Source organism: Pyrus communis, chromosome 3 (assembly GCF_041283825.1).
Source record: "Pyrus communis isolate YQ-2024b chromosome 3, ASM4128382v1, whole genome shotgun sequence".
NCBI classification, from domain to species: domain Eukaryota; kingdom Viridiplantae; phylum Streptophyta; class Magnoliopsida; order Rosales; family Rosaceae; genus Pyrus; species Pyrus communis.
In genome coordinates this window covers 25289458-25359509 of record NC_142567.1, presented here as the reverse complement: position 1 = coordinate 25359509, position 70052 = coordinate 25289458, and the positions used below count along the sequence as shown (strand labels likewise).

At 37.5% G+C, this 70052-nt stretch overlaps 9 protein-coding genes, 1 long non-coding RNA gene and 1 other non-coding gene across 12 annotated transcripts; 6 read left to right on the top strand and 5 right to left on the bottom strand.

Annotated features, from left to right (window-relative positions):
• Window positions 1–3623: 3623 nt before the first annotated feature.
• LOC137716158 (UDP-glucose iridoid glucosyltransferase) lies at window positions 3624–5273 on the bottom strand. Its single transcript, XM_068455565.2, has 2 exons — window positions 4695–5273; window positions 3624–4567 (listed from the first exon to the last, which is right to left on the bottom strand). The coding sequence occupies exons 1-2, from the start codon at window positions 5173–5175 to the stop codon at window positions 3693–3695; spliced, it is 1356 nt and encodes a 451-aa protein (XP_068311666.2). The 5' UTR covers window positions 5176–5273; the 3' UTR covers window positions 3624–3692.
• Window positions 5274–15847: 10574 nt separating this feature from the next.
• Window positions 15848–16861, top strand: LOC148698206 (uncharacterized). The gene is made up of 2 exons (XR_015960355.1): window positions 15848–16214; window positions 16297–16861. It is a non-coding gene; the product is annotated as an uncharacterized LOC148698206 (long non-coding RNA).
• Window positions 16862–23781: 6920 nt separating this feature from the next.
• On the bottom strand, window positions 23782–25538 carry LOC137714748 (UDP-glucose iridoid glucosyltransferase-like). The gene is made up of 2 exons (XM_068453887.2): window positions 24894–25538; window positions 23782–24768 (listed from the first exon to the last, which is right to left on the bottom strand). The coding sequence occupies exons 1-2, from the start codon at window positions 25366–25368 to the stop codon at window positions 23894–23896; spliced, it is 1350 nt and encodes a 449-aa protein (XP_068309988.1). The 5' UTR covers window positions 25369–25538; the 3' UTR covers window positions 23782–23893.
• A 10217-nt stretch (window positions 25539–35755) lies between these two features.
• Window positions 35756–36750, top strand: LOC137714939 (copper transporter 6). The gene has a single exon (XM_068454101.2). The coding sequence runs from the start codon at window positions 35893–35895 to the stop codon at window positions 36364–36366; it is 474 nt and encodes a 157-aa protein (XP_068310202.2). The 5' UTR covers window positions 35756–35892; the 3' UTR covers window positions 36367–36750.
• A 5656-nt stretch (window positions 36751–42406) lies between these two features.
• Window positions 42407–46017, bottom strand: LOC137714940 (uncharacterized). Its single transcript, XM_068454102.2, has 5 exons — window positions 45576–46017; window positions 45165–45461; window positions 44540–44891; window positions 43228–43338; window positions 42407–42961 (listed from the first exon to the last, which is right to left on the bottom strand). The coding sequence occupies exons 1-5, from the start codon at window positions 45858–45860 to the stop codon at window positions 42849–42851; spliced, it is 1158 nt and encodes a 385-aa protein (XP_068310203.2). The 5' UTR covers window positions 45861–46017; the 3' UTR covers window positions 42407–42848.
• A 3618-nt stretch (window positions 46018–49635) lies between these two features.
• LOC137714941 (universal stress protein PHOS32) lies at window positions 49636–51287 on the top strand. The gene is made up of 4 exons (XM_068454104.2): window positions 49636–49942; window positions 50067–50176; window positions 50469–50587; window positions 51014–51287. Exons 1-4 carry the CDS (start codon window positions 49765–49767, stop codon window positions 51093–51095), a joined length of 489 nt encoding a protein of 162 aa, XP_068310205.2. The 5' UTR covers window positions 49636–49764; the 3' UTR covers window positions 51096–51287.
• A 929-nt stretch (window positions 51288–52216) lies between these two features.
• Window positions 52217–52288, top strand: TRNAD-GUC (transfer RNA aspartic acid (anticodon GUC)). Its single transcript has one exon. It is a non-coding gene; the product is annotated as a tRNA-Asp (tRNA).
• Window positions 52289–52456: 168 nt separating this feature from the next.
• Window positions 52457–53187, top strand: LOC137714942 (uncharacterized). The gene has a single exon (XM_068454105.2). It carries the CDS (start codon window positions 52583–52585, stop codon window positions 53144–53146), a length of 564 nt encoding a protein of 187 aa, XP_068310206.2. The 5' UTR covers window positions 52457–52582; the 3' UTR covers window positions 53147–53187.
• Window positions 53188–53864: 677 nt separating this feature from the next.
• Window positions 53865–56068, top strand: LOC137714252 (UDP-Glycosyltransferase superfamily protein). The gene is made up of 2 exons (XM_088691469.1): window positions 53865–54948; window positions 55288–56068. The coding sequence occupies exons 1-2, from the start codon at window positions 53921–53923 to the stop codon at window positions 55718–55720; spliced, it is 1461 nt and encodes a 486-aa protein (XP_088547595.1). The 5' UTR covers window positions 53865–53920; the 3' UTR covers window positions 55721–56068.
• A 56-nt stretch (window positions 56069–56124) lies between these two features.
• LOC137714943 (uncharacterized) lies at window positions 56125–59677 on the bottom strand. Its single transcript, XM_068454106.2, has 6 exons — window positions 58605–59677; window positions 57578–57668; window positions 57049–57215; window positions 56854–56929; window positions 56698–56759; window positions 56125–56458 (listed from the first exon to the last, which is right to left on the bottom strand). The coding sequence occupies exons 1-5, from the start codon at window positions 58737–58739 to the stop codon at window positions 56743–56745; spliced, it is 486 nt and encodes a 161-aa protein (XP_068310207.2). The 5' UTR covers window positions 58740–59677; the 3' UTR covers window positions 56125–56458; window positions 56698–56742.
• A 1959-nt stretch (window positions 59678–61636) lies between these two features.
• LOC137714945 (protein THYLAKOID ASSEMBLY 8-like, chloroplastic) lies at window positions 61637–66085 on the bottom strand. Of its 2 annotated transcripts, none has more exons than XM_068454109.2 (3): window positions 63484–66085; window positions 62227–62620; window positions 61637–61811 (listed from the first exon to the last, which is right to left on the bottom strand). In XM_068454109.2, exons 1-2 carry the CDS (start codon window positions 63859–63861, stop codon window positions 62228–62230), a joined length of 771 nt encoding a protein of 256 aa, XP_068310210.2. In that variant the 5' UTR covers window positions 63862–66085; the 3' UTR covers window positions 61637–61811; window position 62227. The 2 variants fall into 2 exon arrangements, with proteins under 2 accessions (XP_068310210.2, XP_068310211.2); XM_068454110.2 differs by lacking the exon at window positions 61637–61811 and adding an exon at window positions 61850–62111.
• Between the last annotated feature and the right edge of the window lie 3967 nt (window positions 66086–70052).

Below are 70052 nucleotides of genomic sequence, written 5' to 3'. Positions count from 1 at the left end.
GCATGGTGAGTCGATATATGCATAATCCTGGTAAAGAGCATTGGAATGCAGCTAAGTGGATATTGAGGTATCTCCATGGTACTCGAGATGTTGGTTTATGCTTTGAGAGGGATGACTCTGGTATTGGTCATTTTGCTGTTGGTTATGTTGATTCAGATTATGCAGGTGATCTGGATGGAAGGAAGTCTACTACAGGCTATGTGTTTACTATGGCTAAAGGGCCAGTTTGTTGGAGGTCCATTTTGCAGTCGTCTGTTGCCTTGTCTACTACAGAGGCTGAATATATGCCAGTTGCTGAAGCTATAAAGGAGGCCATTTGGATACATGGGCTGATTAGAGATTTGGGGGTTGATCAAAAGCAGGTGGAGGTGCATTGTGATAGTCAGAGTGCCATTTATTTGGCTAAGTATCAGGTTCATCATGCGAGGACCAAACACATAGATGTGCGTTATCACTTTGTTCGTGAAGTTGTTGGTGAAGGAGAAATCATTCTCCAGAAGATTCCAACTAAAGACAACCCCGCTGATATGTTGACTAAGGTTGTTGGTGTAGCCAAGTTTGTTCATTGCTTGAACTTGGCTCACATTTTGCCTATATAAAGAAGGCGTTGAGCAGTAGGAGTTTTGGAGCATTTGGCTCGGCATGAGTTGTTCTCTTGCTAGTGATTGGGAGTGATGTTGTGTGTTAATTGTGTTGTTTGGCTTATCATGGCGTTTTTCGGAACTTGGCCAAGGTGGAGATTGTTGAATAAGTGGCCAAGTGGCCATACTTTAGATTAAACAAAAGAAGGTGGGAAACACCTTCCTTGTTTTAAGGAGAAAAAAAAGGGAAAGTCTTTGTCTTTGTGGAAAAAGTTTGAACCAACACCCGTGGGTGTTGGCTAAAGGAAAAAGAAATATTGTTTTTAAGAATGAGTGCTCATGATTCGGTTTAGAAAAGGAGAGAGAGAAAGAAGGAGCTCATTTTGTTTCGGTTGTTAAGAAGCAGAGAGAAGGAAGAGCAAAAAAGAGCTTTCTTTTGCAGAGAGCTAAGGAGAGTTGCAGAGAGCTAAAGGAGCTGCAAAGAGAGAAGAGAAGCTGCTGCTTCAATTGGTTAGTAATCATCCACCAAAGTAGTTGTTGTTGTAATAGCTTTGAGCTATATGTATAGAGAAGAAATTATTCATTATATTTCTTCCTCTATTTGTTTCTTTGGTGTGTGAGAGCTATTGGGTGTATTGAGTTTTTGGGTTGTGAGATTGACAACACTTTGTAAACTCCCATTTGGTTGATAGTGGATTATTGGGTGAGCTCCTACTGCTCCGAGGACGTACTCCAGTTACACTGACTGTGGAGGAACCTCGTTAAAATCTTGGTGTCTTTTATATTTTGTTCTTGCATTTTATTTGATATATTTCCTGTGGGTTAGCTTGAGTTGGTTCCAAAAGATTTTGGTGCTATCCTAGCACAACAAATTGCAGATAATATCTTTGCTCTAAGATAATTTTATTGTCATTGTTATATTGTTAGACAAGGGAAAAACAAGCAGCTATGTCTTCATCTCTTAGGGATCATGATAAGTTGATTGTCCTTGTTGAGTTAGTATTCCTCCAATACCTAAAGTTTAATACCTTTAACTTAATTAATTGTTGAGCAGTTGTTTTAGCCTTAATTTTTTTTTCAGGAAAAATGTGGTTTTTGAAATGAAGAAATGTTGTCTCCTTACAGTGACTCCTGGAAATTTTCATTATTTTGTATTTACCATCTTAACAAAAACAAATGCTGAACACCACCAAAAATTAAAATATTATAACACTAAGCCACTTACATATACATTTAATTTTTATCCATAAATTAATATCGTAAAGGGAAGTGATTTCTAAGCTCAATCTTATCCATCGGTAAGTTGAATCACATATTTTGCATGAGCTTGTTTTTCGAGCTCAATTTTATAAATGGAAGTGATTTTCACATTCTTTTTTGTCAAAGAGTAATACTAGGGAGATTAAATTTGGAGACTATATTTGTAAATTAAATTATGTGTCACCAATAAAAATGAGCACGTTTATCAATGCTTAAGTAATAATCAATCATCAACTTCCATGTCTTTTAGTTTTCAAAATTTAATCTTCTTAATATTACTCTTTTTCAAAATTAGAAATCAATCTCCTTTCATAAATTCAAGCCCCAAAGAATGGTACACACCTTCCTTCCCTAAAATTCCACACATTTCCTGCCAATCCTTTTGTTCAAGATGATTGACCAATCAGATTTTTAGTAATAAAGATCATATAAATCAGTTGATAATTAAAAAATTTGACAAGTGATCGTTTTTATTTTTCACTTTCATTGTGAATTGGCAACAGTGACCTAAAAAAATCTGAGTTTTGCACGAATCATAATCAAACATAATAAAATTGTGAATAAATTTAATACAATAACAAGAGTCCTGCTCTTCTAAGGTTTGATTTTGAGGACTTGTGAGGACCAAATGCATATTAGCTACAAATTGTATTAGTTTAGATCCAAAAGTTTAATTTTTTTGACAAGTTAATAAAGCAAAACAAGAAGATGAGTTTAAGTTGGTTTTGATTATTAAGTTGTCAAATATTTTAGGTCTTTGGATCTAAATAATCTTGTGACTAACATGCATTGAGTCGTCAGATCCTCATTTTGAGAACCCTACAAGAGCAGGACTGTAAGAACAATTCATGCTCCAAATGGTCAATCATCTTGGTCAAATGGAATTCGTGCAAAATCACCTTGAGCTGAAGAAATTGCATGTAGGGCATCACTGAAAGATTGGGTTTCTTTCTGTCGGTATCGATATTCAACGTCTCCACCATAACTGTACGCAAAATGTAGGTGTTTATAAGTTAATGTTCTTGTGAAATTGGTAATAGTATATATGAGAATGAAGCCCAAAGGGAATGGTTGGGGTGGCAGCTTTCAAGTGCTGCAATACCAGCCAGTGCAGCCACCCAACTCCTTTAATGAAGGTTTTTGGTTATAATAAGAACATTGGAAGTGCATGTTAGCGTCGAGAAGTAATGTAATTGAATGGCTGGCCACTTTCTCGAATCTAGCTAGTGGATGACCATAGGCTGCATTTTGCAGTTAGTATTTGGCAATGATATATCGGTTTGTATCGGAAAATTATAGGGTGTTACAGTTAATTAGATCCTTTTTCAACTTGTAACTTCTCATTATTGTCCATTTCTGGAATTCAAACTTGTATAGCTTCAAATTCTGGAATTCAAACTTAGTTAGTTTCAAATGTAAGGGGGTACTTTCGTTAGACAAGCGACGACATTGTTCAAGAATCAATTAGAAATGTTGTGGTTATAGGTCACTTCTGGTTTCCCTTAAGCACTAGTCTAATTGCTTCGATAACATTCCGAAGGAGGAGGTTGGACTTTATTCTATCGGAGTTCCACTTCCGGGCAAACTTCGTTTTGTGTCGGAGTATGAAAAGTTTGTGTATTTGTGTGATTAATGTATGACTTAGGTGCGTGTCTGTGATTAAATTTAGTTCTTTTGTATGATTACAATATGTTCTTAATTTTAGATCAAGCCCACCTCATTTTCAAATCCCGGTCCATCCCGGGCTGTGTTCGTTTATTTTATTCAAGGGTGAGGACGGACTACAAAGAAATTCTTTCTTGCATCCATCTGCAGGAAACTTTATTCAAGGTTGTGGTAAAAAATACATAATTAAAGTGACATGATAAGTTCTACAAGCTTATTCAAGAACTTGTAGGAAGAACCACCTTTCCTCAAAGAAGCTTCTATTTTCTCCTTCAAATCCTTGGCCCTAACCCTCATCACCTCCCCATCAGCATCTACCATCAGTTTCCGGACAGCTCTCTCAATCTCTCCTCTCTCTACCTCATTGTCTAAATGTATCCCTACTTTCCATACTAGGCTAACATACCTTGAATGCACCTTCTGATCGCCAAAAGACGGCAGGCATATCATTGGAATCCCTTCGGACAAACTCTCTAGCGTTGAGTTCCAACCGCAGTGGCTCCAAAACCCTCTGATTGCACGATGGGACAAAACTTCCCTCTGGGATGCCCATTTTACAATGCGACCGCGTTCTCCAATCGCTTCTATGAAACCTTGAGGCAATAGCTCAATCCAATCTGAACCACTTACTGAGCCAGGTCTGATCACCCATAAGAAAGGCTGCTTGCTGTTAGCCAATCCCCAAGCCATTTCGGCGAGCTCTTTCTCACTGATGGATGCTACACTTCCCAAGCTTACATAAATAACCGTGTTGTTAGATTGCTTGTCGAGCCACCCAATGCAGCTGGTGTCCTCTTCTAGTAAGCTACTAGAAGCTGCTGCTTCAATCTTGTGAAGAGGACCTATGGAGAAGATTGGAACTGGGCATTGTTGATGGATCTGTGCCAGTGATGATTGCTCCAGCCAATCAGTGGTGTTCCAAACGATTGCTGATGCTGTCCTAACATCGTGTGCATTAACGACTAGTTCCGAGTACTTTTCTAATGAGTCAAAGTTGTTGGTGGGCAGATCCTTCAACCTGAGGTGATCAAAATCGGGCACCGGACTGTCTGACTGAAAGTCTGCAATCCAACAGTTTTGTGTTCTTAGTTATATGGAAGAAAAAGGAACATCTGGGAATTAGAATAGCTTTGCAGAATGATAGACGTAGATTCTGTACTCTGATTAGGGAATATATATGGCACATACCTGGGAATGGGATGTGACCTTTTGAATGAAGATGTAGGAGAGCAGTACGAGCTAGAAAATTGGTAACGCTTGTAGTTCGTAACATGATGTTTGGGATGTTTAGTTCCTTTGCTACAGCTTCAGTGAAGTACATAAAGTCATCATAGATAACGCAGGTGATTTTGTTCTCGGGTTCCTGTTCCATAACTTGAGTTAAGCGTTGTCGGAAACTCACTTTGCAGTTGGCATTTATAGCCAGCAGAATGGCTATTGCATTCCCAGATGAGATCTCTTCAGCTGTCAAGCCATCTTGTATTTGAAAGAAGGTGAAATCCGGGTGGTTTGAAGGGTTGGGGGAGTTGAACTGGGTGTGAATAACAGTGATGGAAAAGCCCTTTGAGTGAAGGAAGGAACCCAGCTGAAGCATTGGATTTATGTGGCCTTGGTATGGACATGGGAATAAGACCAACCTGGTACTCTGTGTTTTCTTTTCCATCTCCATTCTTCCCTCTTTCTCTTCTCTCTTAGAGAGACGTGCACACACGCGAAAAGGTTAGAGTGATTGGATTTCTAAATCTTTGATTGCTTCATTGAAACCCTTACAGCTTTTATCGAGGAGAGTTATTAAAAACATCCTTTTTTTTTTACCTTCTGCATAAGTCCCTAAATTCTAGCTCTTGGATTATTCTTTGATTTATTCATTACAATGACTGAATGTAAAATATATATGTATCTCCGATTTGCCATCCTAGTATCACAAATTAATAATATGATGCCACAAATTTTAACTTCATCACATTACATTATATTATTAGCACAGAATATCATGATGATGTATATGAGCATATATAGGTGATTATTTATTATTATTATTATCTTTTTTTTACAAATTAGAATGATTCAAAATTGTTACTTTACTTTAGGAGAAGGGGGGGGGGGGTGTTTCATGGGATGCAGTAGTTGGAAATTTAACACTATCCACTAAGATATCAAATCACATGCAAATGCTTAGGTAAGCAAGTTTCTCGCTAACAATATAAGAGTTCTTCACCATGCACATGTCATCATATTCTTCATATCACATTTGTACTACCTTTTTAATAAAGGTAGGGTCATCAACATATGTAAAATCCTATCTCTGTAAAAAAGATGATAAGAATATGGTATGAAAACGTGGTAAAAGTATAATTTGGTTAGTAAAATTGTATTTTCCATAGAACTTTCCTTTTGGAGGATTCATAGCATTTGGTTGGTGGAATTATTGAGATTAGGTTGATGTTACTTGTCCTTGTTGAATTAGTATTCCTTCTGTTACATTGTTAGGCAAGGAGTATCCAAGAAGCTGTCTTCATCGCTTAGAGATTAGGATAAGTTACTTGTCCTTGTTGAATTAGTATTTCCTTCAATACCTAAAGTTTTTTTGCTTCTTTTTTTTAGAAAAGGTACGGTATTCATTAACGATATGACTACGTACAATCAATGAGGATATAGTGCACACAGTGGGCTTCGATAAAATTTTTGCTAGGAATTTCAACCCAGTCAAAGGGAAAAAAAAAGTGTCCCACACCAAACAAATTAAGAATTACTATCCTCAAATTAAGAGAAGATCCACAATTACATTAAGAAGTTCTTCCAACCAAAGAATATGATTATCATAACTTAGACTCATTTGTGCTAATCTGTGCACCACTTTATTCGCCTCCTTTTTGCTAAAAACAATTTTCCATTGGGGCAAGGCCTTAATTAATTGTTGAACAGTTGTTCTAACGATAAGGACAAAATAAAAGATAAAGTGAATAATATCAGGATTGACTTTTTCGTGTAAAATTGTGATTTTTTGTTAAAGTGAACAGTACCAAAAATTTTTCGTTAAAGTTTCTCAATTTTTATTTCAGGAAATATGTGGTTGTTGAAATGGAGAAATGTTGCCTCCTTACACAATGACATTTGTATTTACCATCTTAACTAAAAAATTCTAAACACCACCAACAATTAAAATATTATTACAATAAACCACCTACATATACATCCATTTTTTTCCATAAATCAATATCATAAAGGGAAGTGATTTCTAAGCTCAATCTTATCCATTAATTCGTTGGATCAACTTTGCATGAGCCTACTTTTCGAACTCAATTTTGTAAGGGAAAATGATTTCCACTTTTTTTTTTTTCCCCAAAAGGAAAGCGTAGAAATCAATCTTCTTTCATAAATTCAAGCCCCAAAGAATAGTACACACCTTCCTTCCCCAAAATTCCAGAGAGAATATGTCACATCCCGGCCCGGGGCGCACCACTTCCCGGGCCCGCTCCACCATCGTAGCACGATATTGTCCGCTTTGGGCCCCGACCACGCCCTCACGGTTTTGTTTCTGGGAACTCACACGAGAACTTCCCGATGGGTCACCCATCCTGGGAATGCTCTCGCGCACTACTCGCTTAACTTCGGAGTTCCCATGGAACCCGAAGCCAGTGAGCTCCCAAAAGGCCTCGTGCTAGGTAGGGATGAGAATATACGTATAAGGATCACTCCCCTGGGCGATGTGGGATGTCACAATCCACCCCCTTAGGGGCCTGACGTCCTCGTCGGCACACACGCGACCAGGGTTAGGCTCTGATACCAAATTGTCACATCCCGGCCCGGGGCGCACCACTTCCCGGGCCCGCTCCACCACCGTAGCACGATATTGTCCGCTTTGGGCCCTGACCACGCCCTCACGGTTTTGTTTCTGGGAACTTATACTAGAACTTCCCGATGGGTCACCCATCCTGGGAATGCTCTCGCGCACTACTCGCTTAACTTCGGAGTTCCCATGGAACCCGAAGCCAGTGAGCTCCCAAAAGGCCTCGTGCTAGGTAGGGATGGGAATATACATATAAAGATCACTCCCCTGGGCGATGTGGGATGTCACAATTGTCACATCCCGGCCCGGGGCGGATCACTTCCCGGGCCCGCTCCACCACTGTAGCACGATATTGTCTGCTTTGGGCTTACCATTCCCTCACGGTTTTGTTTTTGGGAACTCACGAGCAACTTCCCAGTGGGTCACCCATCATGGGATTGCTCAAGCCTCCTTCTCGCTTAACTTCGGAGTTCCTACGGAACCCGAAGCCAGTGAGCTCCCAAAAGGCCTCGTGCTAGGTAGGGATGGGAATATACATTTAAGGATCACTCCCCTGGGCGATGTGAGATGTTACAATCCACCCCCCTTAGGGGCCCGACGTCCTCGTCGGCACACACGTTACCAGTGTTAGGCTCTGATACCAATTGTCACATCCCGGCCCGGGGCGGATCACTTCCCGGGCCCGCTCCACCACCGTAGCACGATATTGTCCGCTTTGGGCTTACCATTCCCTCACGGTTTTGTTTTTGGGAACTCACGAGCAACTTCCCAGTGGGTCACCCATCATGGGATTGCTCAAGCCTCCTTCTCGCTTAACTTCGGAGTTCCTACGGAACCTGAAGCCAGTGAGCTCCCAAAAGGCCTCGTGCTAGGTAGGGATGGGAATATACATTTAAGGATCACTCCCCTGGGCGATGTGGGATGTTACAGAATAATACACACCTTCATTCCCCAAAATTCCACACATTTCCTGCCCTTAAAAATGATTTTCACACTTTTTTTTTCCCAAAAGGAAAGCGTAGAAATCAATCTTCTTTCATAAATTCAAGCCCCAAAGAATAGTACACACCTTCCTTCGCCAAAATTCCACACATTTCCTGTCATACCCAAAAGTTGGAGGTTTCTGTTCAAGATGATTGATCAATCAATTTTTTGTAACAAAGATCATACAAATGAGCTGATAATGAAAAATTCACAAGTGATCGTTTTCATTTTTCACTTTCATTCTGCTTGTGAATCGGCAAAATTGACCTAAAAAATTCTGGATTTTGCACAAATCATAATCAAACATAATAAAATTGTGAATAAATTTAATATAATGGTTCATGGACTTTTAAGTTGGTTTTGCTTTATTAAGTTGTCAAAAATTTTAAGTCTTAGGATCTAAACTAATACAATCTTATGGCTAGTATGCATTTGGTTCTCATGGGTCCTCAAAATCAAGACCTTAGAAGAGCATGACTCTTGTGAATAAAGACTAGATGCATATTAGCCATAAGATTGTATTAGTTTAGATTCAAAGACGTAAAATTTTTGACAACTTAATAAAGCAAACAAAAAATTGACAAGTGATTATTTTCATTTTTCACTTTCATTGTGAAGTGGCAAAATTGACCTAAAAAAATCTGGATTTTGCACGAATCATAATCAAACGTAATAAAATTGTGAATAAATTTAATGTAAGAACAAAGAGTCATGCTCTCCTAAGGTTCGGTTTTAAGGACTTGTGATGACCAAATGCATATTAGCCACAAGATTGTAATTAGTTTAGATCCAAAGGCTTAAATTTTTTAACAACTTAATTAATAAAGTAAAACAAGAAAATGAGTTTTCTAATGGTTCATGGATTTAAAGTTGGTTTTGAATTATTAAGTTGTCAAAACTAATACAATCTTGTAACTATTATGTATTCAGTCTTCACGGGCCCACAAAATAAAGACTTTAGGAAAGTAGGGCTATAAGAACAATTCATGCACCAAATGGTCAATCATCTCAGTCAAATGGAATTCGTGAAAAATCATTTTGAGCTGAAGAAATTGCATGATGGGCAACACTGAAAGATTGGGTTGTTTCTGTCGTTTATCCACTGCTCATCACAATTAGAGGGGGACCATATTTAACGTCTTCACCACATGATTCTAAAAGATGCTAGGCGCTAGTTAGGTTGCCGGCTGGGGCTTAACGCTTAGGCGCCTAGACGGAGAGTATAAGATGGATTGTTTTATTAACCCAAATTCAAAAATTTGGCACACCAATTCTGAGTGGACTAGGTGGATTTATAATTTTTCAGAATTTAATTAAATTTATTATAACAAAAACTAGTTATACTTAATAAGATGGACTGTTTTATTAACCCAAATTCAAAAATTAATAAGATGGTAAGTGTAACAACCTGTCTCGAATTTTACAGAACGAAAGGGCAATGTTGTAATTTCATTTTGGTTAGAGGATTCTTTGGTTTAAAATATTGTTTTGGATCTTATTAGGTGTGCCCAAGAGGGGCCCACCTTTGGTTTGTGTCCCCCAGGGCCCAAGGCTCTCTCTCTCTCCCTCTCGGTTCCATTTCCGTCTTTCTCCCTCGTCTTCGCTCATCTCATTCTCTCTTCGAATCCAACCTCCCCAAGAGTACACACAACAACAACATCAACAAGCACAATCACCCACCACCATCGCTGGGCCTTACTCTTTTTCTCTCTCCCCTTCTCTGTGAAGCACAAAGACCACCCGAGTTGCTTGGCACACCAATTCGTCGGAAAACGTGCTACCTTCCAACTAGGTAAGGCCTTGTTACCCTCGAACCTTCATTTTTTCCTTGTTTTGGATTGTTAATAAGTGTGTTTTGGGAACATTGAAATAGAAAACTACTCGGGGAAACTTCCCTAGTTTTCCAGCAAGAATGTTGTGAGTTCCAGGCCATTTCCCGACCATTTTTTGACATGACTGGCCACTGGATAGGTACGACATCCTTCCTCTCCTTCGTAACTTCATTTTGGTCTTTGGTTTGATGTGAAATTGTGGAGTTTTGTGTTGACTGGAGCTTAGAAGCTCTGGCGTTCTTCTTTGTGGAGATCGGCCGACCCACGGCTCGAGAACCGGGCCTCGACCCACTGAACAAAACCCAGACCTTGGCCCTTTAAGCTGAGCCCAACCCAAGCCTTAGGCCCAGCCCGACTTCCAAACCCATCCATCCCAGAAGCCTTTTGGACCCAGGCTCTTGGGCCTTACGAACTTAGGCCTCCGACCTGGTAGCCTCAAGCCCAAAACCCGTTTGACCCACTTGATGGAATATTCTTTGGAATATTCCATGGAAAATATTCCCGCGTTGTCTTTTTGTTGACTTTTACGAAATTTACCCGAGACTCTTCTTAGGGTAATTCAACATCCTAAATCTGTTTTTGATGTCCGTTTTCCCAAATTCAACCGTTATGATAGAGTTTTATTAAGTGGACCCTTTACGTGCTTAGGTGCACTTATTGTGGTGATTTTCGTCTTCGCTAGTTTGCATGGCTTTTCGACGGCGGAGTATCTATGAGTGGACCCCTTCTAAAATGCATGTTTTAATAGTATAAATGCATAGATGAAAAGAATGATTTAATGGTTACATTTTATGAGTAAATTAGATTTATACTTATGATTATCATGCTTACTGCAAATATTTTGGAATACCATATTTTATCGAACTTATGTTCTTTGTGGTATATATGATGGATGACTATATACTGCTTATGAACTTATTTTTACACTTCTTTATAGTATATATGATGGATGACTATATGTTATGAAGATGTCTTTGAGATATAATGTTTGAAAGAATATATTCAATGTTTTGTGTGTATCTAGTGGTCAATGTTCTGCCTATGGGCGATGATACTTATATTGACCTTCGGGTTGAGTGCTATAGGAGCCTACGGGCAATTGATACTCGTGAAGGAAGTGTTCTAAAGGAAGAGTTCCATGTGCCTTCGGACAACACTGATACCACTATTTAGCACACTATATACGACATATGTTTTATAAGAGATTTTATGGCATGCTAAGGTTTTCGGAAAAACCTATCACATATTATGCTATTAGTTTTCATAAAACTTTGGGGGTTAGTATTTTGATAACTATTTCAATATTATATATATATATGGGTAAATCTGACACACCCCGATCGAGATCAGGGCATGCTGGTTGTCACGTGGAAGTGACGTAACCATGTGCACAGTGCAGAAGCTAATAAAATAATAATAAAAGTAGTACGAATACATAAAAACCAGTTTTACACAAAGTAATAACATACATGTGCAAGCGTAAGTGTGAAAATAAAGTTCAGAGCACGAATACCTAATGCAGTCCGGGAGAAAACGACACTACAAAAGCACACCCGAAGGCGGTCCTACACTGGTAATAGTCTGTCAGATAAGCCGGAGAAATCCTCAGGGAAGCCACCAAACGTGCTAGCCAACTAGAACCTGGAGGGGCGCAAAACAGAAAGTGTGAGTGGCAAAAACAAAGCTTTTCAAAAACCATTTCATAAACAAGTTCTAACCCCTCGCTGTAAAACCTGTATACTTCCCAGAAAATAGAATATACATATATATAAATCATGCTCGGAAAATATGATATGCCAAAACCTCGAAGTAAAATGCAAGTGCTCAGGTAACAACACATCAATGCCATACAATCTGTTAGCCGGAATCACCTAACGTGACCTGTACGGCTGAATCTAGAGCTTAAATCTCCATCTCACTAACTATACCTGCACACGAGTCGGAACCACCTAAAGTGGTCTGTACGACAAGCCTGGGTGTAATATAAGTACACTCAAGTGCTACGATCACGTGAAGGCTGGGCGACTAATCGCGGGTCACCTACGAGTCGGAACCACCTAAAGTGGTCTGTACGACAGGACTGTGCACCTAACTTGGATCCAAGATGAGCGTGTGGTGCAGGAGGTGAACATCACATGAAGGACTGTGCCCAACTCTGGGCGGGAGCACTAACACCGGGGGTGCAGGTTATGAGCTCTCTATGCATCTCAAATCACTACTGAATGTAAACATAAATCACAACTCACCTGGCACTTACCTGTGCGTCCACAGCACCAAACATATATATATATATATATATATATATATATATATATATATATATATATATATACACACACAACTAACAATGCATAAACAAACGGCAACATAAGGCATGACATATAAACGAATAAACGTTTCATTTCACTTTCCGGGAAAAGTATAAGTATATAGGTATATACGGAAAACCAAAAGCTCACTCACTGGTATGTGGAAGGGTCGTAACCCCCTTGCCTCGAGTGACCACGCTCGTCCTCGGGATAGGTATCACCTATATGCAAAATAACTATAAAAACGTTAATTTTAAAACACATAACCAACCTTATGAAATAACTTCTCATACAATGCTCAAATGGGGTGTATGAATACACCGACGTGATCTACTCAACCTCAGGAACATCCCCATATTTTTAGAAAAATTTTTCACCGTCGCACGCGCCCCCACGCGCCGACACGCTGACGGCGTCAGTTAACGCCGTCAGGAATATTCCGTTAACTTTAACGGATTCCGTTAACGCCGTTAGGAATATTCCGTCCAAACTGACGGAATATTCCGTCGTCTTCTCCGGCGAGGCTCCGGCGCCGAAAAATCGGGAAAACTTCAAATCATAATATCTTCTTCGTTTTTCAACCAAATTTCACAAAATTGGTACCAAATTGAAGCTTACAACGAGAGGAACAAATTCATACCACTTTCAAGTGCTAAAATCCACGAAATCTCGCCGGGAAAACACCACCAACTCCGGCCAACCTCGAAACTCGCGATCCCGACGCCCAAAACCTTCAAACGAACCACCCCGAGCCTCCTAAGGACCTCACCAAGCTTCCTACAAGCTTGAAATTCCCAAAAACATAAGAATTTACGTGTGCATGAACAGTGACAAAAATCGGGTATCCCGAGTTCGACGTGAAAACGAAGGTATCCTTACCTGAAATGGGTATGGTTGAACTTCTACGGACCTCACGAGCATGAATATGTACTTTGTTTCTTCGATCTGTGAAGATTTGGGTGGTTTCTACGTATGTCCGTACAAATGGAGGGGAAAAATGAGAGAGAGAGGGCTCGGGACAGGGGGGTGCAGGGCAGGGAATGGTGAGGGTGTGTGTGTGGAAATGTGTGTGGTCCACAACCAGCCACACCAAGCTCAAAACAACCACACAACGTAAAAATCACACTAGGGGGCAAAATCGTCCTTTCACACGTACGTTTTAAAAATTTTCGGAACGGGCTGTCACAAAATCTCAGTTTACTATCTTCAAGTTTCTTGGTTTTCAACATTTAGTACATGAAGTTTTTTTTGTCCCAGAGTCATACCTAAAGTGTTAATTTTGGGACAGTCTCATACATCTGTTAGGTTTTCCGTTACAACCTCTGTTAATTGATGATGTGTCACCCACATAAACAATGATTGGACCCCACATGTCAACATAAGTCCACGTGGATATTAGAATATAAAAAAAATAAAAAAATAAAAAAATATATAATACCAAAAATAAAAAAAATAAAACTTTGTCTTCCTCCCCCTCTTCCCTGCACCCTTCACTCTTACTTCATTTCCCAAAACCCCACTTCCCTCTGTAAAATCCCCCAAAACCATGTCCAAACCAAAACCCACCTCCAGATTCGTTTGGCTGGAGCTCCAGCTCCTGAACACCTTGCAAACACATGGCAAATGATGAAAATGATTCTTCATCCCCAATCCCTTTACAGCTCTTAAACTGCAGTTTCTTTAGCTTTCTACAGCTCTTTTATATCCACCTAAAACCCTAATTACCGGCTCCGATTCTTGATAAACAGAGACTCTCCAAACCCAGTTTTGCAGCAGAATCCTCTTCCTCAGAAAACCCATGTTCCCAATTGGGGTTAACGGCTTCCCTGGAGCAAACCAAGATTGACAGTTCCTTCAAAGATGGAAACTTGAGGACCCACACAAGGAACAGAGGCCTGAACAGATTGATGTAGAGAGAGGTGAGGTGGGTACATGATGTGGAGAGATAAGTGAGTGAGGAGAGAGAGACAATGCCAGCCAAGAACTTGAGGCTATGAAGCTGTGGGCAGAAGGAGGAGACTAGGAGGAGGAAATGGTCAGAAAAAACGGTGGTTTTAGCGGATGGAGAAAGAGATGGAGAGATGAAAGGGTAATGAGAGAGGAGGGAGGAGAGAGAATGGAGGGTGGAAGCATGAGGGGTAAGGCGGAGAGGTGGAGGTAGTAGAGGTGGAGCCACCGCTTGGAGACTAGAGAAACAATGGAGGAGGTTGATGACAGAAAAGCAGAATAGTCGGGAGCGATTCCGACTCCGACATTAGGAAGAGCAGCGTAAAGAATGGAAGAGTGAGAACAAGAGGATACGACGTCATTGGTGGGTCTGCGTGTTCGATCTGGACTTCCGATAGATGCCTCAAAATGCAATTTTTTCAGATCCAACGGTGGTGGGTCTGGGTGTTCGATCTGGACCTCCGATCGACGACTTTGAACATATTCAATACCGAGTCAGTGTTGTGGGTGGGTGTGGGTTTGAACTGGAGCTTCATGGAAGCATAAATGGCGGAATATGGGGACAAACCACATAATTTTTTGAGTTAACCGGCTGTAAAAAGTTATGGGTCGGCAAAATTCAATAACTTTAAGGTGGTTTCCGGAAATGGAGGTTGGGAAATGGAGTAGGAGTAGGAGGGTGAGGGTGCATAGGACAAATCTAGAGGTGGGTTTAAGTCTAGACATGGTTTTGTTGATTTTACAGAAGGAAGTGGGGTTTTGGGAAATGGAGTGGGAACATGAGGGTGAGGGGGAAGAGGGAGGAGGAAGACAAAGTTTTATTTTTTTATTTTTGGTAAAGTATATATTTTTTAATTTTTTTTATATTTTAATATCCACGTGGACTTATGTTGACATATGACGCCTAATCATAGTTTATGTGGGTGCCACGTCACCAATTAACAGAGGTTGTAACGGATGTATGAGACTATCCCAAAATTAACAATTTAGGTATGACTCTGGTACGAAAAAAACTTCATGTACCAAATGTTGAAAACCACGAAACTTGAGGGTAGTAAACTGAGATTTACCCTATATATATTGGTCCACTCATGTTTGTTTTGCGCTCCCTCAGGACTTAGAATTAAGGCGTATAATCCCAGCTTCAAGACACTTTCGCATCGGCATCTTCGAGTCCTCTCGGTGTAGGACCCATTCCTTTGCTCATTCAATTTTATATTATTTCTTTTTAGCGTTCTACTTAGTTGTATACTCTGAACACATTCCCTATTTTCATAATCTTTGTATTTTAATTCATAAATAATTATTTATTTCTTGTTCTCATGCATTCTAGTATGGTTTCGTCACCTTTGGGTGTCGGCCAGCATGTGCCTGCCCTGATGTTTAGGGAATATCAAGGTTAAGTGTGTCAGTAAGCATATATAATGGCCCAGCCTAGCCCACCCCTTCTTTTCTTCTTCTCCTCTATCCCTTTTGCAACATCGTTTCCATCTATTAATTAAAAAAGCCAAATTATGCAGCTTATATGTTTTACCTTTCTTTCTCTCTCCTTTATTATGAGTGCCTTGTTTTCATCAACTAATTATAACCACATGGGCAGTTTTATACTATCATACCTCTCCCTCTATTTCTTTTTGGTATTATAAGTAGCATCGTTTCCATCGCCTTCTCTCTCTTCGACAAAAAATGCCACTTGGTCTTCTCCTCTCTCTCTTAGAACCAGGTCGTTCTCCCAATCAGACATTTCCCACCGCTTGTACAAGCTACTCCAAACCTCCAACTTTCATTCCAAATGCCCGGAATTCCAAAAATCCCAACGAACAAACAACATTCGAAGAAATCTGAGGTAGATTCTTTGAACAATCAAGTGGGGTTTGTATGTGTCGCTGAGATTTCCAATTTACTCTCTCTCTCTCTCTTTTCGTCAGATCGCAATGAAACGGAGAACAGACAAGATTCCGACAGGCCGCCTGTCACCGCCTAGACTGCCTAAATAGTGCCTAGGTGGCCGACTAACTCCTACCTGATTTGATGAACGTTTTAGCATAAATCTCGGTGGCACTCCACCGCCCAGCGCTTAGGCAGCCGCCTAGGTCGGTTTTTAGAACATTGCTCCACCATAACTGTACGGAAAGGGAATGGTTGGGGTGGCAGCTTTCAAGTGCTGCAGTACCAGCCACCCAACTCCAAAAGGGCTTTTCATGAAGGTTTTTAATTATATATAATAAGAACATTGGACTTACAGGTTAGTGTCGAGAAGTAATGTACTTGAATGGCTGGCCACTTTCTTGAATCAAGCTAGTGGATGGCATTAGGCTGCATTATTCAGTTAGTATATTTTGCATGATATATCGTTTTGTATTGGATAATTATAGGGTGTTGCAGTAGAGCTGAATTAGATCCTTTTTCGACTTTTAACTTCTCTTCACTGTCAATTCTCTACTGACACATAAATAGGCGACCCAGCTCAATTTACTTTTGTTGGTTGAAGCACACTTTGTTTTTTTGAATAATAGAATGTGCTGTTTCATCTGGTCTCTGCTTCTCTGTCTATTGTTCCACCATGGATGGGCATGCCAAGTTACTACTTTTGGAATTTCTTCAATTTCTGGAATTCAAACTTGTATAGTTTCAAATTTAAGCGGGTACTTTCGTTAGACAAGTGACGACATTGTTCAAGAATCAATTAGAAATGTTGCGGTTATAGGACTCTTCTGGTTTCCTTTAAGTACTAGTCCATTTGCTTTGATAACATTCCGAATGAGGAGGTTGGACTTTACTCTATTGGAGTTCCACTTCTGCGGGTGCTTTCGTTAGCAAGTGACGACATTGTTCAAGAATCAATTAGAAATGTTGCGGTTATAGGACTCTTCTGGTTTCCTTTGAGTACTAATCCATTTGCTTCGATACCATTCCGAAGGAGGAGGTTGGACTTTATTCTATTGGAGTTCCACTTCTGGGGTAACCTCGTTTTGTGTCGGGAGTGTGAAAAGTTTGTGTCTTTGAGTGATTAAATTTATGACATAGGTGCGTGTTCTGTGTTTTCCACTTTTTGTTTGTTAATAAAATTCACTTGTACTGTTGAGTTTGTTCAGAATCTTGTAAATTTAGTTCTTTTGTATGATTACAATATGTTCTTAGCTTTAGATCAAGCCCACCTCATTTTCAAATCCCGATGTGTCCGGGGCTGTGTTCATTTACTTTACATCATACATAATATCATGAATGATGAAGCTATAATTGATTTTGCTAATTTAGTATGAAATTGGATGTTACTCTGTTTATAGTATGAACAATGAAATTTATAAATGTGGGTTAGACTAGTTGATTATGCTAGTGTGTTCGTTCCTTTGCAGCCAAGTTCAAATTCTCATCCTCTCTGTGTCAAAACAAAATATGTTGATCCTTACATATGGTTGGCATATCAGTGGGACTGCTTCAGAGATACTCTCAACGGTTGAATTCCAACGGCAATGACTCTAAAACCATCAAACTTCCTTGTGTGCCGGGACTTGCTTTCGGGGGTGCCCATTTCACTGTTGGCCAGACCCCATGCCATTATATAAATCTTTATTGTCCATGAAAGCTATGCTTCCTAGGCTTACATAGCTGACAGAGAGTTTTGTGCTTGTTTATCGAGCCATGACATACAGCTCTGGCCATCTTTCAACAAGCTTATATACAGGTCAAGCATCGGAGATCTTAAGGTTAGTTTAGACATTGGCAAAAATTACGAAAACCAGAGTCATCCATTTCCCTTAAAGGGGTTAAAATGGTAATCAGTTAGTTGATCGATATTATGTATTTACATCTCATAGTTTATGTCAAGACAGAAGTCGAAAAAAAGAGATGTCTGATTCTTACCTTGAATTGGAATGTAACCATGTTTTAGGAGCCTAGGAATCACTTGGTAAGTAAGCATGTTTGCTGCACTGCTAGTAATCAATATGATGCTAGGCAACCCTAGATGATTAGCCAACTCTTCTGAATCCAAGCCAATGACTCCTGCAGTGGGGCTTTGCAGTGGCGTTAAAGCCTGATATCGCATCTATAAAGTTGTAGGACGAGGCATTTTGCTCACATAAACCATTGGACATCTTTAAGAAGTCAAAATCAGGGTAGTCCGATGGGTTGGGAAAGTTGAACACAATAAGAGCAACTGTGATGTTCGGCCTTGGAGTGAAGTATAGCGCCCAGTTGAAGCATTGGAGTTATGTGCCCTTGGAACGAACATGGAACCAGTACCAATCTCTGGCTCATACGTTGTTTTTCCATTGCTCTTAAGATTTGTGTAGCTATAAGGGAATACTTCAACTAAGTTAGATATTCATTCCTTGTGGCTTATAAAGTAGGTTGCATAGAAAAGTCAGTTCTGAAGTCCTTTGTATGGATGATTAGGATACTAATTAAGTTGGAAATTTAGGATATCAACTAAATTTCCTAGAAATTGGACAACCGTCTTACGTTTTGGAAGCGTCCTTAGATTAAAATAACATAGAACACTTTAGGGGTATGATTTGGGAAAAACCTATTGGGAAGGAAATTTGTTGGTAGACAATTGGCTTTATGAAGTAATAGTAAAATGTAAAGAGTGGTATTATGCTCACCCCCATGTCTTATCTTCCTACTCACCTTATACTTATACCTACCATAAAAAGTGAAAAACCACTTTTTTTCCCACTCACCATTATTTCCAAAATAACTCCTTCGGTAAAAGATAGTTATAATTTAAAAAAGGGAATTGTTATTGGCATTCCAAAAAATCTCATTCTACACTCCAAACGTTCTATATTTGGAAAGAAATATACATATGTGAGGAGTGTAGAATGAGATTTTTGAAGTGCCAATAACACTTCTCTTAAAAAATAATTATCCTTAAACAAATTACCAAACAACTCCAAATATCACCACCCACAACACCCAGCAGCCATCCTCGATCGCCAACCATCGCAGCACTACCACGTTTCGAAAACCGCTCTGGTGCCCATCTCTATCATTTACAAAGCTCGATCGAAGCAGATGTATTTACCAAAGCTGCCTTGTTCATTGACTCTAACATTTTTTACCCTTTTTTTCGTTATGATATTTTAGGTTTTTTTGTCAGTATAACTATTAGGGTAAATTACATTTTCATATCTCAGGTTTGGGGCCTATATCAATTCCTTACAACATCTTCAAAACATTTCACTTTCATTCCTTAAGTACTATTTTATTTCAACATAATACCTCCGTTACATTTTTCATCCATTGATCTATTAAATGCTGACGTGGCTGCAAAAAAAAAAAAAAAAATTAATTTTTTTTTAAAACCTGAATTTTCTCAACAAAAAAAAAAAAAGAATTGAAACCATCCCATCTCCCCGCAACCACCCCTCACATCCTTAAACCTGCAACAACAACAAGAAGAAGAAGCAAGAGGAGGAGAAGGAAAAAAAAAGTGCCCAAATCGAGTTCGTCCCTCCACACCCAAAAACCCACAACCTAGAAGAAGAAGAAGAAGAGTGCAACTGCAGCTCCCATTCTCCCACCCCAACCACCAACCAGTCCCTGTCATTTGAGTCAAAACCCAGGTCCTCTTTCATCCATCCAGGAAACCCCCACCCTTTATCTCTGTCCGAACACCACCCAAAACCACCAAAGACAAAGAAGGGGGAGCGAGATAGAAAGAGGAGAGTGAGAAATGGATTTCAATTTCAATTTCAACTCCAACAGAGCGGAGGCGGCCAGGGGGGGAAGGCAGCTGGGTCGCCGCGGGGAAAGGGGGTCGCGCGCCGGCGGCTTCTTCTTCTTCTTTGACTGGGTTTGGGCTGCTTTTTTTTTTTTTTTTTTCCTTCCTTCCTTCTTCTTGTTGTTGTTGTTGTTGTAGGTTTAGGGATGTGGGGGGTGGTTGCGGGGAGATGAGATGGATGGGTTTCAAGGTTTTTTTATTTTTATTTTTTTTTTCCTTCCTTCCTTCTTCTTCTTCTTGTTGTTGCAGGTTTAGAGGTATGGGGGGTGGTTGCGGGGGGATGGGTTTCTTTTTTTTTTTTTTTTTTTATTTATTTTGTGTGTGTGTGTGTGTGTGTTGAGAAAATTCAGGTTAAAAAAAAAAAAAAAAATCTTTTGCCACGTGGCATATATGTGGCAGTCACGTCAGCACTTAACGGATCAATGGATGGAAAATGTAACGGATGTATTATTTTGAAATAAAATAGTACTTAAGGTATGAAAGTGAAATGTTTTGAAGATGTTGTAAGGAATTGAAATAGGCCCCAAACCTGAGGTATGAAAATGTAATTTACCCTAACTATTATTATGTGGCAATATATGATTTGTTGGTCTTTAGGTCTTTGAAATTCATTTTATATAAAGATAAATTTGTCAATAAAATTATTATTTTAAGTGGATAGAGAGATAAGATATTGGGTTCGACTTAGTAGCACTCAATATAAATAAACAAACATAGATAAAAGCATAGACAGTTCAATGCGAGAGAAATTAATGTTAGGACAATCTTTGATTCCCTAAAAAAAAAGAGAAATTTCTATAAAGTTGCCACACTACGATTGGTGGGTGAGGCCAGATGGCAAAAGAGTGTGCTGTGTGTGCGGGCAGATGGTAGAGCTGCCATGCTATGGTTGGTGGGTACGTAAGACCAATGCGGAGAGTTTTGGAATATGGTCATGTGGTTTGGATGCTCGCATTGAATTTTTTCTCCTAAAGATGGATGAATAATTGTCTATTGTTTTGTATATTCGGTTACACAAAACCTTCTGTTATGGGGTACTGAACTAAGGCAACTCGCATTGTTGTCCTCGTCACAGCCATATGTGATGTTTGGGTACAAATTGTTTGGGTTGTGCATACAGCAAACCTAACTAAATTAAAGCCAAAAATCTAGTTGGAGCCTTTTAGTACCCGTCTCTAACTGCACCAACCACGCCTATTAATTTGGGGGAATAAATCAATGAAACAAGAGCAGAGAAGAGCAACTTTTCATCTATGATTTGTTGGGGAGATATTCTGCTCGTCACTGGATGTATACAATTGTGTCTACAACAACAACAACAACAAAACATTTTCCCACTAAGTGGGGTCGGCTATATGAATCATAAAACGTCATTGTTCTCAGTTCTGTGTCATGTCCTCCGTTAAATCCAAGTACTCTAAGTCTTTTCTTAAAGTCTCTTCCAAATTTTTCCTAGGTCTTCCTCTACCCCTTCGGCCTTGGTCCTCTATCCCATAGTCGCATCTTCTAATCGGAGCGTCAGTAGGCCTTCTCTCATATTTCCTTCAATTTCGGCTACTCCTACTTTACCTCGGATATTCTCATTCCTAATCTTATCCTTTCTCATGTGCCCACACATCCAACGAAGCATCCTCATCTCCGATACACCCATTTTATGTACGTGTTGATACTTCACCGCCCAACATTCCATGCCATATAGCATCGCCGGCCTTATTGCCGTCCTATAAAATTTTCCCTTGAACTTCAGTGGCATACGACGGTCACACAATATGCCAGATGCACTCTTTCACTTCATCCATCCATCTTGTATTCTATGGTTGAGGTCTCCATCTAATTCTCCGTTCTTTTGCAAGATAGATCCTAGGTAGCGAAAGCGGTCGTTCTTTGGTACTTCCTGATCTCCGATCATTACCCCTAACTCATTTTGGCCTCCATTTGCACTGAACTTGCACTCCATATATTCTGTCTTTGATCGGCTTAGGCAAAGACCTTGAGATTCCAACACTTCTCTCGAAAGGTTAAGCTTCGCATTTACCCCTTCTTGAGTTTCATCTATCAACACTATATCGTCTGCAAAAAACATACACCAAGGAATATCATCTTGAATATGTCCAGTTAACTCATCCATTACCAATGCAAAAAGGTAAGGACTTAAGGATGAGCCTTGATGTAACCCTACAGTTATGGGGAAGCTTTCGATTTGTCCTTCATGAGTTTTTACGGTAGTCTTTGCTCCATCATACATATCCTTTATAACTTAGATATATGCTACTTGTACTCCTTTCTTCTCTAAAATCCTCCAAAGAATGTCTTTTGGGACCCTGTCATACGCTTTTTCCAAATCTATAAAGACCATGTGTAAATCCTTTTTTCCTATCTCTATATCTTTCCATCAATCTTCAGAGATAGATCGACTCCATAGTTAAGCACCCTGGCATGAACCAGAATTGCCAAAATCCGTGTCTCTTGCCTCAATCTATGCTTAACGACTCTCTCCCAAAGCTTCATTGTATGATTCATTAGCTTAATACTCCTATAGTTCATGCAATTTTGTACATCGCCCTTATTCTTGTAGATAGGCACCAAAGTGCTATTTCGCCACTCAATTGGCATCTTCTTCGTTTTCAAAATCCTATTAAAAAGGTCTGTGAGCCATGCTATACCCATCTCTCCCAAGACTTTCCACACTTTGATCAGTATATCATCTGGGCCCACTGCTTTTCTATGCTTCATCTTTTTCAAAGCTACAACCATTTCTTCCTTCCTGATTCGACGGTAAAATGAGTAGTTTCTACACTCTTCTGAGTTACTCAACTCCCCCAAAAAAGTACTCCTTTCATGTCCTTCATTGAAAAGATTATGAAATAACCTCTCCATCTGTCTTTGACCATGTTCTATGTAGCAAAAACATTTCCATCCTCATCCTTGATGCACCTTACTTGGTTTAGGTCCCTTGTCTTCTTTTCCCTTGCTCTAACTAATTTATAGATATCCAACTCTCCTTCTTTGGTATCTAGTCGCTTATACATATCGTCGTAAGCCGCTAGCTTAGCTTCTCTCACAGCTTTCTTCGCCTCCTACTTCGCTATTCTATACCTTTCACCATTTTCATCAATCCTATCCTTGTATAAGGCTTTACAACATTCCTTCTTAGCCTTCACTTTTGTTTGTACCTCCTTATTCCACCACCAAGATTCCTTTTGGTGTGGAGCAAAGCCCTTGGACTCTCCTAATACCTCTTTTGCTACTTTTCGGATACAACTAGCCATGAAATCCCACCTTTGGCTAGCTTCCCCCTCTCTATCCCATACGCATTGGGTGATTACTTTCTCTTTGAAAATGACTTGTTTTTCTCCTTTTAGATTCCACCATCTAGTCCTTGGGCACTTCCAAGTCTTGTTCTTTTTTCTCTCTCTTTTGATATGTACATTCATCACCAACAAGCAATGTTGATTAGACAAGCTCTCTCCTGGTATAACTTTGCAATCCTTACAAGTAGGGATGTATAACCTTACAAGTAGGATGTATACAATTGTGTCTATGACTATATAATAAAGTGACAAGGAATATATACAGACACAATGTTGTATATATCTGGCGACAAAAAAAAGTTTCTTGATTGGTTCGGATTCGGAATCATATCAACATGCTCTATTCCTTAAAGTTCTGGATTTGTGTTACCAACTAACGCATAACAATAGGACACTTTATTCAAAGTTGAGGCGGACTACAAAGAAATTCTTTCTTGCATCCATCTGCAGGAAACTTTATTTAAGGTTGTGGTAAAAAACACATAATTAAAGTGACATGATAAGTTCTACAAGCTTATTCAAGAATTTGTAGGAAGAACCACCATTCCTTAAAGAAACTTCTATTTTCTCCTTCAAATCCTTGGCCCTAACCCTCATCACCTCCCCATCAGCATCTACCATCAGTTTCCTGACAGCTCTCTCAATCTCTCCTCTCTCTAACTCGTTGTCTAAATGTAGCCCTACTTTCCATACTTGGCTAACATACCTTGAATGCACCTTCTGATCGCCAAAAGACGGCAGGCATATCATTGGAATCCCTTCGGACAAACTCTCTAGCGTTGAGTTCCAACCGCAGTGGCTCCAAAACCCTCCGACTGCACGATGGGACAAAACTTCCCTCTGGGGTGCCCATTTTACAATGTAACCGCGTTCTCCAATAGCTTCTATGAAACCTTGAGGCAATTGCTCAATCCCATCTGAACCACTTACTGAGCCAGGTCTTATCACCCATAAGAAAGGCTGCTTGCCGTTAGCCAATCCCCAAGCCATTTCGGTGAGCTCTTTCTCACTGATGGATGCTACACTTCCCAAGCTTACATAGATAACCGAGCTGTTAGATTGCTTGTCGAGCCACGCAATGCAGCTGGTGTCCACTTCTAGTAAGCTACTAGAAGCTGCTGCTTCAATCTTGTGAAAAGGGCCTATGGAAAACATTGGAACTGGGCATTGTTGCTGGATCTGTGCTAGTGATGATTGTTCGAGACAATCAGTGGTGTTCCAAACGATTGCTGAAGCCGTTCTAACATCGCATGCATTAACGACTAGTTCTGAGTATTTTTCGAATGTGTCAAAGTTGGTGGTGGGTAGATCTTTCAACCTAAGGGGATGAAACCCGGGCACCGGACTCAGTGACTGAGAGTCTGCAAGGCCAACGGTGTTGTGTTCTTAGTTATAAGTAGGAAAAACGAATATGTGGGATAGAATAGCTTTTGCAGAATGATAGAAATAGTAACTGTATTCTGATTAGTAAATATATGGCACATACCTGGGAATGGGATGTGACCTTTTGAACGAAGTTGTAGGACAGCAGTACGAGCTAGGAAATTTGTAACGCTGGTAGTTCGTAGCATGATGTTTGGGATGTTTAGATCCTTAGCTACAGCTTTAGTGAAGTACATAAGGTCATCATGGATAACGCATGTGATTTTGTTCTCGGGTTCCTGTTCCTTAACTTGAGCCAAGCGTTGTCGGAAACTCACTTTGCAGTTAGCATTTATAGCCAGCAGAATGGCTACTAAATTCCCAGATGAGATCTCTTCACTAGTCAAGCCATCTTGTATTGGAAAGAAGGTGAAATCCAGGTGGTTTGAAGGGTTAGGGGAGTTGAATTGGGTGTGAATAACAGTGATGGAAAAGCCCTTTGAGTGTAGGAAGGAACCCAGCTGAAGCATTGGACTTATGTGACCTTGTAATGGACATGGGAATAAGACCAACCTGTTACTCTGTGTTTCCTTTTCCATCTCCCTCCTTCCCTCTTTCACTTCTCTCGTAGAGAGAGACACACACACACACTAAACGTTACAGTAATTGGAATTCTATATCTTTGATTGCTTCATTGAAACCCTTGGAGCTTTTGTAGAGGAGAGTACATAAATTAACCCTGGAAATGGCCCTTAACGCTTCTTTAATTTATTTCATAAGAAATGCAGAGAAATTATTTCCCAGGCCATAAACGTGTTTTTGTTGTTGGTGAATAATGTGAGGGCTTGCTTACATCCCCAATGTGCCATCCCGGCAGAGAGATTTTTACCGGTACACAGGGTGGTATACCACGTGTCACTATACAAATGGTGGGATATGTGTGCTAAAAAGTTAATAACTTAAAAAATAAAATTTCTCACCATTCTTATTAAAACACGTGGTGTACTACTTGTATTCATGTCACAACTAAAATGAATTATACGATGCCACGACTTTTAACTTCCTTAAATTATATTAAATTATTGGTATAGAATATCATGATGGTGTACACGAGCATATATAGGTGCTTTTTTTTTTCAAATTTATTATTATTTAGAGGAGAAAATAATTCAAAATTGTTACATTAGTTTAGAGGAGGTAAAGTTTTGGATCTTAGGTTGCATGGTTACAAATCTAACACACTATCTACTAAAATATTAGACTACGTTCGAATACGTAAGTAGTAAAGTTTCTCACTAATAATATAACAATTTTTTAACATGCACATTTCATACTTAATTAGTAGAATTGTCTTTTCTATAGAACTTTTCTTTTGGAGATATGCATGTGATTCCTAGCATTTGGTTGGTGGATTTTTTTAACATATTTTAACTTAAGAGACATTACGATAAGTTGCTTCATTGCTTGTCCTTGTTGAATTAGTATTCCTTCGATACGTAAAGTTTAATACCTTAACTTAATTAATTGTTGAACAATTATTCTCAAAAAAATAAAAATAAAAATAAAAATAATTGTTGAACAATTGTTTTACCTTTTTAAGGAAACATGTGGTTTTTGAAATGGAGAAATGGTGCTTACTTGCATAATGACACCTGGAATGTATCATTATTTTGTATTTACCATCTTAACTAAAAAAATGCTAAACACCACCAAAAATTAAAATATTATTTCAATAAGCCACCTACATATATATCCAATTTTTTTTTATCCATAAATAACTCAAAATCGTGAAGAGAAGTAATTTCTGAGCTCAGTTATAACCATCAGTTAAATCACATCTTTTGCATGAGCCCTACTTTTCGAGCTCAATTTTGTAACAAAATAATGATTTTCGAACTCTTCTTTTTTTGAAAAGGGGACCGTAGAAATCAATCTCCTTTCATAAATTCAAGCCCCCCAAATAATAGCACACACCTTCCTTCCCTAAAATTCCACAAATTTCCTGCTTATTGCAAATGTTGGAGGTCATTTTCTTTCATAAAAAAAAGAGGTTATCTTTTAATCTCTTGCATAATTTCTTGTACTTATTATAACTCGTCTCACCGTTTATAATTTTGTTGAAGATAAATGAATCGAATTTTTTTGCATTAAAAATCATATAAATGAGCCGATAATGAAAAAAAATTAACAAGTGATCGTTTTCATTTCTCACTTTCATTTGCGAATTGGCAAAATCATGACCTAAAAAATATCTGAATTTTGCATGAATCATAATCAGACGTAATAAAAATGCGAATGAATTTAATATAATAATAGTTTTCATAAGAACAAATTCACGCGCCAAATTTATGGTCAATCATCTTGGTCAAATGGAATTCGTGCAAAATCATGTTGAGCTGAATAAATTGCATGAAAGATTGGGTTCCTTCTGTCGTTATGTACTGCTCACAGTCAGACCGGGACCATTTTTAACATCTCCACCATTACTCTGCTCACATGCACCTTCATAATTTATTGTTCTTGCAATATTGGTAATGAAAATGAAGCCCAAATGGAATGGTGGGGTGGCAGCTTTCAATTGCTGCAGTAACCTAACTCCAAAAGGGTTTTTAATTAAGGTTTTTAATTATGATAAAGATGGTTAACCCCAGTTCCTGTGCGTAATTTTGTACTAGTATACAACATTACAACATTCTCTTCACTGTTCATATATTTTATGCACATTAAGTTTGATAATTTGATATCCGAGTATGAAGTCAAGTCTAGCGATATGGGGAAACGAGAACTGATCAATCCCCTTGCTCGATTTTTATGTTTAGGTTATGTAGAGTTTAGAATTCGTTGTCCCATCAATTGTTGTCTTTCAATTTGGCCTCACAAAAGTGAAATCTTGGATATGCAATAATAAGAAATGGAATGTTAAGTGATAATGAAACTACACAAGCATTCCTCATAAAAAAACATGTTTACAAGTGTTAAAGATGAAAGACCTACAAACTATTGACATTTTCCTATTAATGTATCCATGCATTCCTACACATATATTGCAGAAAATAATTGATTTTGACCTTTTCCTAGTGCAATCATCTTGTAATGTTGCTTGATCTATTTGATCTTTAAGTCCGATTTAGATGGGTTAGGTTTAATGTCTCTTTTTTTTTTTTTTTTTTCTTCTAAAGGGGTAAGATTTATGTCTTCCTTCTTTTTTATGTATTTTTTTTTATCCATTTTTCTTGTATCATATGAGGTGTAACTTTTTTTTCCTGTTATCAAGAAAATTCCCACGTTGATGTTTTTAAAAAATAAAAATAAAAATAAAAAATAAAGAAATGATAAGTATTCACTGGCGGAGGCACCATGAGACTAGGGTTGCTGGGACCCATCCTAAATTTAAAAAAAATGTATATATGTTAAGAAATTATGCATCGTTCTTTTGCTTGTAGTCTTCCTTTCCAAGTTCCAAATAGAACCCCAGCAGCCCATCTCTCAATTGAATTTAATTAAGAAACAATCTTCTTTGAAGAGTAATCGTTCAGTTAAAGTTATAAAAATTAAGAAACCATCCTCTTTCATAGAACAACTAGATTGTGGAGCTATTCCCCTTTTCTTTTTGAAATTCCATACATTTTGCCCAAATTCGAAATCTATTCAACAAATAAGTCTCAAATTTCTTTAATGCTCTTTTGTTTTCCTCTATATTTTACAACTTATAAGAGAGTTAGAGTTTATAAAAATTTTATTGAATTCACTGAGTTTAATAATATCGGTGGCAAGGTTATATGTGACGACCTGTCCTGAATTATAATATATTTTATCCTCAAGTGTGCTGAAATAACTATTTTGCCCTTGTGGGCCTTGTGACATGGATGTATGTATATAGTCTTCAATCATTTTTCCATCGACGTGAGTAAGTGGTATTCGACGTTATGAGAACGTGGATGCAAATTAGGGCCGAGTCAGGTATGTAGTGGAGATGTTGTAAAGGAATAAAGGAATTGGGTTGGGTTTTACTGCATAAATCCAAAGCATGCAGCCCAATTAGGGCTTGAGGCCATTTTAATATGGCCAACCCGTGGCCACACACACACGCACACGTGCAACCTGCATCCTCTCTCTCTTTCTCAAATTTTCTTCCCCATCCGTACAACCGAGAGCATTCACCTTCAAACTAAACCAAAACTCTACGGATCGAACTTGGTGTTTCCAGATTCTTACTCTTCTCGAACCCTAGAACATGGTGATACCTTTTGTTAACTGGTTTGACTTCGAAAACCCGAGACTCCATAAGCTCCAGCGAGGGGTGTAATTTTCTCCGACGTGATCGCAAAGGTTTTAGCTAGTTTTGGGACTTGATAAGGTACTATTCTTGCTCCACTAGCACTTTGGAACAATTTTAGAGAAGTTTTGACTTGGGACACTTGGGTTTATCGAGTTGCAAATTTGGCCGGACTATCGAAGAATTTTCCGACCATATACTATTGGTTTTAGGACTCTAAACAAGTGAGAATATGTTCTACTCATTTTGAGCTTCATTTTCGTATAATTTTCATGAAATTTGGTTGAAAAACGAAAAAGATATCAAGGTTTCAGAATTTTCCAGTTTCCGACGACGTAGACGACGGCTGGCGATGGAATTCGACGAACCACCGGAGAAGACAGAGCATATTCTGTCAACTTTGACGGAATATTCTTAACGGCGTCAGGTATATTTAACGGAATTTCTTATTATTTAACGGCATATTCCCTAACGACGTTAGGGTTACCGTCAGTGTGCCAGGCACGTGACCGCGTGTGGCCGGTACGTATGGCCATGCCTTGGCCAGCCCATGGCGACGCATGGCAGCACGTGGGACGTTGGAAAATTGTCCTAAAAATATGGGGATGCTCGGGGTGTTGAGTAGTCCACGATAGTATATTCAAACACCCCAATTGAGCAATGTATGAGAAGTTATTTCATAGTGATGGTTATGTGCTTAAAAATAACATTAAAATAGTTATTTCACATATAGGTGAGAAGTTTCCAAAGGACGAGCGCAGCCAAGCGAGACTTGGGGGTTACGACCTGGCTACATACCAATGAATGGGCTTTTGGGTTACACACACACACACACACACACACACACACATACACATACTTATATATGCCTTATGTTTCCCAGAAACTATTTAAATGGTGTTTACGTTTTAAATGCCATGTCGTATGCATTACATATTAGAATATTCTTTAATATAGCTGTGCATATTACTGCTCGATGTTGTGGACGCTCAGGTAAGCTTCAGGTGAGTATATAGCGATGGTTGTGATGGTAGTGTGTATGATTATGATGAGTTGCTTTCAGTGATTTATATCCTGCACCCTGGTGTTAATGCTCTGCTCGAGGGTAGGGCCTAGCCTTCACGTGATTGTTCACCTCCCACACCATATGCTCACCTTGGATCCAAGGTAGGTGCTAGCCTGTCGTACAGACCGCATTAGGTGGTTCCGACTTGTAGGTGACTTGCGATACTTCGCACAGCCTTCACGTGATCGTATCACTTGAGCGTACTTATTTACACCTAGCCTGTCGTACGAACCACATAGATGGTTCCAACTCGTGTGCAGGATTTAATTTGATTGTTGAGTTATAGATTTAGCCGTACAGGTCACGTTAGGTGACTCCGGCTGATATGTCACTTTATATTAATGTAATTCACTTGGCTTACTTATTCATGGTTGAGATGATTGTCATGGCATACACATGGTTTAGTTATTCTCGAGTATAATTTTCATATATGTTTACAGTATTATTTTCTGGGAAACTTATATGGGTTTTACAGTAAGGGGTTATTACATTTGAAAATATAAATGGTTTTGAAAATTTTGTTTTTGCCCACTCACACTTTCTATTTTACGCCCCTCCAGTATCTAGATAGAAGTCCTTGTCGGTGGCTCATGAGGACTTCACGGCAGTTCTGACAGACATTCACAAGTGTAAGGTTTCTTTTGTGATCCGTATAATTAGTAATTAAACTTCTGGACTGCATTCTGACACCTAAGCTCTGGTTATGTGTGTCCTTTACTCTAAACATTTTCACTCGCACTGATATGTTAGTCTAGTGTAATTAGTTAGCAAGTTTTTATTTATCCGTATTTTCATATCACGTTCACTTCTGCACAACGCACATGGCTATGTCACCCTCACGTGACAGCCAGCATGCCTCGATTGGGGTTGGGGTGTGTCATTATAAGTATGCTAATCAACACTTGAGTAATAATTCAATCATTAACAACCACATCATTTAGTTTACAAAATACAGTTTAAAATTTTAGTTTCCTTAGCATTACCCTAAGGGTAAGTTGTTAATTTATTAGCACAACTTTGACCGAAGGGCACTAATAAATGAAACACCTTGCATGATGAAATTTTGCGCGACGAAACACACATCATCGCGCAAAGTCACTTTGAGGGATGAAATTTTGAACTTCGTTGCGCAAAGTCTTGCACGATGAAATTTTGCACTGCGAAACAAACATCGTCGTGTAAAGTTACTTTACGCGACAAAATTTTAAACTTCGTTGCGCAAAGCCTTTACAAAAATAAAAAATTATTTTATTAAAACCTTTGCACGACGAAATCCAAATATTTGTCGCCTAAACCAATTTATTTTATTTTTTAATTAATTTTATATTATAAATTTTAAAATATAGTTATTTTCATAAGTTTTTATTATTTTTAAAAAACTTTGCGTGACGAATATTAATATTTCCTCGCCTAAACCCTATTTAATTATTTTTTTATTTAATTTTATATCTTATATTGTTAAACTATATTATTTTCTTAATTTTATATTTAATTTTATTATTTTCTTTGCGCAACAAAATTATTAGTGTGACATATTTATATGCGTTTTCATAAGAGTATAAATTTATAAAATTTGGTTTAATGACAAAGAAATTTAATTAGAACCAGTGATTTTGTTGTTTGAAATTAATGAGGAGTTCTTGGGTTCCAAACACCATGTGTACTCAATTTTTACAAATTTCTTTTCATAACAGTTCAAATTTATAAAATTTGGCTAAATGATTAGAATTTTAATTAGAAGCAATGGTTTTTTGTAATTTAAAATTAACTAGAGATCCTAAGTTCGAAATGCTATGTGCATGTTTATTTTTTTCAATTTTTACGAATTTTTGTTTGGTTGTTAATTTATTTTTAATTACTAGCTAGTAACTATGTGGGTTGCTATTTTTAAACATTTGTTCCAATTCAAGTCTAATCTTCAACAAGGCGTAATGTGACACGCCTCAACCCAGAATGTCCACTAGGACTCCGAATTGAGCTGTGCTGGCCGACACCTGGAAGGTGACGAAGTCAATATATACCGTCAAAAAACTAACGATGTTAAGGTTACCGTTAGCGTGCCAGGCACGTGCCTGCGCATTTAGCCATGCCTTGGTCGGCGTGTGAGGGCGCATGGGACGTCGAAAAATTATTCTAAAAATATAGGGATGCTCAGGGTGTTGAGTAGGCCACGATAGTATATTCAAACACCATAATTGAGCAACATATGAGAAGTTATTTCATAGTGATGGTTATGTGCTTTAAAATAACGTTAAAATAATTGTTTCACATATAGGTGAGATGTTTCCAGAGGACAAGCACAACTAGGGGAGACTTGGGGGTTACGACCCAGCTACATACCAGTGAGTGAGCTTTTTGGTTATATATGTATACACACACACACACACACACACACACATATATATATATATATATGCCTTATGTTTCCCAGAAACTGTTTAAATGGTTTTACGTTTTAAATACCATGTCGTACGCATTACATATTAATATATGTTATAATATAGCTGTGCATATTACTGCTCGACGCCATGGACGCTCAGGTAAGCTTCAGGTGAGTATATAGTGATGGTTATGATGGTAGTGTGTATGATTATGATGAGTTGCTTTCAGTGGTTTATATCCTGCACTCCGGTGTTAGTGCTCCGCCCAAGAGTAGGGCCTAGCCTTCCGGTGATCGTGCACCTCCCCCACCATACGCTCACCTTGGATCCAAGGCAAGTGTCAGCCTATCGTACATATCACATTAGGTGGTTCCAACTCGTAGGTGATTTGTGATACTTCGCACAGCCTTCACGTGATTGTAGCACTTGTGCATACTTATTTACATCTAGCCTATCGTACAGACCACATAAGTGGTTCCGACTCGTGTGCAAGATTTGATTTGATTGTTGAGTTATTGATTCAATCGTACAGGTCACGTTAGGTGACTCTGGCTGATATGTCACTTTATATTAGTACATTTCACCTGGCTTACTTATTCATGGTTGAGATGATTGTCATGACATACACATGGTTTAGTTATTCTTGAGTATAGTTTTCATATATGTTTGCAGTATTATTTTCTGGGAAACTTATACGGGTTTTACAGCGAAGGGTTATTACATTTGAAAAGATAAATGGTTTTGAAAGTTTTTTTTTTTGCCCACTCACACTTTCTATTTTGCGCCCCTCCAAGCTCTAGATAGAAGTTTGTGTCGGTGGCTCACGAGGACTTCACGACGGTTCTGACAGACATCCACCAGTGTAGAGTTTAATTTATGATTTGTATAATTATTACTTAGTCTTCTGGACTGCACTTTGATACCTATGCTCTGTTTGTGTGTATCTTTACTCTAATCACTTTCACTCATACTTATAGGCTAGTCTAAGGTAAGATAACTAGTGGTTTTTATTTATTCGCATTTTCACATCGTTACCACTCCTGCACAGCGCACATGGTTACGTCACCCTCACGTGACGGCCAACATGCCTCGATTGAGGTCGGGGTGTGTCAGTATTGTTACATCCCACATCGCCCAGGGGAGAGGATCCTCTATGCCTTATATGTACATGCCCACCTCCATATAGCACGAGGCCTTTTGGGAGCTCACTGGCTTCAGAGTTCATCGAAACTCCAAAGTTAAGCGAGTTTGCGCAAGAGTAATCCTAGGATGGGTGACCCATTGGGAAGTTCTCGTATGAGTTCCTAGAAACAAAACCATGAGAGTGTGGTCGGGGCCCAAAGCGGACAATATCGTGTTACGGCGGAGTCGAGCCTGGGATGTAGTGGAGCCCAGGTCGGGATGTGACAATTTGGTATCAGAGTCAATCCCTGGCTGGAAGTGTGCCGACGAAGACGTCGGGCCCCTAAGGGGGGTGGATTGTTAAATCCCACATCGCCCAATGGAGAGGATCCTCTATGCCTTAAATATACACACCCACCTCCATATAGCACGAGGCCTTTTGGGAGCTCACTAGCTTCGGAGTTCATCGGAACTCCAAAGTTAGGGAGTTCGCGCGAGAGCAATCCCAGGATGGGTGACCCACTAGGGTGTTCTCGTATGAGTTCCCAGAAACAAAACCGTGAGGGCATGATCGGGGCTTAAAGCGGACAATATCGTGCTACGGCGGAGTCGAGCCCGGGATGTGGTGGAGCCTAGGTCGGGATATGACATAATGCGTAGACTAAAATTTTAGACCAAATTTGCAAATCATATGACGTGTCATCAAAAAGTTTCATTTAGTGCGTATTCATTACTTATACATATCCTTAAAGACTCGAAAATATCATTATTTTTTTAGTCTTATATTGACGAGGTTAGTAAATAAGAAAAAACACCTCATGATTTATACAAAAACATACTTTAAAAGTTCAAATGGAAGACAAAACTCATAATCTATCTACTTGTAAGCCTGAAGTTTTTTTGTTTCCTTCTGTCGATACAAAATAAATTAGTTTTTCCGTGTTTCTAAATTACTGAGTTTGAAGTGCTTATCCAAGTATAATTTTATCGATGTCTTACATATAAAAACAAATAATTTTTTTATATGAAGTGATGACACATTTTTTGGTGTCGTCCTGAGCCTCAAAAATCTCTAGACCGGCCCTGCGTAAGAGGTTTGTATAAACTCGATAAACTTCAGGAATGTTAGTGTTATTAATTCCAAAATAATTAGCTAAACATCTAGCAAATTTACTATGTCAATTTTTGCCTTATATGTGTACAGTGGTAAGGTAAAACCGTAAAACACCGGACTGTGTATTGTTCGTCCGATCTCTGTACTACTGCACCACTTCTGTTTCATCTCTTGGCTGTCTATTTTGTACTGTCGCCATCATGTCATCCATCACCGCTGGATGCGCCCAAACCACTTGGACAAACGCTGGCCACGCCAAAAGGCTTGGACAACCGCAGGCCACGTCAAAACGACTTTGGCAGTATATCTCTTTATTTTGCCCAAATGCATGCCGTGCCGTGCCGTGCGCTACATGTCTTTTCCATTTTCCTAGTTGTTTCTTTTTCTTGCTTGAGAGTGCTGTGCACCACCATGGTCCATGCCATATTAACAAAACTAATTGACAATTCCCGATCCTCAGATTAAAGAAAAATATATCATCAATAAAGAAAAAATGGTTTTGTCCAAAAAATAAAAATAAAAATAAAAATGGCAATTTCAACTGTGTGGTTTTTTTTTTTTTAAAATTCAAACGGTAGCAGTCGACATGAGTTTAACTAACTTGCCTAAAATCACTTAGTATTATAGTTTAGTGATCTTCCTCTTTACTTGTAACGAAAGATTTAAGTTCGATTCTCGTTAAAAATGAATTCAAACCAAATTATTATGACTAGCCCATGATGGGGGCTTAGCACACTCACCCACCCTTAGTCTCACAATGGGTTAGCAATAATGTAGCTTAAATTCGCCTTTGACGAGAGTCGAACTTAAGACTCTCACTTACAAGTGAAGAGACCGTAATACTAAGTGATGTGTACAATTTTTTTAAATAATGTTTTTTATTTTTTAATTTTTTAATTTTTTAATTTTTTAATTTTTTTATTCATTCAATCACTTGTATAATATCCTATGGTTGCACTGTAACTTACCAAAATGCTAATTTCCCGGTTTAGTTTTAACCTTTGTACGACATATTACGAGCCCCGATGTACTATCAGAGACTCATTAGATACCCAAACAACGTGTAAATACCCGAAGTAAATGCAAAGGATAGCGCCCTCACTCATTTCAACACCCCAACAGAAGCAAAATTTAGAGAGAAGCAGATCCTAGAGAAAGAGAGAGATGGAAGGGATGGATCACGGCCATGGCATGGGTGGTATGGCACCACCACCACCATCATCCATGACGAACGGTACGATGATGCACCATACGATGATGATGCACATGACCTTCTTTTGGGGCACAAAGGCGGAAGTACTCTTCTCCAAATGGCCAGGCACAAACACCGGCATGTATTACGTATCCATATTCTTTGTCTTTACCCTAGCTGTCCTCGTCGAGTGGCTCTCCCACTGCCGTCTGATCAGGCCCGGCGCAAGTGACGTCATTTCTGGACTGGCACAGACTTTTTTGCATGCAATTAGGGTTGGGTTGGCTTATTTGGTGATGTTGGCCGTCATGTCGTTTAATGCGGGGGTGTTTCTTGTGGCGGTGGCTGGGCATACTGTTGGGTTCTTGCTTTTTGGGAGTAGGGTTTTTAAGAAGAAGCCGGATGTTGATGATAAGGGTTCTGATCTTCCTCCAATGAGATGTTGATTATATGTAAATTTTAAAATTTATTTATGGAATTAATTAGGACATTTTGGTTTTTTAGTTTGGTGAAGCATCTAATGCTCAGATGGCTGACGCGGTGACGGTAAGGGATGCGCTAGGGGGTTGTCGGAGAGAAGGATTTACAAAGGTAATTATCGAGTCAGATGCTCAAGAGGTTGTTCGTATGATTAATCGAAGAATGGTTATTGATGCGCAACTGGAAGGTATTTTGCACGATATATGGCACCTTGCAAGTGTTATGGAATCGGTGGCGTTTGTGTTTTCTCATCGAGTAACGAACAGAGCAGCACATACTGTTGCAGCTTTCATGCAATCTGTAGAGAGAACTTTTATTTGGAATTGTATTAGTCCCGATTTTCTTTTTAATATTCTTATTGAGGATGTGAACTTATCAATTAAACTTGATTGAATAAAATCTATCGTTTAAAAAAAAAAAAAAAAAAATTCATCGTCAGATTCAGATTTTTGCAGAATTATCTCTATTTTTTGGTCAAAGAATCTGAAAAGGGTATTAAATATTTCCTTAAGTTAGGTTTTATATGTGTGGTTGTGAAGTGGGAAGTTGATTTTTCATTTTGAAATGATTGATATAAATATTCAAAATTTGTTAAAATAAAAAGTGTTCGAGATAAAAAGTCAGAGACTAGTTAAAGTAGTTATTTGATACTCTTCACCCACTAAAATAACAAAAATTTAACAAACTGTTGGAGATGCTTTTAGGATTCATGGGCTAACATTTCTTGCTATGTGGGCTTCGCTTAATAATGCAGCAATAGGTCTGGGCATATTTATTTTCTTTATTTTCCTTCGCCTTTCTCTCTAATGTTGGGCCTATCGTTCGGCTGCCGTCTAGGATTGGGGGGGAGACTGGAAAAACAAGCAGAATTGAACCTCCAACTAAATACCATGAAGTCCAAAAACTCAAAAATCCGAATGACTGGGAAAAAGTTCGATCGTTCCAACTTATAGTAGGCAGAAAGTTTGGTGCCGTGACATAATACAAGGGCGTTGTTAAGTACTCAAAATATATTATTATGCACTCTAAACAATTATATTTGGTTGCAAGAATGATTGACGACGTATTGTTTATGTATTGAAGGCATAACAATGACGTAACGATAATATAATGACGACATAATAAACGCTTGTCATTTATACAACCAAATATCAAAAACAAATTATTCATTCTAATTGTTAAAATATAAAGAGAAATTTGCGTTTAAAAAAAAAAAAAAAAAGTGTGGAATGACTTCTAAGTGTCAATGGATAAACATAAAGTAATGCTTTTCTATCATGAAGTGGTGAACAGAGATGGACTCAAAGAAAGACGATCTCAAATGAGGGGGGATAACGGTGGAGATAAAATATATCAAAGGCTTGTCATAATTGTCATTATTATTCATTTCCATTATTAAGTAACTAGGTTACTTACATGCAGATAGATGTTCATTGATATATGTGCCATTTTGTGTAAAGAAGCCAGAAGCATTAGGTCAACGTAGGTCGCCAACTCTGTCAAAGTGAACTTTCAAGGCATGGACTACCTTTGTGGGTATAAGAACCTGGGAACATCGTATTCGTTAACAATAAAAATATTAGTCTAAACTAGGCATATGTAGTAAATTCTCTTTCAATGTATAAATGGAAACTAACAAATATGTATTTACTATATAAAAGAAAAGATTCATTCACCTGAAGTCTGCGCTACAACTTCCTAGCACAAATATCGAGGCATCACGAACAATCGTCGCCTAGAACAAATATCGTCTCAGAATTCTTATCGATAGAACATGTTACTTACATAAAACACATCCCCAAGGACGTTCTAGAATGATTTGTAACCCATTGACCAAACTTCAACCGTCAGTCAAAGGTCGATGGTAGGTTCCACAACCCTACGTAACTCGATCTGGAAGATCTGCACCTTAGATTTCTAATCTGTAATTTCCAAAAGTTTCAATAAGCTTCTAGAAAAACATCCTAAAGTTTCAGAACGATCAAACGGTCAGATCTCTGCCAATCGCTAAAATTAAGTGGCGGCCGACGTTTAGATTTACAAACTTAGAAAACCCATCTAGGAAGATCTGTACGTTAGATTCCTGACCCGTCAATTCCTAATATCCTAAAATATTATGTATTACTATTTATTAAAGTTTGGTGACGGTCCAATGGTCGGGTCATCGAATCATATAATAACCAAGTGGCCACCCTTAACGGAAATATAACCAAACAACGGAATTTCGTTAATCGGATGTCTAATATGAAATCAGGGCACCTATTTTAGCTTAGGTAGGTCAAGTGGTGTCTCTACCCACGCTCCGCCGTCACGCCCGCCTCACGTGACGGCCGGCCACCCCGAGTTGCAGGAAAATCTAACTATTTCCAAAAATTCTTAAATTTTACTGGAATAAAGATCTCAATGAGTAGAGTAAGTTTTATACCTATGACTAAGTCTAATTTGGCCGGGAAAGGCCTCACATTGGCTCGCACAAATCAAAAACTTTAGAATGGTTGAGCTTCGATTCGACACCTCTAGTGCTCTGCCGCACCAACCAAGGCTTGGTACTTGTTCTTGGGTTCAAGAAGAGTTGAACCATGGTGGTGGTCGACGATGGTTCATGCAAAATCAGCTGATCGTCGCCAGGCACCCACGAAACCCATCAATGCAATCTTCACGACACCAAGGCTAAAATCTATCGAGTTTTGGGTGGAAATAAAAGAGGTGTTGATGTTGAGTGACTTCCCAGTGGTGGGTGGCTGCAAATTGCAGCAGAAATCGCCTGAAAAGGGTCTGAAATCATGGCTTTCCGTTGGGTCAGGCCACTGGTCAAGGAATAACCCGATTTGGCTGGGTTGATTTCCCCTGGTTCCTTTCCTTTTCTTCCCTCTCCTTTGTCTCCTTTCTCCTGGTTCTCATTGGTCAGTCCTTTTCTCTTCTCCCCCGATTGGGCAACTCTGCCCCCTCCTTCCTTCTCTGTTTGTCCTCCTCTCCGATTCCTTCTTCCTTTTTTCCTCATTTCTCACAAAATAATCTTAAAATAATAATATAATAATTAGAAGAAATAAAATAATAAATAGTAATATTTACAAAAGTACTTTTTGGATTTGTAGTTCCATGACAGGAAAAAAGTTCGACTGTTCCAACTTATAGTAGGCAGAAAGTTTGGTGCCGTGACATAATACAAGGGCATTGTTAAGTGCTCAAAATATATTATTATGCACTCTAAACAAGTAGATTTGGTTGCAAGAATGATTGATGATGTATTGTTTATGTATTGAAGACATAACAATGACGCAACGATAATATAATGACGACATAATAAACGTTCATCATTTCTGCAATCAAATGTCAAAAACAGATTATTCATTCTAATTGTTCAAAATATAAAGAGAAATTTGCATAAAAAATAAAAAAAAGTGTAGAATAACTTCAACGTGTCAATGGATAAACATAAAGTAATGATTTTCTATCATGGAGCGGTGAACAAAGATGAACTCGATGAAAGACGATCTCAAATGAGGAGGGATAATGGTGGAGATAAAATATATCGAAGGCTTATCATAATTGTCATTATTATTCATTTCCATTATTAAGTAACTAGGTTACTTGCGTGCATGATGCAAACAGTATGATAATGTAACATGACTTTCTTATCCATATGTTAACTTGAAGGACTAACGCCTTATCAAACATTTGTTGTTTTTCTTTTTTCAAACATTTTCTTTCTATATCAAACATTTGTGTCATTGAAGTGCGGTTGGTGTGCGTTCAAAGGGGTCATTTTTGTGATTGTCATAATTTGAATTTTTTAATTTAAATTTTACTAAAAAATAAATCTAAATTACTTAAATTACTTCAAAAGAAGTTTACTGAAAAATAAATAAATAAATAAAGCTAATACTGTTGCCTGACATTTTTATTTTTATTTTAGGGTTTTTTTTTTAAATTTTACTCCTTCAAGAAAATTGAAATTGAAATAAAATTGATGTTAGAATACATATTGATTATAGTCCCTTGATGTATCCTTAATTCAAAATAATTAATGTGCATTTTATTTAATATCTCCCATTAAATATTTAAATTTATTAATATACAAATTTTAATTTATTTTTTGACCAAATTTTTTTTTTAATTTATTAATTTTATTTAACATTCTTCAAACTTGAAGGACTCAATTAATGTAGCTAAATGTTAGTACCAACATGTATTATATTGAACTAATGTATTTAAATGTTAGTACCGAAATGTATATATTGAAATGTATTATATTAAATTAATTATTAATGTACCTAAATGTGTACCAAAATGTATGCACCGAAGTGTTAGTACCGAAATGTATTATATTGAATTAATGTATCTAAATGTTTGTATCGAAATGTATGTACCAACATGTGTATACCTAAATCTATGCACCAAAATGTATAATATTGAATTTAATATACCTAAATGAAGAAGACAATGTTCATCGAAATATATTGTATAACAAATAATGTTTACAACAAAATATATTACGATAATGAAATAAAATTATAATTATAATGAAATAAAATTAATACATTAAAATTAGGAAGAAAAAGAGAAATAATTAAAAAATCAAAATGTAATTAATAAAGAGAGTTTTAACGAAACACTTCCTGTATTGTTTACTTTTAACGAAAAAGACATTTTTCCTCTAAAACATTTTTAGTCTAAAAAGTCACTCCTGATACTATTCACTTACATCACATTTTTGTCCTTTTGATTAAAACTCAAAGTTTTCAAATCATTTTCATTAGTTTTCCTATTAATAAATGAGGTTATTAATGTATCAAGGGACTAAAATTATATTTTGATCTTACTCATAGTTTTAGTCTAAAAGTCATCTTTGCCAAGGATTAGAATGAAGTTTTCTGTTTATTTATTTATTTATTTTGGCCTAAATTGTACACTTGTGGATTGAAGTACTTTTAAAATGATTGAAAGCGTTTTTAGTAAGTGTGTTTTTGGGCTACAAAAGCACTTGAAGTACATTTTGGAAGAAGCACCAATTATGTGAACAAAGTTGAGGTTCCACCATAGAATCAATTAGTAATGTGAGAAGTAGCTCAAATTCTTATAAGCATACGCAACGTCTCTCCTTTCCTTGATGTGGGATTGATACTCTTGACATTATGTGCTTCTTGCAAGACACTTTTAAGTGCTTATCCAAGACACTTAAAGTGCTAATTCAGAATTTACTTGTCTAGACATTATGTGCTTCTTGCAAGACACTTCAAGTACTTATCCAAAACACTTCAAGTGTTGATTCAGAATTACTTGCACTTTTGCAAAAATAATTAGTTCCAAAAGCACGTTTGGTGAAAGTGTTTTTGGGTTCTAAAAGTACTTAAAGTGTATTTTAGAAGACACGCAAGTTATGTACTTCTTGTAGGACATTTCACGTGCTTATCCAGGATTCACTACTATTTTTACTAAGAATTAGTTCCAAATTCGCTTTCAGTCATTTTAAAAGCACTTTCAAACTTGCCTAAAAGCTACTTTAGGTCCAGATTCCAAATTTGGAAAAGCTTAAATATTTGGCTCCAAAATTTAGACCTCATACATTCGAGATGGCCTTATAAGTATAACTAATATCTGTTGCATTCAAGTTTTCTCGTTGTTTAATGAATGGGCATGGGAACCAAATATATATACATTCTTGAACTCTTTCTAGAAGAGCTTCCCACCCGTGAGCATAAACTAGATAGAGAGCTCCAAAAGCTATTCAAGGACAAACTAAACACCTAAATTATGAAGAAACCAATGCTTGAAATTAAACAAGCATTAGTTACCCCACAGGATGAAAGCTGAATTGGCACTGGGATTTATTAAAGGAGGCAGATTGTCTGCTCTTCTATTTGGATGCCCTTCCAATCCCCTTCTATTTTGTGCGGTCACGATTAAGCCACGTCAACATTTTATATTGATTTTTTTTATAGAGATAATAAGACAAAAAACAATAGGAATATAAAATGTTGACGTGACTTAACCGTGACCGCACAATTAAAAGGGGATGGGAATGACACCCAATTAGGAGGATAGACAATCTGCCTCCTTTATTAAAATACATCCTTTTACATCACAGTAGGGGTTCGCACAAGTGGTTACATCAACCAATCAAGGGCATCGTGCTGTATCTCCATTATATCAAACAATTCAAACTTATCGCTTATTCAAAATATACACTAAAAAAGGGGATGATATTCTTGAATCTGTATTACATATCTTAAGATTCCTCTTTACTAGATTCTTGAATCTGTATCTCAATTATGTCCAACTGACCGACTTCTTCTGTCTGTCATTTTCCTCTTTATTCTTTTCTTGGACTTTTTCTTCTTTTCTAAGAACAAAATGCCAAAACACACCGCCATATTTGAGAGCGAAAGATTGACAATATTAATGGTGGTGATTAATATTTAGGCATTGCATTAGCCAAAGCCGCACGTCAATATGTCCATTCTTGAGGCAGACCCATCTCCTTATGGTTCATGCACGGCACCGGCCGCGACTGATGCTTATTAGTTGAATGCATGTCTGCCCTACCACCCTTCAAATCATCTTAACCAAAAAAAGAAAAACAAGTTAGAGAGTAAGCCCAAAATTCATGAACAAACAAACTTACATATATATAGCAAAGTTTGTGCATATTTGTTTGAGATATTTTACGTGCGATGTTATATTATTGGATTGTCAATCTGAATCTTTTATTTAAATAATGATTCTGTTTAATTAACGACTTAGATTGACAAGATAACATACCACGCAAACTTTTATTCATGTAAAACCAAATAGTAATACAGATAAATGTTCGTTGATATGTGTACCATTTTGTGTAGAGAAACCAGAAGCATTAGGTCGAGGTAGGTCGCCAACTCTGTCAAAGTGAACTTTCAAGGCGTGCACTACCTTTGCGGGTATAAGAACCGGGGAACATCCTATACGTTGACAATAAAAACAGCCGAAATGTTAGTTTACAAAGATTGTGATAGTATTAGGTTCTTCCAATAATTAAGCAGTTAACGACAATTTACAACTTGATAATATAACATATGTAACAATTTGAGAAGAACCCAACTCAATATTTTTTAAAAATAATAATAATAAAATAAAATAAAATAAAGAACCCTTTTGCGTGTTCCAAATGATAAGGAGATGTTTCCGGATTAGTTGTTTTATTTATCTCTTAAACTCTACCTAAGAAATTAACAATAAACCAAAAAGAGAGAGAGTTTGCCAAAAGACCAAACCCCAATCAATTAGTGCACCATACATAAAGATTCCTTTTTACACCAGTCACTAGCTAAAACAATTTCGGCCACTACCTAATTTAGATTGGGAGCTAAAAGGAATCTTCAGAATAAATAACAGCTCAGCCCAATTTGGGATCGGAGACTGAAAGAATATAATTTAGAATAAAGTACTCCCAACCCAATTTGCTTCTTTTATAAGTTAGAAATTTAAATATAGTTTTTTTGCAAATAACGAGTTTGATATCATTTAGTGTGTATAAAAGGTGATAGATATAATAAATTTAAATAAAAGTCATTATTTATAAAATTTGATTTGATCATAAAACTCCTTACTTACCAATAAATAAAAAATAAAAAAAACTCAAAACATAATAGTAAGGAACAACTCAAATAGTTGTATTTAAGAAAAAGGAAAAGAACGTTTAATTTATGGACTAAAGAATCTTTAAATATCACAAAACCTCTTCTCAATTTGAGACTGGGGACTAGAAAAGAATCTTTAATTTAGGATAAGGAAGCCTATTATAGATCCAAAGTCAAACACCGAAAGATGTAACACCATAAGCAATCCGAATAATATCAATAAGAGATGGTTATCCACATGCCTATTTTTATTTCTCATATATTTTTAAATCTTTTACCATCAGATCGAATAAATTGAAGAAAGATTAATAACAAAAAATTAACAAAGTTTGTGAAAGGTAAAAATAAGTGATATTCCATTTCAAACCCATAAGGTGATATTCCATTTCAAACCCAACCACTCCAACGACTAGGAAACCGCAAGAAGTTGCTCCCAAATAAATCAATCACATAATGCTAAAAACCCTCAGACTCTAAAGCGACACCAAATTGGCAAATCAAAGGTTTAACTAATTATATGTACCTCTTTTATTGGGTGACTGTGAAGTGTTACCAATAACACACGGCAAAAATACTCCTGTCCCAGAAGATGACCCAATTTTCGAACTCGACCCGCCAAGGAAAACAGCCCTCACGGCCGGTCGTGCTTCCTGGTTAACCCATGGGTTTGAACCAGGCAATCCGAATTGTGTTGGAGACCTTGACGTTCCTCCATTAATTGACCCAATACAAGATCCTCCTTTCTTCAAGTGCTGATAATTATTAGGCTCATATTGCTCATGGCAAATATTGGCTTGTCTTCCTCTATTCCCTGATGATCCTTGTTTCCTTGAAATGTGCTCTTGCTTTTGCTTATAATTATAGGCTTCAAGTTTCTGTCAAAGGAAGGATATATTTGAGTAGGGTGTATATGTATTTGTAAAGGAAAAAAATTACTTTGTTATTTACTTTACTAAATCAGTAAGATATCAACGACAATGGATCATGTACAAAAGATTGGCTTAATTAATCACTCTAGAAAACTTATAAACGCAATAACAAGTGCACAATACATATACTATATATTAGTATCCGACACCAGCGAATCGCTCGAGAAACTTATTAACAGTAAAAAAAAAACTACCCAAAATTTAGTGTTTAATTATTACCTGAAAATCTTGGCTCTGACCGGAAGCTAGATCTTGCTTTGAGCAAAATCCAACACCTGGGTCTACTTTTGCACTTGCGTTTATTCCCTGAGGATGACGTGACCCTTCGTTGGTTGTAGTTGTATCTAACTTGTCCAACTTTCTTAAAACGTCGGCGTAGGTACACCTGTTCCAGGCTTTGTCTTTGCCTGGTGTTTCTGGTGGCGTTGGTTCAAGAGATGACCCTTCAGAGCTGCCATGGCAAGACCCCAACGGTGGCCACACTGAGTACTGTGGCCAACCAACAGAACCCAATAACTGAAAAAGAAGAAAACTCAAATCAATTAACCACATAATATTATCAACAATTTGTAGACAGGTGCCGATATCGCGCATATATATATGAGTACTGATTTTTAATTATGTGTTTACCTCTTGGTTTTTCTGAGAGCTAGTAGTTTTGGTTTTGTCGTGATCATCTTGAAGCATGTAGTTAGTCATCTGGCGAGTTAATTCGGCAACGTAATCGTCGTCCCCATCAGTAGTAGTCTCTGTCCACTGATCAGATGAAACAAGTTCAGAATCCTCAAGTGCTGAAGATGAAGAAGTTGAACTCAAATCTGATGAGCCAATAAATCCTTTGTAATTATAGTTAGCGGCTGCTTCACGAATATCCCAGGCCATGGTATCTGGTTTGGAGCACTCAAAATCCATCATGTTAATTAAGTACGAATCAACTTTTGTTTTAATTAATTAGCAGTAACGCTAATAAACTTGAACAAAAGATGATGGAGGTGAAGAACTGATCAGGTGGATTTTGTTGGAGAAGAAAGATCAAAGATCAATGTAATTATATGATCAAAAAGCACCTCAAGAAAGCTAGAATACGGGTCAAATTGTTTGCAAAGTGAGTTTGGGTGGGACCCGGAAGCTAATTAAGTGGGTCCAGTGTCACACTGTAGCTGGATGACTTGTTTGGTGTGTTGTGTTTTATAAGAGTTAGAGTTTGGTAGTTGGACAGTTTGCTCAGCTGTGCTATATATCCTCCTTCCATTCGTTAGATATATTTTGCGGTGGCCTATATCCACCGAATCCACCGTAAACCTAAATATCTTTAGTTATTGTGTGCTTATCATATTGCACATTCAAGTTCGGATTTTTTTCACTGTAATTTCGATAAATTAGTATAGAATCCTGATCTAACCACATAATATTGTTATTATGAAATTTCATACTCATCCATTACACATAACTATATAAATAAGTTTGCAAACAAATTTTCTGATAATTCTTTTAATACGAATTTGCTTAGCGATACTGTTATCATGTTCTTATTCAGTAAACTGTTTCTTCACATTTCTTCATTCAAATTGATAATATCTGAAACGGATTCTCAGTCTATTTATTAACGTGGTTAGAAGTGGTTAGGGTTGGTCTTTCATTACCACCAATATATATGGTTGAGGGTTGATGTGGGTTCAGTATTGACTGGTTCTATTATTTGGCCACCGCAGCATTTCTTTTCATTGTTTTTACCTCCGTGTTTTCTTCCAATTTTTCTTCAGTTGCTTGCGACGCGCACGACAAGTACGGTTCAACAATTGCATGGAGCGAGAGAGGCATAGCGAATTTGGGGTACCTCGACCTTATGATTTATAAATTTAGCCCACTTCTGCTGCCTAAATGAATCCGTACTTTCTAATCTTTATAATCGGCGATTATTCAACAATCCATTAGGTCATGGCCCACACTACTAAAACTTTTTGGCTGGTATATCGTATCAATTAAAGCCTTTGTATATAATTAAGTAGATCCAGCTAACAAGGTTGCCTTGCCCAACCCGATAACTTTCATTGTTGGGCTCTCTCCATTGGTGTCACTATTAAACCATGTGAGTTTCTACAGTGAGAGGTATTTGTGTTCATGGGTTGCGCGTGACCATGATAGTGTACTGATAACGTATTTCCACCGTGGTGAGATATATAGATATTGTGTAGTCATTACATGCATTGTCAATACGGTGAAATACACGGGTCATGCGCACAACCTATGTGCCCAAGTCAGAGAGAATTTCTCTAAATGAGATGTGTGTATAGAGTTGTTTGATCAAACTAAGTGCTAAAATATAAATAATTTACACTATACAAATGGGTCAAATTAACTCTCTATACACAGAATGACGCAGGTCAACAACACAAACAACAAGAAACAATTTCACAAGGATGATATAGCAACAATTGAACAATTAGATACAGCGATGATCAATCGTTGCCGTATAATGATCTATTGATCCAGGATGAAAGGGAAACTGCCGAGTTTAGTTTGGAATGCATTTGAAAATCAAATTTCCAGATCTGTGTGACCTTGATCTGGAGGAAAATTTGGAGAAAAACTATTTTAGTTTGAGAGGGGATTTGGATGAAGATAGGTGGACCAAATAATATTTTATTGAGATTTTTTTCTTGTTAAATACCTTTGGTTCGGACGATAGATGAATATTGGACCACAAAGAAGTTTCCATGTAGACGCATCCAATTTGGAAAGAAAAAGTAGATGAAGATGTAAACTCGAAACCTTCTATTACTTCAAGATTCAATGGTAATCCAAGAGAGAGATATAAATACGAATTCTTCTAATGAGCAATATTATAAATCCGGTTGAACATTAGCATTTGTCTCCCTTTGTCGAAACGATTGGATTGAACCAATACAAACGATTGGATTTGAAAAAATAACCTATAAATTCAAGGTATATTGAAAGTAAATGAGAATGATTTTTTATTTTGATGGGATTAGAAAAAAATTAGACATGAATCAAACTTCTCCCTGCTAATTCTCTCATTTTGGGGAGGTTGGAATAGATAACTTTTCTTCTTAAGTAATCATTTTCCTACCTCTAAGTTGTTCACATTTTTTTTAATTTCTTCACCAACATCCTTAAAAATAATTCGTGTAATTATCATTACATTATTAACATAGACTCATGTTTACTTAACATAAATGTGAAAAGAAAATATGAATCGTAGAGCTTAAAGTAGGAGAAGTAAGGAAAGGAAATTAGATCAACTAGCCCCTCGTTGATCAAATTCCTTATTTTTAGAATTACAGAATTTAAGGGAAAACTTGCACTTTTTTTATTTTTTAAGTGTAAGTAAACGCAGAGAAAAGTTAAGGAATGAAATCATTCATTTACCCATATTTTAGTACACACATGGACATCTAGAATCAAAATGATTCTAAACATGTCCAATTTCGAATGTCAAATTCTAATTCCTTGCGTGTATGATACTATGCCAACTTTGAGTTAGTCAAAACATTTAGCCTATGTTTTTGGATGAGGAAATTCCAAGTTCCAAGAGATTGAGCGCATCTAAAACAAAATGTTAGATGAAAGGGTTAGAAAAGCCTTCTCCATTAGAATTGCAAAAGTATATAATTGAAAGAAGCATTTACAAATATCTTACGCATACGTTTACAATGATACAACATTTTTAATAACGTTTATCTAACATTTATGGTCATTTTCTTACTAACTTGGCCTCAATCCTTTCGAGCTTAGAATTTCTCAGTTATGTCTTCACTTTATTACAAAGTGACATGGATTTAAAGTTGTAGACTAATCAGAAGAATAAAAATACAAAGAAAAGTTAGACAAGAAAACAAGGCGGTTTCAAACTTTCAAAGTTTCAAACCTTCTGGGAGATTATTCTCATTTATCTTCAGTCTCCACCCGAATTGTACTATATACACAGTTGCTTCATCAAGTGGACTGTTTGCTGAGATGTCTTGCTCAATATTCAATCAAAGGGCCGCTCTCTCAATCATTATCATTAAGGAATTGATCATATACCTTCACATAATACAGTTGCCAAGTTGCACCCGACGACAAACAGTCCCCAACACATAAAATAACAGATCATTATGTCAAGACTCATGAGTGAGATGTTCGCGACCAAAGTTTTGAACTGGGATTATCGTACTGTCACATAATATAATATATATATATATATATATATATATATATATATATAGACGGTAAATTATAATTCATGTTAAAAATTTACTTGTCATATAATGAGTTTATACTTTAAGATAAAATACTACATTCCGTAATATACAAGACTCTAATATTATGTGTCGGTATGACCAAATAGAACTTAAAGAGACAATTGTTTTGAGTCCCTTATTTTCTCAAGACATAGAAATGAACCAAATCCAGCCACATCCTCAGGATGTACAAATGAACCAAATCGAGCCAAAGTATTCACAACTCTATTTACTAAACGAACCTTACAGTGGCACACTCGCAGTTCATACAATTTGTTTGCTTATGCGAGTAACTTCAAAATTTGGGGTAAGCAATCAAACCACATAGTTTCTAACTTTTTACGCATGTGGCATGTGGCGTGGATTACAGATATACATCAAAATACAAGGCTCTGTTGACTTTAATATGCAAAGCCTAACTACCAAAAGTTCAACGCTCATATCTATCTACTAGTTTTTTTGCTATTGTACTCCTTGGTATTGCCATAAGTTGTTCAACTATCAAGTATCAAGGCTGAAGGCTTTCCAACATTGGTTTGTAATTCACTCTAATTGGTTTGGTGTTTTTCGATATCATGACAAGGGATAGGAAAATAGGGGTAGCCGTAGATTTCTCAAAAGGATGCAAGATTGCTCTAAAATGGGCCATCGATAATCTGAGCCATGAAAAGGGCGATACCTTGTATGTCATCCATGTCAAGGCCTCCCAAGGCGCAGAGAGTCGCAGCATTCTTTGGTCTTCAACCGGATCACGTACTCTACTATAATTTTCATGATCTTATTGCTTCAAAATTTTATCTTATTTATTCATTATATATAGTATTTTCTGTCTTATGATTTTGATTTGTTGAGCTTGTGATTGGATGTTTGTTTGCAGCTCTGATTCCGTTCACGGAGTTCCGCGAAAAATCGGTGATGGTGAAGTACGAGGTTGAGCTTGATGCAGAGGTCGTGGAGTTGCTTGAGACTGCGTCTAGGCAGAAACATGTATGTGTTGTTTCTGTATTCATCCCCACTTTAGTTAATGTAATTGCCAGACTATGAATTTGAACTATTAATTATGCTACTTCTTGTCAAAATCTGTGACTCGACAACAAATATATTTATCAAACAAAATAAACTTAAAACTTGACAGATATCTAACATATTATGTTAGACAGTTAGTCTGTTATCAAACGTAAAAACGAGAATTCAATTAACGAATGATCTTGGTAGATCATTTGACATGACACAATATCTGACTGTCTAATAAGAGGACATTTCCAATAATAATATATAGGTGACTGTCGTGGCGAAGCTCTACTGGGGAGATGCAAGAGAAAAACTTTGTGGGGCAGCTGAAGAACTAAAGCTTGACTGCTTGGTCATTGGCAGCAGGGGCCTTGGTACCATCCAAAGGTAAATTAACATAGAACCATACATTAGTATACGCTACTACAGAAAAGTGTTTTTTCAACGAAAGCTTATTCGTTGCACAAAGAGAAATTTCGTCGCTTGAAAATGAGCGACGAAAATTCCGTCACCCCACTGTATTCGGACAAAGTTTGAGACACAAACCTTTGCGCGAAAAATCTTTATATTTCGTCACACAATAGACTTTGCAAGATGAAATTTAGATCTGAAAAACTTCGTCTTGTGAAACTTATCACGACGGACATACTTTGTTGCTCGAAACTTTAGGCAACGAAAAATAATCCATCGTTAAAAAATAAGGTGACTCGTGAAACCTATAGTGACGCAAACACTTGATGCTCCATATTAATTAGAATCATAATTCACAGTATTAACCTTGGTATACATTTATTTTTGTTGAATATATGTTAGGGTGCTGCTGGGAAGTGTGTCCAGCTACGTTATGGCAAATGCAAAGTGCCCCGTTACCGTTGTCAAGGATCATAGTGTTTGATTGGATGTTGAATTGCTTGTAGCAAAATGTTAATTTTATTAATGCAAAGTCCAAGGATGTGTTCAATAATTTAATCTTTGTTTGTATGAAACTACGCATTGCTGTATCCAGTTTGGATAATGATTTGAATTATGTGTGTGGTTCCCTATTTTCATTTAGTTATATTTATAAAGAATGCTTTTGATGTGTGAAGTGCAAAATTAGCCCTAAAACATGAGAAACCTCATCATGCTAAATTATGATTAATTTTCCCAAATCAAACAAGAGACGACAATGAATACTTATCTACTTTGAAGGAAAATTCTTAAAAACCTAATCCCTTTTTTCTCCCATTTTTTCTCTCCAACTATGTGACACTCAATATTGTACACTACATTAGATTGGAAAGCAAAATTATATAGACCATCTTTTTCTACCACATTAGTGTGTCATTTCATATGGCAAGTGATGTGTACAAGTCGCGTCAATTAATGAATTTATGTCATTAGTTATTGGTTGTAAACATCACTTGTCGCATGAGATGATACACTAATGTGGTATAAAAATGTAATCTCCCTAACATTACTCTTATATCGATGGCCTCTTTATTTGAGTGACACTATTTTGGTTGTCAAACCTAATCCCTTGGATAAATATATATATGGTTGGCTTATTTTTTTTTTTTTTGTCAAACGATAGAAATTATATGGATTCTCCTAATAAACATTTACATCTTCAGCAACAGGATTAAATGCCCATTTGGAAAATAACAGATCCCATTTATGCGTACCTCCAACTTTTGCTACATATATGTTTGGCCTTTTAGTCGGCCTAAAGTGTTCAGATATTTTCTTATGCCAATTGCCAAGGGGTTATAGTTGCTAGTTTTATCATATGGATACTTTTAGACGCTCAATATTAGAGAACTTTGAGCAATTAATTATGAAGAGAAAGATTGCAAGCATAAAGATGATCCACTCAAGCAGCATGCACGTGACTAGAGATTCAAATAAGTTAATCACTACGGCTTCTTAATTTGTTGTTCTATCAATTAAACTTAATAACTTGAGTTAATTCAGACATTTTCCCAAAAGTAAAAGCTGATTTATAATATCTTTTATATGTTAATCCAATATCAACAAGTCGTTGTAGTATAGTGGTAAGTATTCCCGCCTGTCACGCGGGTGACCCGGGTTCGATCCCCGGCAACGGCGTATCACTTTTGCTTTTCCTTATTTTTACTTATGTCTTTCTCCACAACTTTCAAACTCTCACATGTCTTTTGCTTGTATCCCCTTCCAAGTTCCTTGCCTGAAAAAGCACGCTACCCACATAAACACACACGCTAAACCCCCGATTCCAAATTTCAATCTTCTAAACCACTCTACAATCATCAACACACCCAAAAAAATTCCCATTAAATCACAAAAAAAGAACCAAAAAAAAAAAATGTTTTCTCCCTTTTCTTTTCCACCACCTACACCGCCACCAAACCCACGAATCCGGCAATGTCCGCTGCGTCACGGTGCTGTCCAATATCCACCACTCGCATCCACATCATGGCCTTAGACGGAATCGTCAATGTCAATTCACTCTTCTCATTCGCCCTCTTCGTCGGCCTAGCGTTTTACCCGACCACCGACCCCGCCGACATGCTCATCGGCTCCAACACGGCCTGCGCCGCTGGAGCCTCCTCCGCCGAGGGCCTCATTGCCTTCCACGTGTACTCCTTCAGCTCCTTCCTTTTCTCCAGTCTCGTTGCCTTGGCCCTCAAGCAAGCCATCAAGATCAGCAGAGACATTGGGGAGGACAATGGCGACGGCAGCTCAGTCTCCCACATAGGTCATGTGAACCGGGTGGCTTTGCGGGTCGGGACGCTGGTTTCAGCGTTCTTCTCGGTTTCGGGTTGTGGGTTTTTGGTGGTGGCGCTGGTGGAGTTGGTTCAGATCAAATTGGGGAGGTTGGGTTGTGGGAGTCTGTACACTTTGGCTGCAATTGGTCCTCTGGTGACTTTGGTTCCTCTAGCTCTTGTTATATATGTTTTTCTTGTGCTACAAGCTTTTACTAGATAGAAAAGTATTATCAATAAAAAAAGGAAGTTAAAATTGTACAATTTCTTTGCATCTTTAATCATATTTATAAATTGCATGTACATAAATTTAGTATGCAGAACATCATTTTGAAAAAATCTCAGTTGTGATCAATTACATTAACCAATAGATTGATACATGTGATTATTTAGGGTGTAGTATCTTCCTTTAGAGTTTCGATTTTGGGTTCTAAGTATGAAGTTGTGAACCAATTTGAGCTTAGAATCCTAATTCTAAGCTTAAAATTGTGAGTTTAGGTTTGATTATCAAGGGTATAGAATCGCCTTTTAAATTTTTGGTTTTAGGTTTTAAGTACCAAGCAGATTCAATTCGGGAATAGAGCTCTAAGTTTAAGCTTTAAATGACGATTTTAAACACTAAAACAAGCAACCAAGATTGGGTAAAAATGAAGTTTTCTCAACGCGTCCGTACCATCGCATTGTGTGGACTAATGTTAAGTAAAAAGTACATTAAAGTTGGTGTTTATGTGAATTTACTAAGGATTAAAATTTGGATAAGTAGGATAATAATATTAATTTATGAAGTCAATGGATGTTGCTTGTTTTACAAGGTTCGTTAATTCTTCATAAACAATCTATCGAGATTGGCAATTTTTATAGAAACTGCTTCTCTTGAACTTGTAGCTTTGTGCATGCCCCTGTGCAAATACCATTTGAATCAGAAACAGAGGAAAAACATCTCATTTCGTCACTTTTCCAAATTTTGGTATAGTTGTTTTTCTTGCATACTTCTTCCATGGCAAAGGATTCAGTTACTCTGCTCAATTTTCGTGGTCTTTGCGGCATCGTTTCGCTGTTTTGTGTCTGTTCATTATTCTCATTCATTTACTGGTACAGTTACCATAGTCCATGCTACTCTCTATACCCAAAAATGGAGCTGAACCGAAACCAAATCAACGACCTTCTTGCATTCCCTTCAGCATGGAACCAGCTTGCTTTTTCCTCAAAGCCGCCTCCGAAGCTTCTTAAAATCGCTCTGTTTGTCAAGAAATGGCCTCATAAATCTCAAGCAGGAGGGCTGGAACGGCACGCCTTGACCCTCCACCTTGCCCTTGCCAAAAGAGGTCATGAGCTTCACATCTTTACCGCTTCTCCTTCTTCGAATTCCTCCTTTCCAAGGTACGCGACAAGAAATTTGTATTTTCACCTCTCGAAACCAACAGCTGCTGGTTATCTGGACCAAGCTGTGGTTTGGAAGATGTTTCAAACTCAAAACTCAACAGGAAAGCCTTTTGATGTGATCCACACGGAAAGCGTTGGCCTCCTGCACACTCGATCGCGTAACCAGACAAATCTGGCTGTTTCTTGGCATGGGATTGCATATGAAACTATACATTCGGACATCATACAAGAGCTTTTGCGGAGCCACGAAGAACCACAAGGGTATGCATTGACTGAAAGAATTATGAAGGCTGTTGAAGAGGTGAGGTTTTTCCCCAGTTATGCTCACCACGTTGCTACCAGTGACCATGTCGGAGATGTACTCAAGAGGATTTACATGATCCCTGATGATCGAGTTCACATTATTCTTAACGGCGTTGATGAGGAGATTTTCAGGCCAGACATTGCCAAGGGGGAGGATTTTAAGAGAAAGTTTGGGGTGCTGGAATCTAAGACTTTAGTTCTGGGAATGGCTGGGAGGTTGGTGAGGGATAAAGGGCATCCGCTGATGTTCGAGGCATTGAAGCAAATGCTCCAGGAAAATGATGCATTTAGGCAAACTGTTGTTGTTCTGGTTGCTGGAAATGGTCCTTGGGGTGCAAGGTGATGAAATTGAGGTTCCACCATAAAACCAATTGGCAATATGGGGAGTAGCCCAAGACCATATAAGCACATAGCAAACCTTGTCCCTCACCAATGTGGGACAACTCTCAACACGCCCCCGCACGTGTGGCGGATTTTCAAGCCTACACGTGGACAACAACTGGGTGACGTGGAGCGCGTGTGGCCGTTTGGCTTCACACGAGGACAACCCGCTCTGATACCATGATGAAATTGAGGTTCCACCATAAAACCAATTGGCAATATGGGGAGTAGCCCAAGACCATATAAGCACATAGCAAACCTTGTCCCTCACCAATGTGGGACAACTCTCAACACAAGGTACAGAGATCTCGGAGAAAATATACTAGTTTTGGGGCCACTGGAACAAGCTCAACTTGCTGAGTTCTACAACGCAATTGATATTTTCGTGAACCCGACTCTTCGCGCTCAGGGATTGGATCATACGTTATTGGAGGCAATGCTCTCCGGGAAGCCTGTAATGGCAACGAGGCTTGCCAGCATTACTGGCTCTGTGGTTGTTGGTACAGAAGTGGGATATACATTTTCGCCAACAATAGCTTCACTAAAGAAGATCCTCTATAGAGTTTGGAGTGATGGCAGAGGAGATTTGAAGCAGAAAGGCCAGGCAGCAAGGCAGAGAGGCTTGCAATTGTTCACTGCTACGAAAATGGCGGCTGCTTACGAAAGACTTTTCCTCTGCATATCCAATGATGAGAAAAGTGCGGAGAACTATTGTCAATATAATCTCTAGTCCCTGAGACTGATCGTGGCATCATCTTGTCACCGGATTTTCAGCGTCAGAAGCAAAACTTTTCTAACAAAGAATCGGCATAAGGATAAAAGGCGATATAGGATTGGAGCTGTGTCCCGTTGTGGTTGAGAATCCAACTCTGGACTAGGCGAGATAGGGTTGAAACTGTATCTTGTTGTGGTTGAGAATCCAACTCTGGACTAGAGCTGTAAGTGTCTTTTAACAATTTCTATATACATTAAATTGGCTGATTAGCCAAGTTTCTTATGACAATTTGTTCTCTGCTAAAATTCCATGTATCGTCTAAATATTAAGAACGAACAAGGTTCAATTTTGCTTGACCGGCAACTATGAACACTTTTAATGGAATGGAGATGCATTTACTCTTCAGGAAACCATAGATGTATCATAATCTTAAAACACATTTCATAAGAAACCGTACTCACTTCAAGCGTATCTATGTTCACAATGAAAGAGCAAGAGGCTCATATCCTTCGCCTGTGAGTCATCCACAGGCTTTAATTTAACAGAAAAAAGAAAGAAAAAGAACTTCCAAAACTATACACTGAAACAAAATCCAGCGGAGAACCATCATCTTGATAAAAAGTCCAATGAAACAGTTGCCATACCGACATAAAAGTTTGCTCTTCATGTCCAGCATCTTTCGCAACCAATGCGCACCTCAGCCGCTTATTTATATTACGCCTTCATACTTAAAAACCCAGGCCTAGTGAATTCCTGCAAAATGGAAATAGATAAGATCTTATTACATCAGCTACTTACGTGTCTCGCGTGATATCTTCACATTATGCCAGGCTTCGTGAATTTGTATAAATTGACAAGAGGAAAATAGAGATTGCGATTATTTATCATATGAAAGAGAAACGCAATGCTAAAAGACTTTTGATTTAATTAAAGTGTTGAAACAATAAGAGAATCTATTTCGAGAAAAAGGATCTAAGAGTGAATGAACATACCTAGAAAAATAGATGAGAATTCCTACGGCCAGGGAAGGCAAGGTCCTAATAATAGAGCGAACCTGCAGAACCGCAAGTCAGAAGTCCAGACACCGATCTACTCTACAACGTAGATCAAATTATTAATACTACTAATTTCATCTCCAATATCAGTACCTTGCCACCAATTTCCTCGGGCAGCACTGTTCGAGTTGATTCCATTTGGATCATCTTCTCCCCCATCTTTCTTGAACTAATTCAGTCACAAATAACAAACAGAATCAGTTTCTCATATCGTCTAATCCTCTAATCATGCTGATAACGTCAGTATATGTCTACATATTATGTGATTGTCAACTTATCAAGACTCACTATAGGATAGGATCCAGAGGCATGGGTACTTGGGGACTGGGAATACACCTCTTGCCCACCATAGTAAATAGATGAACTTAGATGACATGGTTCTGCTCTTTCTTCCTGAAGAACTGAACTCCGGTCCTTGTTGAGTAAGCTATAGTGTGCACCTTCGCCACTTATAGCTATATATTTCGAGAAAAATGCAAAGGCCGAGGCAATAAGCTTTAAAAACAAAGTTCAATATCCAACATCAAGAGGTTGTAGAGCATTGCAAAATAAACGTACTATAATCTATATACATTCAACAAGATTTCTTCCAGTTAGGAGTAATACGAGAAATTCCACATTAAATAGTCATATGCCACTTACCACAGAAAAAGTGAGATATGAGAAATGAGATTAATTAAGCATAAGTTATTCCATTTAAAAGTTTGTTAGTCGGAAACTTTAGACATGGTACAAAATCAACGCTAGGTTCGCTTTCAAAAAAGTATGAACACAAAAATAAAGAAACTAAAATCAGCATAATACAACCCTGCAGTACCTTGCTTGGAGTTCCATGCATGATTTCCCAAGGACGACTGCTTCTGCCAATATTCTGTCAGCTCAGAGCTTGAAGAGTTCCTCCCAACCACCTTAAAATTACGTAAAAAGTCATACACAAGAGCATATATATATCCAACAGAAGATTTAGTCTGTGTTTCTTAACGACCAAAGAGACTTTCACTTGACAGAACACTGACAAGCAAAGATGTACAATGGGCCGGACCGAGCTGGTCTTTTGCTGGCCTGGGGAAATTTTTAATTGTGACGGGAATACGGATGGTACATCACGTGTTTTTATGTAAGTGGTGGAAAATTTTACTTTTTAGGTTATTAATTTTTTAACACATATAATCCACCATTTGTATAGTGACACGTGGTGTACCACGTGTACTGATCACATTGAAAAATCTCTCGCCGGCCTGCATCCTTCAAAAGATCAGTCCGCTTAAAGACGGCCAGTTGTACACCTCCATTAACAATCACCCCCGTTTTTCCGTCCACTGAACTAGAGAATAATGCTATACAAAAGAACTATGAGTACTATGAGGAAAAAAGTGCTTTTTGTTTTGGGTTGTCAGCTCTCCCCCATTTTGGAAAAACTTAACCAACAAATATGCTCTGATCCCAAATCAACGTCAAAAAACCATAAAACTTTTTCTTTCCCACTTTTGGTATTTCTCTGCCAGATTTTACTTTTCCTTGCTAAGCAATTTTCAGTTCACTATTATAAAGTCAAGAAATTTATAAAACTTTATAATAACAAAGCATATGCATGCACCCAATAAAGAAAATCCCTGGTAACCAAAATCCATCCTTTCCCAATTTCTAATGTTAAATCAAGTTAAGTGCTAGACCAGTGTGCTCTTCTTCTGCACTTAAGTTCGATTGTCCCTCTCAGTTGTTTATAATAAATTAGATTGGAATATCACTCCGAATCAAAATAATAAAAAAAAAACATTTAAATCAACCTTACACAAAAAGTAGAGAGCATAAATATATGAAAGCAGTAGAAGAATCATATGTACCTGTGATGGAGGTGGGAAAATGGAAGCAAAAATCCCAGTAGAAGACTTGGGGGGAGACTCCCTGTCCTTGGCACCAAAAAGATCAGCAGTCAATGAGGAACCTGAATTGCCTTGATTCTTATTGTTACTCTCCATTTCTTACTTCCTTTCTCTCTCTAAGTCAACCAAAAAAACCCAACTCCGGAAAAAAGCACTCTGCAAAAAAGCAGCTGCCAAGAGAAAAACCCAGTTAAAGAAACAAAGCAGATCAGATTTGCAGAGGAATGAAGAAAGAAGAGAGAGAGCACGTGATGAAGATGATGCCACCCGGTATCCAAAACCCAAAATTTATATTGGCACTTGTTCTACGAAAGACGGCACTGCAGGTAGTGCCGCCCATGTCCCATCATCACCCTAAGAAAAAGCAATCCTCTTTCCGTTTCCATGCAACCAAAGATTTGTTTCTCTTTTCATCACGAAAGATTTGGAACTTGCCCTATTGTTTTCCTCGCTATAATCATCTTTCTCCCCACACAAACGTAACGGATAAGTGCCACATGGGCTCCACTCGTCTTGCCAAGTGGACGTATCACGTAGTGCCACATTTTTTCAGAATGGATAATATATAGAACGGTTGCAAATCGTAGGACTACATTTGGAGACGATCGAAAGCTTTTGCCTCGTCCTAATGCTAACTCATTAACGTATCTGTACCACCTACTCATAGTAGACGTGACACAACTTATTTAGCCGGCAGTGTAAATCTTCTCGACACCTATGTTTAAATCCCTCCTCCCATGGAGAAAGAAATTTTTATAAAGACACCATATGGTTAGACTTGTCGGGCACCCAAGTTTTCCTCGATGTTACGAGTGGAGAAGATTAACCAAAAACTAGAAAGATTTGAATGATTAAGAGAGAGATAGTGAGCTAGAAAATGAGCCTACACCGCATTTCTTTTTTCTTAATTTAGATTAGATTAATTAAAATATGATCGAAATTTTCAACCCTCATACTAACTGTGAAATATCTGATTGGTATTGAGACTCGATGTCTAGACTCGATTTTTATTTCATCTCCCCCAATGGCCCCCCGTTGTGTGATTATATTTTGTGGGATATATAAGTTGAAGACTTCAAGTGAGGGATAGGAGAAATGAATCCAGATGCTTCTGATCCCACAAAGTGGATAACTAGATAAGCTTTGCTCTGTTGGATATGCTTCAAGTAGTGCATGGGCCAACATTCTCTTACCTATTCATATCAAGCCACCAACCCCCTAGTGTTATGTAGGACCATATATAGCTTATTCACATGTAGAAAATCTTCAAATAAAATATTGACCGTATATTTAGTCGTTCATTCATCCTGTTCATTCTAGATTTCATAGTTATTACGTGATTTGCCTACAGTATTTCACAATAAAAACGAAAGTCTTGCAATAGATATTTAAAAGATCTTGAGGACTATAACATCAAAACAGGCTATCCACTCGCTGCGTCCAACCTCCACACATGCTTCCATCTCAAGTTCGTGAGGATGTGCGAAGTCATATTACTATATTTGTACTACACAGGCAAGATATTCCAGAACGATGAGATGCCATGACCTAGAAAAAGAGCAGATTGTGTGAACCCGTATTATATATGCAATTTTGTTTGGATATGGGTTTGGTTTGGCGTGGGACTTCTTGTACTAAGTGGGATGCTTACGACAAAGTTGGTACAATTATTGGTTTGAAATAATATGAATTTGAACAGGTTTTGATGATTAAGTTTAAATCTTGATGTGTCACTTTTGCTTAATATAGGTCGGTTGGATGCTAGGAAAATCTCTTTTAAAGTGGAACTCTTCATAAATTCTCTATCACATCATGTTTTTGACACAATATTTTATAATGTTGACATGAGAATTGTGCAGAAAACATGATGTAACAGAGTCTATGTAGAGTCCTACTTTTGAGAGAGTCTCCTTAGCATTTCTTTTTCTTTAGCAAAAATTCTCAATCTTTTGATCATTGACGGTGGCAGAGAGTCCACAGAGGATCTCACTTTGAGAAAGCCTCCTTAGTATTTCTCAACCAAGGAAAACTCGGTGCCACCTCATGTTTTTAGCACAATGTTTTATAATATTAGTACGAGAATTGATGTTATACTGTGAGATGATAAAGAGTCCATAAATAATCTCACTTTGAAAAAACCTCATTTGTAGTGAAGACACTAATCCCAACTGATAATCTTTATCTTTACTACTATAAAGCCAACACAAAGTCATCATATATTAATATTAACCTCCCACTAAGTATACAATAACAATTTAAAGTAAATGAGTAAAAGTGCAAAATAAAAGTAGCGTTGTCACTTTACTTTGAATAGAAGGGTTAGAAATATGAATTATTCTCATTCGAATGTCCACTTGCAATAAAAGAATCAAAGACAGTTGGAATTCACCTGGGATTAGGATTGGCATGACGAGAAACACTAAGGAGACTCTTTCAAAAGTGGAACTCTTCATGAATTTTCTTTGTCATCTCATGTTTTTGTTATAATGTTTATATTGTTGGCACGAGAATTAACATTAAACTGTGAAGTGGTGGAGAGTCCATAGAGAGTCCTACTTTGATATAATCTCTTTAGCATTAACATCAAAATGTAATGGGTCAAATAAAATGTGATGGGTCATTCTTGGTTTTTGAGGAATAAGACTTGGGGAACTTTTATATTCCATCTTTTTCGGTTCCCCTTCTCATCGTGCAATGTTGCACAATGATGGGAATCGTCTCCTTTCTAGTTCAACCTTTAATATCAACTTTACTGAAAATCAACCAAATAAAATATCATTAACTGTTCATTTAACTTTTTTAAAATTTAAGTGTTCAACTAAATAACAATAATCTATATCATTAGATGACTAAACGATTTAGGATTTGATTGATTTCTACCAAAGTTGACCTTTAAAGGGGGACTTCGAAAATAATGGTGATCATCGTACAACATTGTAGGATGAAAAGGAGAGCCAGATGAGAAGGAGAGCCAAAAAAGTGAAACGAGAATGTTCAAATGAGAAAGTAACAATCTTCAAAAAATTGTAAATCAATGTTTTTCTTAGCAAAGAGCTCTTACTAGACAATTACATTACCTTAGAAAGCCCACTTTGAATTCAGTGAGGCCCAATCGAGTTTAAACCCGACCCAAAACCAAGTCATTGCTGCCAAGTATTACTGCAGCCTCTTAATTTCGGAGATTAGCAGTGCCAAGATACAAAGGGTGCAAAAAAACAATCAATCATATACATGCTCATCTATGTCAACACAGACAGGTCAAAAATTCACACGCCTCCAAGAACATTTACAAAATATGAAAAGTTCCGTTCCAAGAACTCCGATCTTCGATACTTTAAAAAGAAGGAACAATTTTACATGTCATTTTATGGGATAAACCACCTAAAGGTTTTACCAGGCAATCCATCATCCTATAATCGGTTCGGATACAACGACCCCCTCCAATGAAGAGAAAGAAAAATTCAAGCCCTGAAACCAAATAAATTTTAATCGGGACGATGAAATCGATATAACATCTGTGGGGTGAGAAGCGCGTGCTAATTCTACAACAGATAGAAGTAGGAGCAAAGCATAGAATGCAGACCTCAGCCGCGCATGCCAAATATCTCTTCTGGGGGATCGTACACATGCTGTTCGGGAAACAGCTCCTCGAAGTCTTGCTTGACTCTGTTTCTCAAGAGGGGATGTGGCAGAAGTCCCTTCAACAAAATCCGGAACGGCAGCTCCTCCGGTGGATCTGGAGACTGCTTCATGTCCTCATATATGTTCATCGCATCTGCTGGACAACCAGAGTTCAAAAAACCCCTGATAACTTCTGTATATGTTTGAGAATCAGGAAATAGATCCTCCATTTTCATGCTGTCCCACAGTAGCATAACATCCTCCATTTTCTTAGATCTTGCCAATGCAATAATCAAGTCCTTGTACAGATAGACATCCGGTTTGTACCAGTCTTGCCTTCGAATCACGTTAAATACCTGAAAATTCACCGAGTCGCTTGTAATTCCAATAAACAAACACATATGTTCATTGCATATGCATTTAAACAGAAATAAAGATGGTGCAGTCCAGAAGGAATTTCATTTCAAATAACGGTCTAAATCCAATTTTCCTCTTGGGTATTCTGATAAACAAGTCTGCAAAACCACAGCATACCTGTATTGTGGTTTTGCATTTAACACAGAAAACAATTAAATTTGAAAACACCATTGTGTATTTGAAGAGTTGGGTTTCAACCTGACTTCTTGAAGGAAATAATAAATCAGCAATTCAAAATCAAATTAGTCTTGTTTTTCACAAATTCAAACGGGAAATATGGCAGTGAATGTTAATATGGTCGTCTGGACTCTAGAGAAATCGAGAAAGAGATTTCGGCATATCACCATTACTAGCTATTTCAAAATCCACTGAGCTATTATAGCACCTATAACTACAAGTGAAAAAATGCCCGTTTTGAGTCAAAGATGGATTTGGCCACGAAAACCACGTCACTCTGTTCACGCTTTACCATACAATATGAACACAGGAATACCTAGAAATACTTACACGAAAGCTATGCATTTCTCCTAATACTATTAAACATACTGACAAAGCATATTTGAAGGTGCCCACGAGCGCACATAGAGCCAGGCATTCAATCAAACACATTGCGTGCAACCCACTGATCCCCTTTTTAGCAACAATCATAAACTAGCAACAGCTAAGTGGTTTCACACAGCACAAATTCAACACCGCGAGTAAAAATTTCACAACAACCCAGAAGATTAAATGCAAAAAAAAAAAAAAAAAAAAAAAAAAAAAAAAAAAAAAATCTCAAAATTTAATCACAGAAATTCGATACCTTAATTGCCAAAGCAACTTCTTCCTGGCGCTCGAGCTCCGTGAGCACAGCAATCATATCCATCTTCAGAAGCCTCAAAACGTGGGTCTTGACAAACTTCCCAAGCTTCTCTTCGTCGTCCTTGAATCGTTTCAAACCCGAGATTACGAAAAGCGCTTCTTTGCCAATCAGCTTCTTGCCCCTCCAGAGCGGTCCTCTGGGCCTCCCGTCGTGATACAGCTTGAACCCAAAAATGGGTCTCCATGATTTGATTTCGAGCTCTGGAATTGGGGAGTTTAGAAGCAATGGGGTCGTTTTGATTGGTGTTGTTTTTAGGTTTTGAATGAGTATCGAGGAGAAAAATGATGACTTTGATCGCGAAAATGCGCGAGTCGCCATTGGAGGTGTGATGAAGGGGACGAGTTGGTCGGTGAGTGTGAGATTGATGAAGGGTTTGTTTGGGAAATGAGAAATTATGGCTTCTCCTTGTTTTGGAGAGGGGTTAGGCGCAGGGGTTTTGGCGTAGGGGTTTACATCGCAGGTAGAAACCTTCTTATGAAAAATAAGGGTTTAATGTAATTCTTGTTGTAATTTATTTATTTTGCTACAAATGGTATATTCACACTAATCCACAAAATTTGAATCTAAAATCTTTCATTTGTAAATGAAATAAAAATACTACTAGACCTAAGTGGCAAAATCTTATTGTAATTAGTTTCTTTTCTTTTTCATTGGTTGGATTCCTCTTGGTCTCAAAATTGGTCTTGGCCATGTGGCAATCGGGTCGAGGATTTCAAGATCTCTTAGCCCTTCTAGTTTGTGTAGCTGGCATGCCAACTCGCAGTTTAAGGCCGAGCGAGTAAAGAGAAGTTGGTGATTTTACTTGCGCTTTGTTTTAACTTCTTTCAAATGTGATTGTGGACCAAGGAAGAAACCCATCTCGTCCGTAGGTTTTCCATAGCTTGTTACAAGGACTTTTGAATTTGCATTAGATGGACGTTGAGATGGTTATTATTTGTGTAGACATGATGAGTGAATGAATGGGTGGAAGTGAATTTGGTAAATCATATGGTGAGATGGAATGTATGGGGAGGTGCATGGCATCAACTCAAACGAACTAGCCAAATGGTCGAATTGATAAGTAATACGTTACAATAGTCTGCAAAATGAATTGCGAGAAATTTAAATGCACGTTAAGTGCGAGAAAAATAAAATTGCTCAGTGCAAGAAAATAATTTGCAGGGATTGGAAACTAATTTGAAATAGAAAACTATATAGGGCTACATTATGAATAGAAAAATAAGATAAGCGGGGTGCTGAGAAATTAAAATGATAAGTTAATTTTTTTTTTTTTTTTTTTTTTTTTTTTTTTTCAATATACAGCTTAAATCAGTCTTGATAATATTATCCTATTTTAACACACATAACCCACCATTTATGTAGGGACAAATGATGTACCACCTCGTGTGACGATTACACTAAAAAATCTCTTCAGAAAGACAAGCAACAGAAAAGAAAGCACAAGAACAACCGAACATGAAAAACGATGCCAACGATAAAACCGTCGTTGGAGAGAGATGCACAAAGGAATTTTCGAGCCCTCGTCCAATGACAGACTCTCGTCAATAAAAAATCTCAGGTCATCTTCATCACTTAGCTCCACCGGTTGGGTTGGTAGTTTTGATGCATATGCTGTCGTTATTATGATCTTGTATTCACTGGCATCTACCTCAAGAATACAATACAGTCTCTGCACAAGTTCTTCATATATAATGCTGTCTGAAACCATAATTCCTTTCGTTTTACCACCAATGTATGTAGAATTGCTCCACTTCCCATCATAGTTAACCAAAAGTCTAAGCTCATTCATTTTCCTGAAGATGCATGGAAAAAATTAGTTAGCAAGAAAGTAGATATAAACTGATTAAATGAACCAGAATTTAGACTAAACGTAGAACGATTGATAAAATAAGCCCTAGCCGTAGGGGGAGGATGATCCTCCTTCCTCCTCTCTCATTTTTGTTCTTGTGGTTTATTTTATTTTATTTTTTTGTTAGTCATTTTGTTGTAAATTAAGAGTCCATTGTGATGACTTAATATGAGCCATGCTCAATTTTGGGTATTTTATTACCTTCCAATTTAATCCTTCTTTCAAAACTCTTCCTCTAAACTTTTTCTTTCTTCTCTCTAAATCTAGTGCTATATACGATGATGCTTTTGGAGGATTCCGGCTATCTACTCAAACGTGACCATTGTCGTCAGGTAAGCAACCTTGTGATTTATGCGATGTAGTTTGTGTGGTTTTTGACAAATTCCAACCTAATTTTGGACTATATTTAATGGAAAACAAGAGACTTTCATTTTCATCGTCGATCATGATCATCATCAGTCACCTTGGAAGATGAGGATGATGAGCAATAAACCAGAAGTCCAAAAAGTGGACGGAAATGGACTGAAAATAGCTTGAATGCCTCGGCCCTTTTTTCGACTTCTCGAAAACGTGTGCTTTCACGTTGGCTTGGCTTCAAACTTGGACTAGGGACTTCAGGTAGTTGTGTATTGGCTTCTAAAACCTTCCAAAACCTTGTAACTCGAGTTGGAGCTCCGAATTGGACTTTCAAAACTCAGTTGTTTTTCAATCTGTTTGTATGGATGGACTCGTGGGGATTAGGGGAATACGATGGTGGTGATTTGATGTTCGATCTATAATGTTTGATGATGGTGTTTGTGTTGTGCAGAGAGAAGGGAGAGACACGGCTTTGAGAGAGAATGAGAAGATGAGAGATAAGAGTGTCTGAATAATAGGGAGAATGGAATGTCTGATTGGTATAAAAAAAATAAAAAAATAAAAAATTTAAGGAATGATTGATGATAGAAATAATGGGATGAGATCGTGGGGTAGATATAGTGGATTTCTGACCAATTTCTAAAGTTGGAAAGGATCCTACTTTCATGATTTGGAAATACAGAAACCTAACGCATTAATACACTAACACAGCTCCCTAAAACCGCATAATTAGTAAACTTGTGTACAATCTTACTTGTTGTTAACATACTTTAATTAAACGTAATTTCTTTGTTACAAACTCGGTTCGAGTTTAGTTCGCGTTCATGCGTCCATAATAACGAGTACTATTTAAATACGATAATACGAAAAATAAACTAAAAGCAAAATAACAACATCCACATCATGTTTCACTTTGCCAATAAGGGTATAACCGTCATTTCATATATTTAGGAAAGAAATTACATAGAAAATTAAGAACGGATCGTCACATTTACCGAAACAAGAAAAAATGGAAGAAATTTATTGTTTTACCTTACAGTTTAGAATTTTGGTTCCTCTAAAAGACCCCAAACGATATTTTTACTCATTAAGTATTTCTTTTTTCACAATTTTCGAAATACTTGTCGCTTCATTATGAAGAATACCAAGTATTTGGTATTTGGTCTAAATAATAGTAATTTAGATCAAATACTTGTAAATGAGAGGTTTTAGGTTCAAATCTCATGAATGACGAATTTGATATCAAATTGGGTTGCCCATTGTATGGCTTAGCCGAACTCTCTCCTCCCTATAAGTAAAAATATATCATTGTACTAAAAAAAATAGTAATTTAAATGTTTGATCTATTCTTGAAAAAGTCCATGTTCAAAGCACAGAAACTCAACCTATGGGTTGGTTTTGTATCATAATTGTAATGAGACAGCTAGTTTGGTTTTATTTTTATGTTTGATTTTACGATTTGGCTCGTAGTTGGTTATTGATATCCATATAATTAAGGAATTTCATTAGACTAGTCTTTAAACTTGCTAAGATTTAATCAGACGGTAACCAAATGCCAAAATTTTAACACCATTGATATTCAACACAGTGTCTGAATTAGAAAGGTAAAAAGAAAAATCATAAAACGGGCACTACGAGCAGTCGTGGTCTTACAAACTCTACCGATAGTATGGTACAAATAGAAATTAATTATATATATATATATATATATTTATGTATTCTTGATTGAGCGAGAAGAAAATATTACACACACAATTTGGCTCTTTCTTGAAAGCTATCATCTAAATTCTTTCTAATTGCAGTTTAACAAGAAAGTTTAGTGTGTATCAACTCTATTAGGTACACCTGCTACTTGGAGATTACTAGCATAGCAACCCACCATCATGGTTTCCAACTTAAAACTTTAATCTCATTCAATCGAACCTATGACCTTTGGTGACACAAGGATAAGTTTGCCCTAGCCACTAGGCTACCCAAAGAGTAGGTAGTATCCCTATTCTTTGAATCGTGTACGTAATGGGATTTCAATGACATGGGATGAAGTATACGTCATTTGTGAGGTAAAAGGGTACACAAGAAAAGTAAAAGGGTTTGTTTAGGTCTGGACTCAATGGGAGAGCAACTTTGAGTCATTCGGAAGTTGAGCCGTGATCAGCGGCTGTGATTCAAGGACATTCCTTTAGCTTTAGGGGACAAATCAAAAGATTTCATGGGGCATGAGAGGGATAGAAAATTATGCAAACACAACCTAAGGCACCACCCACTTAGCTAGATATTGCATTGCATATAGGTGTATTGGAAAAGAGTGGGTGCAAGGGGGTGCCCAAAGCAAAATTCACACCCCTAATCACTAAAATGTGGCAAAGCCAACTAGAAGAAGAAACTAATGAGAGTTTAAGAGTGGAGAGGTTTTGTGTGTGCTTTGGATACCATCACATGTTGATACATTCCACGTTACAATATGAGTAAACGATAGAGTTGATCTATGCCTCTTTTATGAATGTATTATTTTCGTAGTAATTCTCATTATATTGGAGATTGTGATTGGGTAAAATAGTAACACTACACGTCTATATTTGGGAGAACAACTTACATAAAAACATATTCATCACCATGTCGTGTTCAAATTCAATAATGCAATACATAATATTGTACTATTGAGCACCCTAAAATGGTGAAACATTCAAAATACCATAAATTGCCCTTTAAGAATTTCATAAATTACAATTGAACCAAAAGAAGCTAAAGTATTTAACCATATTTTTATTTTGAATGCATTTAATATTTAAAATTATAAAAAAAAAAAAAAAAACAAAAATAAAATCTCCCACGATAGTGGGTGGTTTCACGTCTTTAATTCATTTTTTTTAAATAATTAATATTTCAAATAATTTTATTTTAAAAAATCCAAACTAACAAAATAAAACCACTAGTGGACAACTTTTTCCTTTAATTTTTGGAAATAAAAATATTAAAAATAAAAATAAAAGAAATAAAACTACAAGTAAACGATAAGTAAAAGAGCAAATTGTCATACACATGAGCGTGTGACAAAGAGGTTAGTATTTTATATAAGTCATTCTTATTATTGGAAGGGAAATGCTAAGAGAACTATATAAAAGTGAAGCTTTATATGAATTCTCTTTTATATCATAGTTTAAAATCAATTTCCGCATCAAACATTATGAAATATTATGCCAAAAATATAAAGGTATTATAAAATTTATAGAGTGTCTTACTTTTAAAAGAGTATCCTCAATATTTACGAACGAGAATACACACAGAAAATTCTTGAGATAGGAGATTGGAACTGAGAAGGCATCCAACGTGGATTGTAGCCTTGTAGGACCCATTTAATCCCGTAATCATCGGTCCATATACTCCGCTGGCTTTAACTGTGAGTGGGGGCTCAAGCACAATCACCAACACAAAGGCATGCAGCGCATAACAATAAGCTAATTAATTATAAAATAAAATAATTATGCCTCTCAATCTCGAGCCACAACACCAGCAAGCAGTAATATAACAGACTCAACCCCATTGTTTTTGTAGAGTCGTGGACTGAACGCCATTATTTTAAATAATTTACATGATTGCATGGATGTTTCCTTTAGCTTATAGCTTTCTTTGGCTGCATGCAACCTAGCTACACAGACGGCTCACAGCGGGATTAGTTGTGAGCTTAGATGTTTTAGGCCCGAATATTTATCGAGTGAAAGCAACATACATGTGGTTTACATGAAATATGTAGTAAGAATAACATTTTAAAGTTAACACTAGATAATAATGCCCGCACGTTGTTGTGGGATTACAAATTGCAGGAATAATTATGTTTGAACGACTACCAAAGTTTAATCTAATATAATCAGCTGATTTTTTTTTTATTTTCAGCTATATGAACACATGTTGGAAAAAAATAATAATTAGAGTATGTATAAACATAATTACTTGGTGAATTACTAAATCATGAGAAAATGATCATGAGAAAATGAAGGGTATGCAATTAGATGCAACCAAACCCATTAGACCAAAATGCTAAAACAATATTAAAAAATACAAACCAGAGTTTTTAAATTTGATTAAAAAAAAAAAAAAAAACGATTAACATCAAAAACAACGAACAACACATTCGAATATATTTTGTAAATATGATGTTCTCCTTAAGTCTTAACTAAGACAACATTTTCAACTGCAAACAAACTCAATCAATGAATACCAAAGGATAGAAAAAAACCTTGCAATCCTTGTCTGCAACTTTGGAGGTGATGTAGTTGTGTCAGCTACAAAGACTGGAAATGCATCA

Excerpts from the sequence above, each read along its gene's own strand:
- LOC137716158 (XM_068455565.2), bottom strand. The coding sequence starts at position 5,175 with ATGGAGATGGAAAAGAAAACACAGAGTACCAGGTTGGTCTTATTCCCA. Across the intron at positions 4,568-4,694 it reads AGGTCACATCCCATTCCCAG|ACTTTCAGTCAGACAGTCCG; the intron begins GTATGTGCCATA and ends GTTGGATTGCAG.
- LOC137714748 (XM_068453887.2), bottom strand. The coding sequence starts at position 25,368 with ATGGAAAAGGAAACACAGAGTAACAGGTTGGTCTTATTCCCATGTCCA. Across the intron at positions 24,769-24,893 it reads AGGTCACATCCCATTCCCAG|ACTCTCAGTCACTGAGTCCG; the intron begins GTATGTGCCATA and ends TTGGCCTTGCAG.
- LOC137714939 (XM_068454101.2), top strand. The coding sequence starts at position 35,893 with ATGGAAGGGATGGATCACGGCCATGGCATGGGTGGTATGGCACCACCA.
- LOC137714940 (XM_068454102.2), bottom strand. The coding sequence starts at position 45,860 with ATGATGGATTTTGAGTGCTCCAAACCAGATACCATGGCCTGGGATATT. Across the intron at positions 45,462-45,575 it reads GCTCTCAGAAAAACCAAGAG|TTATTGGGTTCTGTTGGTTG; the intron begins GTAAACACATAA and ends CTTCTTTTTCAG. Across the intron at positions 43,339-44,539 it reads ACAGTCACCCAATAAAAGAG|GATGTTCCCCGGTTCTTATA; the intron begins GTACATATAATT and ends GTCAACGTATAG.
- LOC137714941 (XM_068454104.2), top strand. The coding sequence starts at position 49,765 with ATGACAAGGGATAGGAAAATAGGGGTAGCCGTAGATTTCTCAAAAGGA. Across the intron at positions 49,943-50,066 it reads TTGGTCTTCAACCGGATCAC|CTCTGATTCCGTTCACGGAG; the intron begins GTACTCTACTAT and ends GTTTGTTTGCAG. Across the intron at positions 50,177-50,468 it reads CTGCGTCTAGGCAGAAACAT|GTGACTGTCGTGGCGAAGCT; the intron begins GTATGTGTTGTT and ends AATAATATATAG.
- LOC137714942 (XM_068454105.2), top strand. The coding sequence starts at position 52,583 with ATGTCCGCTGCGTCACGGTGCTGTCCAATATCCACCACTCGCATCCAC.
- LOC137714252 (XM_088691469.1), top strand. The coding sequence starts at position 53,921 with ATGGCAAAGGATTCAGTTACTCTGCTCAATTTTCGTGGTCTTTGCGGC. Across the intron at positions 54,949-55,287 it reads AATGGTCCTTGGGGTGCAAG|GTACAGAGATCTCGGAGAAA; the intron begins GTGATGAAATTG and ends TCTCAACACAAG.
- LOC137714943 (XM_068454106.2), bottom strand. The coding sequence starts at position 58,739 with ATGGAGAGTAACAATAAGAATCAAGGCAATTCAGGTTCCTCATTGACT. Across the intron at positions 57,669-58,604 it reads TTTTCCCACCTCCATCACAG|GTGGTTGGGAGGAACTCTTC; the intron begins GTACATATGATT and ends CGTAATTTTAAG. Across the intron at positions 57,216-57,577 it reads TGCATGGAACTCCAAGCAAG|CTATAAGTGGCGAAGGTGCA; the intron begins GTACTGCAGGGT and ends CGAAATATATAG.
- LOC137714945 (XM_068454109.2), bottom strand. The coding sequence starts at position 63,861 with ATGGCGACTCGCGCATTTTCGCGATCAAAGTCATCATTTTTCTCCTCG. Across the intron at positions 62,621-63,483 it reads AAGTTGCTTTGGCAATTAAG|GTATTTAACGTGATTCGAAG; the intron begins GTATCGAATTTC and ends GTGAATTTTCAG.